This window comes from Nannobrachium achirus (genome assembly GCF_963921795.1).
Source record: "Nannobrachium achirus genome assembly, chromosome: 22".
In the NCBI taxonomy this organism is placed as follows: domain Eukaryota; kingdom Metazoa; phylum Chordata; class Actinopteri; order Myctophiformes; family Myctophidae; genus Nannobrachium; species Nannobrachium achirus.
In genome coordinates, this window is record NC_137829.1 from 129,548 (window position 1) to 201,636 (window position 72,089).

At 44.6% G+C, this 72,089-nt stretch overlaps 2 protein-coding genes across 4 annotated transcripts in view; both read left to right on the forward strand.

The window, feature by feature from the left end:
- The first annotated feature begins 202 nt into the window (after nucleotides 1-202).
- Nucleotides 203-24,574, forward strand: ubxn4 (UBX domain protein 4). Of its 2 annotated transcripts, none has more exons than XM_080753021.1 (13): nucleotides 203-406; nucleotides 1,268-1,367; nucleotides 5,719-5,747; nucleotides 6,963-7,081; nucleotides 7,898-8,087; nucleotides 8,843-8,975; nucleotides 9,603-9,657; nucleotides 10,975-11,139; nucleotides 12,871-12,998; nucleotides 15,037-15,139; nucleotides 15,801-15,932; nucleotides 21,020-21,228; nucleotides 23,105-24,574. In XM_080753021.1, the coding sequence occupies exons 1-13, from the start codon at nucleotides 325-327 to the stop codon at nucleotides 23,241-23,243; spliced, it is 1,584 nt and encodes a 527-aa protein (XP_080609147.1). In that variant the 5' UTR covers nucleotides 203-324; the 3' UTR covers nucleotides 23,244-24,574. The 2 variants fall into 2 exon arrangements, with proteins under 2 accessions (XP_080609147.1, XP_080609148.1); XM_080753022.1 differs by having other exon boundaries at nucleotides 7,913-8,087.
- Nucleotides 24,575-70,194: 45,620 nt separating this feature from the next.
- Nucleotides 70,195-72,089, forward strand: part of rab3gap1 (RAB3 GTPase activating protein subunit 1) — a 132,200-nt gene continuing 130,305 nt past the window's right edge. For both annotated transcript variants that reach the window (XR_013963262.1, XM_080753427.1), the window contains exons 1-2: nucleotides 70,195-70,221; nucleotides 71,329-71,384. Coding sequence is in view for 1 of the 2 variants with exons in the window: in XM_080753427.1 (XP_080609553.1) it covers nucleotides 70,204-70,221; nucleotides 71,329-71,384 (74 nt within the window). In the remaining variant the exon portion in view is untranslated. The remainder of the gene's footprint in view (nucleotides 70,222-71,328; nucleotides 71,385-72,089) is intronic.

Sequence of the window (72,089 nt, forward strand, 5' to 3'; positions counted from 1 at the left end):
TATATTTACCTAAAAATGCACGACGCTTCTATTGAAACCAATGTATTTAAATCTCCCGCTTGTCCTTTTAGAGCTGAAACATGGGTCACGTGACGCAGTTCATTTCCAGACCCCTCGGTGACACGACTCTCTCTCTACCTCAAAACCACGCCCACCCGAGCGAAACACCTGCGAAAGAGGGAGTCCCAGCCAGCCAGGCTCCCAGCAGCACCAACACAAACTGTGACTGGGCTTAAGGAGAGGATATTGATGTAAACTGAACTGAACTGAACTGGCCAACAACACAACAGCCTTCACACTAAAATAACAGCCTTCTCCACCAAGATGCGTTGGTTCCAGGGCACCATCCCCGCTGCCATTGCCTCAGCCAAGCAACAGACCTTCGTATTCGTCGTTGTTATAACAGGTATAATCTGTCTATCAATCTCTGTGTGGGTTAGCTAATAGCTAAAAGCTAGCTGATTATTAGCTGTGTCAAGCAGCTGTAGTGTATAGCCAGCTAGCCTGCTACGTAACGCTAGTTTAATGAAGAGCTGCTATATTAGCCGTTTAGCTATGATGATGGTGTTTGTGTGTATATTGTTTAACCAGCTCTGGGGAGACAGGTAACGACATTGACACACAGACATAGAGACATTACACCTCTTTTAGAATGAAGTATAAGATCATAACGCGCTTCAGAATTGGTGTAGTTTGTCTGTCAAGTAAACACAGTGTTAGCTTAGTCATAGTGAGTGTGTGTGTGTGTGTGTGTGTGTGTGTGTGTGTGTGTGTGTGTGTGTGTGTGTGTTTGTGTGTGTGTGTGTGTGTGTGTGTGTGTGTGTGTGTTTACACTGCTGTTAACGTAGCCAATGTCAACGTTGCACGGACACTGATTACCTATCAAATGTTGTGTTTCCTGATTGCCCTGTTTCGGTGAAATCCAGTGTGGAGAAAGGTGTTAGAGAATGATTGTTTGTATATGGTAGTGATTGATACATTGGAGGGTTTTCCCAATTTAAATTCGTTTTGTTTACAAACGGTTAATTAATCTGCTATTACCATTATTAAAAGTTGAATTCTGAAATAACTGCATTTAACTGGTTAAATGTGAACACTGACCCAAATGACGCCCCTGAATGCACTGTCACCCCATAAAAAAAAGAAAAAAAAAAAAAAAAAAAAAGGTGTCACCCTAAACTGTAGAGATGATCTCCATGTTGTGGAGGCAGTGGGGCATGCATGATGACTATAAATGAGTCATGACTAAACATTGTTCTCTCTGAAGGTGATGACGAGCAGTCTGCACAGCTCTTGTCCAGCTGGGAGGACGCCTCTGTCCACGAAGCTGCTCAGAACTGCGTGGCCATCAAAGTGGACGCCAAGAGGTAAATATGTAGCAGTGGTTCCTTCAAGGTGGACGCCAAGAGTTACATGTGTTGTTGTAGCAGTGGTTCCCAAACCTGGGGACGGGTGACAGGTCCCCATATGATTAGCTTAAAAAGGAGTACAGGCTTCCCACGGTCATGAAATTCCTGGAAATATTTTGAAATGTGAAAAGTATTTTTCCAGTACTGGAAAAGTTTTGGAATTGATCAAGGGTCCTGGAAGGTCCTGGAAGAAATACCTATGCATTGTCTTTGGTTATTGATTTTGTTAATGCCTCTGAAATGACACATTAAACATTGGCCAAATTGCATATTAGAGGCAGAAATTGTAAAAATAGCCGGTGTTGTGAGCATGTAGATTTTCACAATAGAAACGCAGTGACGTCATTACGTGCGCGTCCTGCGTCTCTGACGCATTCACGTTGCCTAGAGACGCATTCACGTCAGTGTTCTGGGGTCCCACGGACGCATCGCCTCCATTGGAGTCCACGTGAAAATAATTTACCACGTCGCGAAAAAATATATATTTTAAAAAGTCCACAGACGCCACCATTGTTCATGGGTGAAGGCATGCTACTTTACGCTATGTTAACACAAATGAAATCCGCGTAGAAAGTCTTAAAACAGACGATAGAACTAACGACACTGTGTTTTGAACGCCATTTTGTGTGCCCGTACATGGTCACAGAATTCAATGGGTGCCTGAGTTTTAGCGTAGCACCGGGCCGCTCTCTGACCATAGTGGCACAGCGTGTTACAAAAAGGGTTCCCCCACAGAACGTGTATGGCAAGACACGGCGCTACAGTGCAGCGACATGCGCATTTACAGCGAGCGGTCTCCGAAAATAACTTGGAATAAAAAAAGAAACTTCAAAAGTATCCAATTAAAATATAACTTACAAATGTAAACGTTTGCTGACGGCGTCACGTGTATTTTCCGACAGCATTAAATTCATGATATTGTATTTATTATGTTAGTGTATACTGAGTGAGTCTGCTCACTGCTCAGACAGCGACCCCGCCTCCTCTCCCCCTGTCCTCTTCATCCTCTTCATTCAATAACAACTGGATACACGCGCTATAGTTTATAGATGTGGTGGACATTGGACATCGTGTTGAAGCCACACAGGTCTTCATTGCGTCTTTCCAACAATAGCGACGATTAACGCCGTGGTGAACATGGTCAAATAACCTTTATTGGCTCAACTACAACACGGAGGAAGCAAGCTAGCCTAGCATGTATGCTATCTGAGACAGTATGTATGTAGCCTAGGCTGCCTAACTGTTTGATTGATTATAGCGTTTTCGTGGCGGCGCCGTCCCTGTGGTGGTCCGCCGGGGCCGCGGACCACCGCGGCCGCCTGTGCCTTGCCCTCCCGCATCCATAGAGGGGCGGCACGTCCCTCTATGATCAACCGTTCAAAACAAAAGTAGCCGATCTACAAGCAATCCCAATCTACTGTTTTTGACCCAGTCCACTGGTTCTCTGTACAGCAGAGCAAACACAAGCACGGCAGATAGCATTTCCTCCATTCCATAGAAGCAGTAACAGTACAAACAGGATACATCTCACTGAGAAGATCCATATATTATCGATGTATATAAAATAACAGGTGGCTGTTAATTATGAAGACTCGGTAAAAGCTTCTATCTGCGCCCCCAAGTGGTCAACATCCAATATTACCGGTGAACATAACCATAATAACCAATTCAATGGACTTTGTCAAAAATGACATGACGTGTTGAATTTTTGTGGGACCCATAAAATATCCCTGGGACGCATCCGAAAGACACTTCTTGGGTCCCGGGACTCATTACATTAAAAACCTATTAACATCACTGGAAACGTGTTATACAAAATTCCTCGTCAGGGTGGGGGGTCCCCAGTTAAAATATGATTATTTCGGGGGTCACAGCCTGAAAAGGTTGAGAACCACTGGCATACACTACCTGTCTTTGGCTCGTTTGTGTATTGTATGACATCACGCCACATCATCGGCTGAGGACTGTGTGATGTCATCATATCTCCATATATGGAGACATAAGTTGCTCATGCCCAAATATGGGCTGGTGAGGTCAGACTTAGTGTGATGCGTAGGTTATCTCCATATATGGAGATTCAACTTCAATGAGTATCCATGGCAAACTGTCAACTGCCCGTATGTCTTGATAATTGGTAAAACAAACTTTTGGCCTATTTGTGGAGATAAGCGACCAACGGTCGCTTATCTCCCGATTAGGGAGTCTTACTGGTTATATAGTCCTGGAATTTGGGTTAAATATTCTGGAAAAGTTTTGGAAATTAATTGGTAAAAATGTGTGGGAACCCTGGGAGTAGTTCATCCAAAAAATGATACACTCCATGAAGTCTTGGCTTGAATTCATGGGTTTTGTTTTTGTTGCGACCGAAACCTCCACCGGCTGTCAGTCAGTCAGTCAGTCAGTCAGTCTGTCTGTCTGTCTGTCTGTCTGTCTGTCTGTCTGTCTGTCTGTCTGTCTGTCTGTCTGTCTGTCTGTCACGTCACACTTTTCCCCTACTCATATCTCCGCCACCGTTGCCCCTATCCATTCCATGCCAAACTTTGCACACACACCGTGGCTGCCAAATCACAACCCCCCCACCCCTCATTTCTCACATGGCCCTCATCTAGCGCCACAATGAGGCCGATTCTTGCAAAATACATTTTTTGGATACTGCTCCTACAGATTTGGCCCTAAAATCACGCAAAGCGGTACACCGTATCTCTACAGTCATTTCATCAACATCAGGGTTTCCTGCAGCACTTTACAGGCCAGGCGCCCCGCCCGGCCAGAAAACTTCCCCGCCCCCCCAAGGGTATTAAAAAAAAAAACCTCCAACAATGTACTAGGCATGATCGCGATCGTGAAATTGCATGTTTAACCCCCATACCAACCCTATCTTTCAAACATGGCAGCCATGTTTGTTTACATTTGAAGAAAACATAAGGGCTGGTATCTCCTGAATGCCTGAACGGATTTCCAAGCGGATTTTTTTGTTTGAAAGCTGTGAAAAGCGTGTACATGCATAGTGCATCATCTGTGCACGAATTCGTACACCAGCGTGCACACTATTTTTTTAACCCTTTGGTGGCAAACCGGCAATATAAGAGGTCCCACTTTATATATGGCACCGAAGAAGTTAAAGAACAACTTCTTTTTTTATGTATGTTAATGTATTAATGTATGTTTTATAGTATAAACATTTATATCTCCAAAGTAACAAGTAACTAAAGTTAACTTTGTAAGAGTAGAAGTAAATATTTGGATCCCAGATTTAGTGGAGTAAATAAGTACTGAAAACAGGAAATCAAGTAAAGTACAAATACCTGAAAATCTCCTTTGTACAGTATAAGTACAGTACTTAAGTAAATCTACTTTACACCAATGTTTTTTTTTTTTTTTACTGTGTTGTAGACTTCTATTTATATGGCACGAGTGCTGGTTGATTAACCTGGGGGAAAAAAACAAGTTACACTGTCCTGTGAAAAACGTAGTTATTCAATGTTGAATAAATGTGGATGATAGCATGTAGTTGTGTTTTCCGTCATCATGGGCACATTCATGTGTTTTTTATAGGGCAAAAATAAGAATTAATGTTAAAAATTAAGTGAATTAATTACTTGAATTAATTAATTAATTTGCGCGTGCGCCATGAGTTCCCCCCCTGGTCAAGACTTTTTCCTGCAGGAAACCCTGAACATGCATCTGTCCCATCTAGCGCCACCATCAGGCCGACTTTTGCTGAACACATTTTTGGACACTGCTCCTACAGATTTTGCCCTAAAATCACACAAAGCGGTACACAGTATCTCTAAAATCATGTCATCAACATGCATCTGTCCCATCTCCCATATTCCCTCCTGATTGCCTACCATTGCCTTCTAAAGTTTGTGTATGCAACCTGGCGGTCGCTTATCTCCCGATTAGGGAGTCTTACTGGTTTAATTCCTTTCAATAATTTCATGACTTGCAGACTCAAAGAGTGACTTAAAACTTCATCTCATTTTTAATAGCTCAAATTAAATCACATAACATATGAAAGTACAATGCATTACTTGTGGAATTGATTCAGATAAAATAGACTTTGTAATCCAAAGCAGTACTTGTATTTAATTGCAGTGTCAACTTCTGCATCTGTCAGACTTGATGTAATAACAGACTTAAATTGTACAGATTTTGGGGGATGCATTTGTTCTCATGTCAATATCCAGCATCTGGGACAATTAATAGGCATAGACATGGGAAAGAAACTGGTATGACATGTTTGACAGTAACTTTGGATGTGTGCAATATGATATTGACTCTGCGATGTTCTCATGTTTCCCTACAGTGAAACATGTGTGCAGTTCTCCCAGATCTGTATCCTTTTCCATGAACTTGATACTGTACATTTATTTGTCCATGTGCACTGAATGTTGTTATCACAATCTGTACAAAGACATATAGACTGATTTTCTGTTGGACATCTATGACATAGAATGGCCCCAAAGTGCTCATGTTGATCCTCCTAATTTAGCTGCTTGGAATGTAGGTAGACCCTAACCCTAACCCTAACCCTAACCCTCACACGTGTCCTAAAGTAACACCTGGGACACACCTGGCAAACTGGGAAGTGAGAACCCATTGTCAAATCAAAAAGAAAAAAGATTGTCCCTCTCCCTTCAGGCCTCCTCTTACTGGTGGTGCTCTTTGTTTTCATTTCTAATAACAACAACTCTACACGTTGTAATGGGAGTTGCTGACAGATTCGGCTGCAGAGCTCTTAATCTGTGTTGATATATTGGTGCCATGGCATTGGTCCGACATCTCATTGTTCCTACATCAAAATTAGTCAGAATCTGGTGATGTTAACCTGGTGAAGAATACTATGCCTAAACCTAACCTCAGTAAAACTATGCCTAAACCTAACCCAAATCCTAACCTCAGTAAAACTATGCCTAAACCTAACCCTAAAACCTAACTCTAACCAAAGTAGGACTAATGAGATGTACTGTAGGACTAATGAGATGTAGGACTTATGGGCAGTCCCCGATATTAGCCCTATTCACGGCCCGCCCACTCAGCATCCCCCTGGTGCTGAAGTCACGTTTTGAAGGGTAAAACCCTGCTAAAAGCCAATAGAGTTAACACAGAAATCGCAAATTTAATGCAATTTCCGAATAGTAAAGTATAAAATACGGCTAGCATGATCAAGAACACAAGATAGTAAAAGGCACAAAGCATTATAATTTACTTTACCGTTCAAAATAATGATTTGGTGGATTTAAGTCCAGCTATTTCTGTATTAATTTCCCCTTCAAAACTGACGTCAGCACCAGGAAGTTGCTAAGAAATGTGCTGAGTGGGCGGGCCGTGAATAGGGCTAATTACCCACGTGGAAAGCCAACATCTTATCCACGAGCCTAAATGGAGAATTCCCCCTTGGCCGGGGGAGAGTATGCTTTTGGTCATCAGGCAGAGGCCCTCTGAGCCACCAATGCTACACATATTCTGCAGCGAACATGACTTTATCAAACTGTAATTTCAAGGCAAGTTGTTGGTGGATTTGTGCCTTAACTTCCCCGCTGTGTGAAGACCCGGTGGTCTGCATACCGTCCAGCTTCTTCATTGGAGAGAACGGCATTCCCCTGGAGGTCATTGCCGGCAGCGTGTCTGCAGAGGAACTCAAGAACAGACTGAACAAAGTCAAACAGGTACGGCGAGGGCCAAAGGGGGGAAATAGAGCAGTGAGCTTGCGTATTTGCTGTTTTGACTAGCCAGGGATGAAATCTAAAATGACACGGATGCTCTCTTGGTTTTAACGGGTCAAGACATCTTCAAGTCTTTTCGCTGTGCATCCGCTCCTGTTAATTTATTCAATTCAATTCAGAGGAGCTTTATTTTTTAAACAAATAGCAGCAAACTTTTGCTGTCACTTTGGAACAAATAGCATTTCTTTTCACTCAATACGATTAAGAGTATACAAAAAAAAGCCTCATATTTAAAATGCGTTCAAAGGTAGCAGCCCTGTTTATATGTGCAGTAGGTCTACAGGTCACGCAATGGGGCCTTTTCCACCGGCAAAGAACCGCTTCTGGTTCTTCCTCCCGCCTATGGGATGAACCAGAGGTGTGCTTTTCCACCGAGAACCGGAGTTGGTTCTGAACCGTAAAAGTTGGTTCGGAACTGGAACCACAAAATCTTTGGTTTCTCTGGTTCAATCATGGTTCAATCTGGTGGAAACACAAGCCGGTTCACAAGAACGAATCAAGGTTCCCAAGAAAGTTGAACCGGCACTGGTTCTGGAACCAGTTCTTTGCCGGTGGAAAAGGCACCAATGGGTTGTAGTCCTGGTTGTATTCCATTCGTTAGCCTTCTTTTATCACAACAGTTCACAGGTCACGTTTTCAAACTCACTTTGGGTGTGTGTGTAATCTGAGGGAAGTATGTGTCTCTGATGTCTTGGTTTAGTGGGCACCTTGTACTTTTCTTTTCACACTACGCCTGTCCGTGTCTCCTTGTCTTGACAGTTGCACTCTCTGCAGATACAGGGAGGGGGAGCAGAGTTAGTAGAGCCAGAAGTTCCCATGGAGGCCAGTCCGTCGGTCAGCGAACCCACACAACCGTCCCCGGCTCCAATAGAGCCCATTAGTGCTCCTGTGGAGCCCCCCACCACAGCCGCCACCGAGCAGCCTGCTCCAGATCCAGCTACACCAAAAGGTTAGTCACGGTTAGGGCTGTATCACGATCACAACAATTTTTAGTTGACGATTAACACTTGGGATGCCATTATTGTTGTAATTATTTGAGTGCCGCCATTCACTTGCACTTTATTTTGAAGAGCCCCGGAAGCCTCGATCGTGTCCATGTTGTGGAAATTCACGGTCTTGTAATGGCGACCAGTATGTTTATTTTCACACGGAAATGAAAAATCCTAACCGCTGCCGACCGCCGCGGCCCAGTGTCGCCGTGAAATAAAGCGGTTCACGGCGATCGAAGCGTTTTTGGAAGTAGATTCCGAGATAAAGCCATTTCTTTGAAGCAATGAATAGAGGCCTATGGAGAATACATGCTTCCTGATGTTGGTGGCCGAGTTGCATCATGGGATATGAAGGTTTTTCGCTCACCAGCGGCCACCCCATCGCCTGTTTACCTGGTAACCATGGTAACCAGGTAGCATGTCCCTGGACGTGTTAACAGGGCCTTGGCATACACAAAATTTGGTACCGGGTCTAAATGGGAACTGGTTCTCTTCCATAACTTAGTCGTTGGGGAACATAGCAATGTATAAATAATGTTTCTCTCATCCAGCCCCGGCGGAGGCAAACCCCATCAAAGTGTCGGGAAGCACAGTGGAGAAAATAACTTTTTTTAAGCTTTGTTTTATACAAAAGGCTTGTATAAAACTTGCTTGTCCTTAAATATGTTTTGAATCATTAGTATGCAGGGATTCAAAAGATTTGTGTTCCCTGCAGAACCCCAGACCAGGCCAGCAGATGAAGGTAGCAGTTCAGGAGCGGCGACCCCAGGTGAGGACAGGAGCGCTTCATCAGATGACACATCCAACAGCTCTCAGCCTGAGGAGAACATGGAGGCCAAGGTGGAGAGGTAGGAGCACAACAATTGGCTTTTATCAAAATCGATTATTCTATAGCACTTTTCGATTAGTAATCGATTACTAGCTTCACTATCATTTCGGTTATTAATGCAGTTTTGTCATGTCACAAGCACGCTTTTCATCACAAAGACGAGGCGTAGTGAGTGATGAAGTTGCTAATGGGTGACTGAAGTGTCTTTCTCTGCCACTTCTGTGGGGTGCTTCACACTCAAACGTGTGTTCATGATGACGTAGAGTTGTGGTAGGCCATAGTCTGTTCGCAGAGCTTGCATTTTACATCATTGTCACTTGTTTTTTCGAAGTACCAGTAGTACCTCCACGGAGGGAGAGCGAGTGCATAGTCTGGCAGCGGCTCGGCGGTGCCTGCCGCGGCTGTTGTCTGCAGTTACCGGCGCCTGCCGGTCCTACTGCCGGTGACGCAGCACGGATGCCGGTCCACTGCCTGTGTGTGCGCCGTTGTCTGCCGCAGCTGTTGTCGGCGACGCCGCGTCTGAAGCGAGAGTGCGGGTGCCGGAGAATGCACTCGCTCCTTCTGCCTCCACTAGGAACTCTTCTTTTGTGTCACTTTCTTCATCTTTCTTTTTACAAACACGTTGTGTGTCAAACACTGTGTTCAGGTTAACGAAGACACTGGAGGAGAGAAGAGAGCAGAAGAAGAAAGAAGAGGAGGAGGTGAGGAAGTTTCTCGTTGCACTTCAAATTTCAAGTGTCTGTCGAGTGGCTTTCACTGGTTTGAGTCTCTCCTCTTGAAATCCAAAACTCCACACTTCAAGTAGAAATAACATAGAGAGCTTACATTCAAAAGTTGACCAACGATGGATTCAGTAACCGATTACATGACCCATGAGTACTTTCCACTGCCTACTATATAAAGGCAAACCAGTCAAATGATGAAAGGCATTGCATCAAACACGTTTAATCACTTAAACCCTATGTACTTCCATTGACTATAGGCCCCCTCTTTATTTCCCTCTATACCTTAATGACCAAGTCACAACGCAACGTGTTTTGCCTGCTGTCACTCTGATTACATGATGCCCGTAACCTTTTGGTAGCGCTGCTCATTGGCCTCTGTGTCTGATGCGGTGTTCATTTTGTTGACTAAAATTGTAACAACAAAATGTTCATCGACTGCCTTTTTTCACTGACGAAAACAAAGCTGTGCTGACTAAAACTAAGTGTAAATGTGTTTTAGGCAATTTCATCAACAAATACAAGCTAGACTGGAATGTCAGGGAGGGACTAGTGGAGAAGAGGTCCTGTAGAACTAAAAGACAAGTCAATTTATGTTTGGTTGTGCTTGAGTGTTGCCCTCTGAAAAAAGAAGATCTACAAGCTCTTGGCGCGATGCGTTTTTAGCTTGTAGGACGCCTATTTTCAGCATGAAGCCAAGTGTAATGCCAAATCAGGCATTACGATGCCACCAAGTCCCTCCAGAATGCTTTTTTTTTGTCAGTAAAACAACTAAACTAAAACATTTCAGATGAGATGACTAAAATATCACTAAAACTGATCACTGAAACTGAATGAAATTGTATTCAAAAGACTGACCAAAAACGACATCACCAACACCGTAACCTTTATGGTAGTGCTGCTCATCGGCCTCATATCTGCCTGTGTACTACTTAAAATCATTTGGAGGACTGCAAATGATTGCTGCTATTTGCCCCCCCCCCCCCCCCCAAAAAAAAAAAAAGAAAAAAAAAGGTTATACCTTTTTATATAACATGTTATATAACATGTACATAAAGCTAAAATGTGACATAGCTCTGTTTACAGAATGCTGTGGGGTTAGGGTTAGGGTTAGGGTTAGGGTTAGGGTTAGCTCCTAACCCTAACCCTAACCCTAACCCTAGCTCTGTTTACAGAATGCTGTGTTGCCCCTTCCAACTGTATGTTTCCATTTTCCAACAGTTTTTATTATATTTGACACTTTTCTCATGCCAATAAAGCTCCTTTGAACTGAAAATGTGCGACAATGTGATTCAGGAGCAGATCAAGAGGGAGATGGAGCGCAGGAAGGTGGGGAAGGACCTGCTGGACTTAAAGAAGAAGCAGGAGGAGGACAAGACCAGGAGGATCCTGGAGGAGAGGAACCGGGAGAAGGCCGAGGAGAAGGCAGCCAGAGAGAGGGTCAAGCAGCAGATCGCTCTGGTAATAATAATAACCACAAGCAGTAGGCATGCTACAATTCAACTCACGATACGATTCGAATTACGATTCAAGGTTCACGATTCAAAACCACAAAATTATTTTCCACAGAAATGTACTACATGTACTACATTTTCATAACATTTATTGAACTACATTGCAAACGTAGCACACTTTTCATGTAAAAGTACTTAATGTCTGTGCAACAACACATTTCATATCAGACACCATAATTCATTAGCCCCCCAATTAAAAAAAAGGGGAAAAAAAGAAGTTTGAAAAAAATGAATCACGATTTTCTTTTTAATAGATTGATTTGAATCGTGAGCTTTGTATTGCGATTGGAATCAATTTTTTCATGAATCGTGGCATGCCTACAGGGCAGGGGTTGACACTAAGGTGCCTGTTGGGCAAGTGCCTCTGAGAGGGTCTCTGAGTGCCCAAAGGCTATGCACACTTGTCCTCAAAGTAAATCGTCCATTATAAAATGATAGATAAAATATGAATTACAGTTCAATGTAACCCTTTTTTACTTTCTGGGGATTTTTGATAAAAAAAAAAAGGTAAATTTTTATGCCAAATACCTACGTAGACATGACTGGGTTCTCACTTGTTATTTTATATATTTAAGTGTAGCAACAGTGAAAACATTACATTATAGGTCAACAGAGCTCTTATTTCTTGGGCTCAGTATTGTAATGTGATGATCGGGGTCATACTCGGGTCTAGTTTTCACTCATTGTTGACATTGAGGCCCAGAGATCTCAAAGTAGAAATTCACGCCGAAGTAGCGCCCTCTTGTGGACAAGAATGGCAGAGTGCGATATATAAGGTTCCCAAACCTTGTAGCCTGTGACACGAAAGAGAAATTAGACATTTGCCAAGGACCCAAACTAGTGAAAATGGCAGATCTACAAGCTTACAACACATCTCTTTGTACAGCGTTGAGAGCAGTATTTTAACTTAATTATTTTATTCATGGAATTTCTTGAATGTGTTTGCTTGTTTGTTTGAAAATGTATAAAATTCAATTTCCAACGATAAATTATATACTGTATTTCAAAAGTTTTCCATCTTTTGAAATATATATTATTTTTCGCAGGAAAAGAAAATGGATTTTTTTTTACCCGCAAATGGGTCACGACCCAGTGTTTGGGAAACGGTGGACCAGACCATATTCACAAAGTGGCCATCTTGCCATCAAGTTAATGAAATCCAGTTGCCATGCCAGTTTTTAAATGCAAAATGCAAACATGGCCGCCCGGCGAACATGGTCTATAGTCCCCGCTCCTTTAGGATGGTCTCTTTTTTTTGGTCACAGTATATTTGCACCTGAAATGTCTTCTACATTTACCCATCCTATAACTACTATGAGCACTGAGCAGCCATTCTACGTTGCTTGGTGAGCAATTAGTCGTTTAGAGTCTTGTTCAGACATTGCTGGCCTGGCCTGTAATGTCCCATGGCTGCCCCCGACACTTTAGCTAATGAAAATACCTATAATAAGAGTTTATTAGCCGTTTGCAATAGAAAAAAGTACAGTTTCATGACAGCACAAATCACTGGTACGAGGTCAACTAAAAAGAGATCCTAGTAAGCTATACGTTTTATTTACACAGGAACCACTTTATGTATCTCATATAACACAGAAAGACAGACGGATAGAACAGAGTACTTTGCATAACATCAATTACAAGGCTTTCACTTCTTCTTCCCCTTCCTGTTCCCCTGCAGGACCGCGCTGACAGAGCCGTTCGCTATGCCAAGAACCAGGAAGAGCTGGAGGCTAGCAGGCAGGCGGCGCTACAGGCCAAGCAGGCCGAAGCGGAGGCCAGGAAGGAGGCCATGGTCAGGGAGAGGAGGTACGAGAGACGTGCTGCCAGGGTTCCCACGGTCATGAAATTCCTGAAAATATTTTGAAATTAGAAAAATATTTTTCCAGTACTGGAAAAGTTTTGGAATTTATCAAGGGTCCTGGAAAAAATAGCTATGCATTGTCTTTGGTTATTGATTTTGTTAATACCTCTGAAATTACAAATTAAACATGGGCCAAATTGTCAAATATTAGAGGCAGAAATTTTGAAAATAGTAGATCTACATGCTCACAACGCCTCGCAACTTGTGAGCATGTAGATCTGCTATTTTCACAATAGAACCGTGTTATACAAAATTCCTCAACTCTTAGTGCTCGTCAGGGTGCCGGGTCCCCAGTTAACACATCTGGTGCCAACCCCGAGTTTCCCGAGTTTGAAAAGGTACCACCCCTGTGCCAACCCCGAGTTTCCCGAGTTTGGGCCGTTTTTGAAGATCGATTTTCTTTTTTTTTTTTTTTTTTTTTTTTTCAATTTCTTTTTTTTCAAAAAAATGTTTTTGGACCTCCAGAAATGTATTAGGCATGATCGCGAAATTGCATGTTTAACCCCCATACCAACCCATTCTTTCATGCATTGCGCATAGGAGTAAGCGACCTGTTATTGAGCTGAATTATTGTTATATAGTCCTGGAAATTGGGTTAAATATTCTGGAAAAGTTTTGAAAATTGATTGGTAAAAATATGTGGGAACCCTGCCAGTCATACAGTATGCAAATCATTGTCGTCGGGCAGAAACCTCCTATCTCCATATTATACGTTCTTGTGTTTTTCGTAAATCAACGCCCCCACTTGATCATACTACAGCGTCACACAAAAGTATCAAATGTACTAGCTTTAAACGCGACGTGTTAGCGACGCGCTTTGAGCTTATGGGTCTGCTACTTTTGAATCCTGAAAGGTAACATTTATGACATGAGGTTACCACCCTCCAGAGATGAAATATTGTCTGATTAAAATAACACGCACATCTATATTTTGTTGCGTTGTGATGATTGTTTGGTAACGCTGACTGGCCCGTCCTGTCAAAAAGAATGCTGTCTCAACAATGCCGTTCCAGCACAACAAATGAACATTCTAGAGGCACTGATTACATTCAGAGTTCATTAAAAAAAATATGTCATAATGAATTGTTTGTGCCCACAGTGCCATAGCCAGGATACAGTTCCATAATTAATTGTTTGTGCCTGTGTTGAATTATGTTGAATTATCGTACCGGAGGCTCAGAATTATCGTATTTGACATGAAACTATCGTACACAGCCAAAAAAGAGAAATCACTCGCGTAAAAACGTAATTTCACCAAAAAATGCATCTTTAGTGTAAGAAACGACCTTGTTTGAGACTCCAGCGTGACAAAAACGCATCAGATATGCTGCGTGGAGGCAGGCAACTTCCTGGAGCTTACACAAATAAAAGCCTGAAACTGGTCTGGAAAGATGCAACCGGTGTTTTTAATGCCTCCAAGTACAGATCTAGGGTCAGATTGACTGATTTCCTGGCTTATTTTGAGAAGCCAAACCAGATCCCAGATCAGCAGCCAGGGAAAATAGTGAATTCACGCTATTTTTGGTGATAATGCAGAAATTATCGTACATTTGGGCATTTTTGGAATTATTGATCGTACATCGTACAGAGGGTCAAATTATTGTACAAATACGATAATTATCGTACATCTGGCAACACTGGTTTGTGCCCACAGTGCCATAGCCAGGATACAGTTCCATAATGAATTGTTTGTGCCCACAGTGCCATAGCCAGGATACAGTTCCATAATGAATTGTTTGTGCCCACAGTGCCATAGCCAGGATACAGTTCCATAATGAATTGTTTGTGCCCACAGTGCCATAGCCAGGATACAGTTCCATAATGAATTGTTTGTGCCCACAGTGCCATAGCCAGGATACAGTTCCATAATGAATTGTTTGTGCCCACAGTGCCATAGCCAGGATACAGTTCCATAATGAATTGTTTGTGCCCACAGTGCCATAGCCAGGATACAGTTCCATAATGAATTGTTTGTGCCCACAGTGCCATAGCCAGGATACAGTTCCGGCTCCCAGACGGCTCCTCCTTCACCAACCAGTTTCCCTCAGAGAGCAGACTACAGGAAGCGAGGCAGTTCGCGGTTCAGGTTAGACCAGTGGTTTTCAATCTTTTTCATGTTCCATTATTTATTGGGCATTTGAGCCACAGACCCAAGACTTAAAATATTTTGTTATCGTTGGATAGGAATTTGTCCACAATTCCACGCTGTATCGATGTTAGTAGCGTAGGACTAAAGGTCTTTGCACACTGCTGCGTTTTTCGAGTGAATTTCGGAGCGCGTAAATAAAAAATAAACCTCACGTTATGTCAATCACGTTTGCACACTGCCGTCCGTTTGCTCCCTTGCTCTCTCTCTCTTTCCTCTCTCCCTGGCCTCCGGCAGTGCTGTGCAACCAGCTTTACAGGCAAATGTTGATCATCATAATAACAATTATTCTACAGTCTCTAATTGTGTAGACTTCTTGTAAATTAAGCAATGTAGGTGTTTAACAATAACCTAACCTTGAGTGTAAAATGAATTTAGTTTCATTTCACACTCTCAAGAGTTAAAGATCTATAAGGGTCCATTTGGTTACCAACTGTTGGAAGCCCTGATGATCTCGGGATAAAGTGGATGTGACACCGCCTCATCCCTGCTTCCGCTTCATCTTTGCAGTCCCACAAATTTGTCATAATAAAGGCAACAGGACTATAGTGCTTGTTTTGTTGTCTTTTTTTCCCTCTGAATGTGACTTGTCCTCTTCCAGGAAGTGGGGAACCGCTACGGTAACTTCTCGCTGGCCACCATGTTCCCCCGGAGGGAGTTCACAGGCGAGGACCTGAACAAGACCCTGCTGGAGCTGGAGCTGGCCCCCAGTGCCTCTGTAGTGCTGCTGCCTGTGAGTAGAGTAGAGCTGGCCCCCAGTGCCTCTGTAGTGCTGCTGCCTGTGAGTAGAGCAGGCCCCCAGTGCCTCTGTAGTGCTGCTGCCTGTGAGTAGAGCAGGCCCCCAGTGCCTCTGTAGTGCTGCTGCCTGTGAGTAGAGCAGGCCCCCAGTGCCTCTGTAGTGCTGCTGCCTGTGAGTAGAGCAGGCCCCCAGTGCCTCTGTAGTGCTGCTGCCTGTGAGTAGAGTAGGCCCCCAGTGCCTCTGTAGTGCTGCTGCCTGTGAGTAGAGCAGGCCCCCAGTGCCTCTGTGGTGCTGCTGCCTGTGAGTAGAGTAGAGCAGGCCCCCAGTGCCTCTGTAGTGCTGCTGCCTGTGAGTAGAGTAGAGCTGGCCCCCAGTGCCTCTGTAGTGCTGCTGCCTGTGAGTAGAGTAGAGCTGGCCCCCAGTGCCTCTGTAGTGCTGCTGCCTGTGAGTAGAGCAGGCCCCCAGTGCCTCTGTGGTGCTGCTGCCTGTGAGTAGAGTAGAGCAGGCCCCCAGTGCCTCTGTAGTGCTGCTGCCTGTGAGTAGAGTAGAGCTGGCCCCCAGTGCCTCTGTAGTGCTGCTGCCTGTGAGTAGAGTAGAGCTGGCCCCCAGTGCCTCTGTAGTGCTGCTGCCTGTGAGTAGAGCAGGCCCCCAGTGCCTCTGTGGTGCTGCTGCCTGTGAGTAGAGTAGAGCTGGCCCCCAGTGCCTCTGTAGTGCTGCTGCCTGTGAGTAGAGTAGAGCAGGCCCCCAGTGCCTCTGTAGTGCTGCTGCCTGTGAGTAGAGTAGAGCTGGCCCCCAGTGCCTCTGTAGTGCTGCTGCCTGTGAGTAGAGCAGGCCCCCAGTGCCTCTGTAGTGCTGCTGCCTGTGAGTAGAGTAGAGCAGGCCCCCAGTGCCTCTGTAGTGCTGCTGCCTGTGAGTAGAGTAGGCCCCCAGTGCCTCTGTGGTGCTGCTGCCTGTGAGTAGAGTAGAGCAGGCCCCCAGTGCCTCTGTAGTGCTGCTGCCTGTGAGTAGAGTAGAGCTGGCCCCCAGTGCCTCTGTAGTGCTGCTGCCTGTGAGTAGAGTAGAGCTGGCCCCCAGTGCCTCTGTAGTGCTGCTGCCTGTGAGTAGAGCAGGCCCCCAGTGCCTCTGTGGTGCTGCTGCCTGTGAGTAGAGTAGAGCAGGCCCCCAGTGCCTCTGTAGTGCTGCTGCCTGTGAGTAGAGTAGAGCTGGCCCCCAGTGCCTCTGTAGTGCTGCTGCCTGTGAGTAGAGTAGAGCTGGCCCCCAGCGCCTCTGTAGTGCTGCTGCCTGTGAGTAGAGCAGGCCCCCAGTGCCTCTGTGGTGCTGCTGCCTGTGAGTAGAGTAGAGCTGGCCCCCAGTGCCTCTGTAGTGCTGCTGCCTGTGAGTAGAGTAGAGCAGGCCCCCAGTGCCTCTGTAGTGCTGCTGCCTGTGAGTAGAGTAGAGCTGGCCCCCAGTGCCTCTGTAGTGCTGCTGCCTGTGAGTAGAGCAGGCCCCCAGTGCCTCTGTAGTGCTGCTGCCTGTGAGTAGAGTAGAGCAGGCCCCCAGTGCCTCTGTAGTGCTGCTGCCTGTGAGTAGAGTAGGCCCCCAGTGCCTCTGTAGTGCTGCTGCCTGTGAGTAGAGCAGGCCCCCAGTGCCTCTGTAGTGCTGCTGCCTGTGAGTAGAGTAGAGCAGGCCCCCAGTGCCTCTGTGGTGCTGCTGCCTGTGAGTAGAGTAGAGCTGGCCCCCAGTGCCTCTGTAGTGCTGCTGCCTGTGAGTAGAGTAGAGCTGGCCCCCAGTGCCTCTGTAGTGCTGCTGCCTGTGAGTAGAGCAGGCCCCCAGTGCCTCTGTAGTGCTGCTGCCTGTGAGTAGAGTAGAGCAGGCCCCCAGTGCCTCTGTAGTGCTGCTGCCTGTGAGTAGAGCAGGCCCCCAGTGCCTCTGTAGTGCTGCTGCCTGTGAGTAGAGCAGGCCCCCAGTGCCTCTGTAGTGCTGCTGCCTGTGAGTAGAGCAGGCCCCCAGTGCCTCTGTAGTGCTGCTGCCTGTGAGTAGAGTAGAGCAGGCCCCCAGTGCCTCTGTAGTGCTGCTGCCTGTGAGTAGAGTAGAGCAGGCCCCCAGTGCCTCTGTAGTGCTGCTGCCTGTGAGTAGAGTAGAGCAGGCCCCCAGTGCCTCTGTAGTGCTGCTGCCTGTGAGTAGAGTAGAGCAGGCCCCCAGTGCCTCTGTAGTGCTGCTGCCTGTGAGTAGAGTAGAGCTGGCCCCCAGTGCCTCTGTAGTGCTGCTGCCTGTAGTGCTGCTGCCTGTGAGTAGAGTAGGCCCCCAGTGCCTCTGTAGTGCTGCTGCCTGTGAGTAGAGCAGGCCCCCAGTGCCTCTGTAGTGCTGCTGCCTGTGAGTAGAGCAGGCCCCCAGTGCCTCTGTGGTGCTGCTGCCTGTGAGTAGAGTAGAGCAGGCCCCCAGTGCCTCTGTAGTGCTGCTGCCTGTGAGTAGAGTAGAGCAGGCCCCCAGTGCCTCTGTAGTGCTGCTGCCTGTGAGTAGAGTAGAGCAGGCCCCCAGTGCCTCTGTAGTGCTGCTGCCTGTGAGTAGAGTAGAGCAGGCCCCCAGTGCCTCTGTGGTGGTGCTGCTGCCTGTGAGTAGAGTAGAGCAGGCCCCCAGTGCCTCTGTAGTGCTGCTGCCTGTGAGTAGAGTAGAGCAGGCCCCCAGTGCCTCTGTAGTGCTGCTGCCTGTGAGTAGAGTAGAGCAGGCCCCCAGTGCCTCTGTAGTGCTGCTGCCTGTGAGTAGAGCAGGCCCCCAGTGCCTCTGTGGTGCTGCTGCCTGTGAGTAGAGCAGGCCCCCAGTGCCTCTGTGGTGCTGCTGCCTGTGAGTAGAGTAGAGCAGGCCCCCAGTGCCTCTGTAGTGCTGCTGCCTGTGAGTAGAGTAGAGCAGGCCCCCAGTGCCTCTGTAGTGCTGCTGGCTGCTGCCTGTGAGTAGAGCAGGCCCCCAGTGCCTCTGTAGTGCTGCTGCCTGTGAGTAGAGTAGAGCAGGCCCCCAGTGCCTCTGTGGTGCTGCTGCCTGTGAGTAGAGTAGAGCAGGCCCCCAGTGCCTCTGTAGTGCTGCTGGCTGCTGCCTGTGAGTAGAGCAGGCCCCCAGTGCCTCTGTAGTGCTGCTGCCTGTGAGTAGAGTAGAGCAGGCCCCCAGTGCCTCTGTAGTGCTGCTGCCTGTGAGTAGAGTAGAGCAGGCCCCCAGTGCCTCTGTAGTGCTGCTGCCTGTGAGTAGAGTAGAGCAGGCCCCCAGTGCCTCTGTAGTGCTGCTGCCTGTGAGTAGAGCTGGCCCCCAGTGCCTCTGTAGTGCTGCTGCCTGCTGCCTGTGAGTAGAGCAGGCCCCCAGTGCCTCTGTAGTGCTGCTGCCTGTGAGTAGAGCTGGCCCCCAGTGCCTCTGTAGTGCTGCTGCCTGTGAGTAGAGTAGGCCCCCAGTGCCTCTGTAGTGCTGCTGCCTGTGAGTAGAGTAGGCCCCCAGTGCCTCTGTAGTGCTGCTGCCTGTGAGTAGAGTAGAGCTGGCCCCCAGTGCCTCTGTAGTGCTGCTGCCTGTGAGTAGAGCAGGCCCCCAGTGCCTCTGTAGTGCTGCTGCCTGTGAGTAGAGTAGAGCTGGCCCCCAGTGCCTCTGTAGTGCTGCTGCCTGTGAGTAGAGTAGAGCTGGCCCCCAGTGCCTCTGTAGTGCTGCTGCCTGTGAGTAGAGTAGAGCTGGCCCCCAGTGCCTCTGTAGTGCTGCTGCCTGTGAGTAGAGTAGAGCAGGCCCCCAGTGCCTCTGTAGTGCTGCTGCCTGTGAGTAGAGTAGAGCAGGCCCCCAGTGCCTCTGTAGTGCTGCTGCCTGTGAGTAGAGCAGGCCCCCAGTGCCTCTGTAGTGCTGCTGCCTGTGAGTAGAGCAGGCCCCCAGTGCCTCTGTAGTGCTGCTGCCTGTGAGTAGAGTAGAGCAGGCCCCCAGTGCCTCTGTAGTGCTGCTGCCTGTGAGTAGAGCAGGCCCCCAGTGCCTCTGTAGTGCTGCTGCCTGTGAGTAGAGTAGGCCCCCAGTGCCTCTGTAGTGCTGCTGCCTGTGAGTAGAGTAGAGCTGGCCCCCAGTGCCTCTGTAGTGCTGCTGCCTGTGAGTAGAGTAGAGCAGGCCCCCAGTGCCTCTGTAGTGCTGCTGCCTGTGAGTAGAGTAGAGCAGGCCCCCAGTGCCTCTGTAGTGCTGCTGCCTGTGAGTAGAGCAGGCCCCCAGTGCCTCTGTAGTGCTGCTGCCTGTGAGTAGAGCTGGCCCCCAGTGCCTCTGTAGTGCTGCTGCCTGTGAGTAGAGTAGAGCAGGCCCCCAGTGCCTCTGTAGTGCTGCTGCCTGTGAGTAGAGCAGGCCCCCAGTGCCTCTGTAGTGCTGCTGCCTGTGAGTAGAGCAGGCCCCCAGTGCCTCTGTAGTGCTGCTGCCTGTGAGTAGAGCAGGCCCCCAGTGCCTCTGTAGTGCTGCTGCCTGTGAGTAGAGCAGGCCCCCAGTGCCTCTGTAGTGCTGCTGCCTGTGAGTAGAGCAGGCCCCCAGTGCCTCTGTAGTGCTGCTGCCTGTGAGTAGAGCAGGCCCCCAGTGCCTCTGTAGTGCTGCTGCCTGTGAGTAGAGTAGACCAGTGGTTCCCAAACCTTTTAGCCCGTGACCCAAAAAGGAAATTAGACATTTGCCTGGGACCCAAACTAGTGAAAATGGCCAATCTACAAGCTCACAACGCACCGCTTTGTGCCAGGTTGTGAGCTTGTAGAGCGTCAATTTTCACTCATTCTTAAACAATGGGTTTGGCTAGTTTTTTTGTTGGTGATCGTATTTTCTTTCACTCAGAACAGAGAACAGAAAAATGACAATCGCGGCCATCAGTGCTTTTGTAACGGTCGGTAGAGAAGGGCTTAAACAATGGCCTGTATGGAAAACCGGATTTCCTGATTGAGTCATCTCCCAATGCATTGTGGGAATTTGAGTTTTTCTCTTCGGTCACGGCTGCCGCCGACCGCAAGCTACGGTTTAATATCAATTTCGTCAATCTTGCTGGCGGCACTCGACGACATCAGAGAGAGTGTCGTCGTCGGCATCCGGCGAGTTAAATACCTCAAGTCTACTTTAATTTCACCCTGCAGCAGACGGGCCGACCTAGCAACGCAGTGATCCAGTCCAGTGGAGGAGGTGGGTTCTGGGCCCTGCTGGGCCACATCCTCTACCCCCTGCTGGCCGTGTGGAGGTTCCTCAGTGGCTTCCTGTTCGCCAGCCCTCCCCCAGCAGGCCCCCAGAGGCCCAACGCTCACCCCAGGCCCAGCTCGTCAGCAGCCAGCTCTGAAGAACCAAAGAGGTAAGTAAGGTGGACCTCTCTGCCTTAATTAGCATGGTTGTAAAAGATGCTCACATGCACAATTACGTTAGTTCTGGGAGCATGTGTTTAGTAAAATATATTTTCCACAAGCTGCTCAAGGTCCTGGGTTCGATTCCCGCCGGGGGACGCTGTGGGTGCTGGGGGCGTGTTTCTCCCTCCGCGTCATCAGCTCCCACCCCCGTCAGCTCCCACCCCCGTGTCTCCTAGGGTTGATACCCTCACAAAAACATGCAGTAATACTGGTCTCAATAATGCCTCCCCCTGGCCAGCCGGGGCGCTTGATGGAGGGGAAAGGAACTGGTTGGAATTACGTGTTCCTTCCACGCGCTACGTCCATCCCGGGGAAAATCCCCCCTGTCAGGTGAAAAGAAACAACTTGGACTGGACTACTCATGGACTACTCATGCATTGAAGGAAGCATGAGTTCAGTCCGTTGTCTCCCCAGGCACGGCAGAGGGAGAGCAGAGCCCAGGATTACATAGGCAATTGGCACTGGGTGAAAATGGGTTGCAAAATCGTGGGATAAAAAAAAAAGAAGAAAAAAGCTGCTCATGGACGACATTCTCTCCGGTCCGGACGAGGGGCCAGACAGAAATGAGTGCAGGACTGAACATCTTCCTTTGGGAAGCACAAATGTAGGGCACACAATTGGCAGGTGGTGTGATTAATTGCCCCCAATGCACCTGTCAATTCTGTGCCCCATACGTTTGTGCTCCCAAAAGTTTTCATATGTTCAGTCCAGCAGTCATTTTGTGCCCCATCTCTGTTAAAGAATGTCGTCTGTGTGCAGCTTGAGGAAAAGTGGAGATATTTTACTAAACACACGTTTTCTGCCAGAACTTTCAAATGGATATGAAACTAGAGGACAATATCTGACTCCAAGTCTTAGGAATTCATTATTGGCCGAGTGCACACGCAGTACTGAGAAGATTTATGCCATGAAGATCAGTTTGCTAAACAGGCAGGGATAGGACCAATCCATGGCTGTGTTCTTGGAATACATGAAACGTATGCGATACATCACAGCCATTCTAGGACCAATCCTCCAAATGCCTTCTAAATCAGTGGTTGTGCCAAGGACCCCTACACTGATATGTATTTGGCCGGGTGACCCCCAGAAGAGAAGATTTGTATTTAAAAATGTTCAAAAGTAGCATTATGTTCAAGCTCGCAAACGGGCACGAAAAATGGTCTCATCATTTACTTGCATTGTACAGAAACGGCTCTGCCACGGACACACGTGTCTGCCGTACATTCACGAATAGTGATCTCAAAGTATTCGACTCGAATATTCGACAGGACTGGCCAAACTGTCAAATATTGAGTAAGCAAGAGGCGAACATTGTGAAAATAGCCGATCTACATGCTCACCGTTGTGAGCATGTAGATCTGCTATTTTCACAATATTTAGTATCTGTGGAACCGAGTCACATTAAATGTAATACCTACAATTCCAAGTGCTTGTCAGGGTGGGGGTCCCCAGTTCAAATGTGTTTATCTTGGGGGTCGTGGCCTAAAAAGGTTTGAGAACCCCTGGTTGAGAACCCCTGGTATAGAGCATTAACACATTCATCCACCAGGGGCATTGACAACTCATTCTTAGCCAAGCTTTATAAACTATATATTTTTTAAAGAGAAAACAATAAAAACATTCAAATAAGCGAATATTCGACTTCGGTGAACAACGTAGAATAATTACTTTGATGAATGCCCTAGTCTTTGTGTACGTGGACATACAGTGTTGGTGACGGGTTAGGGTTAGGGTTAGGGTTAGGGTAACCCTAACCCTAACCCTAACCCTGTTGGACATACAGTGTTGGTGACCCCTGCTTTTCCACCGTTTTGCTTTGCTCAGAGAAACCCTCCGCAAGCGCACTCTGGAGAACCGGCCGGACGACTTCAAGAAAGACGGCAAGATCTACCGGTTACGCACGCAGGAGGACAGCGAGGACGACAACAACACTTGGAACGGCAACTCCACCCAGCAGATGTAGATGTAGATGCAATGAAGGGCTATGTCTTGTCTTTCTACCCCTGCTCCCCCTATAGTCTGGCTTTAACCAGACCCTGCTCCCCCTAGTCTGGCTTTAACCAGACCCTGCTCCCCCTATAGTCTGGCTTTAACCAGACTGATGGTGTGGATTCACCCACACGTTTACCGGGACCATCATTTGGGGCATCAGGGGATTGGCATTTGCCACCCCCCGAGTGTTCACATTTAACCTCAAATTCAGTTGTTTTATGCATAAAATGCGTCCCCAATTGTTTTTTGCAGATCAATCTGGATTTCATCGCAATCCATGCCCGTCCATCTACATGTGACACCTGTTATAATTTACATATTAAGTGTTTTATTGTATGCAGCCGTTAATTTATTAACCACTCAAAATGGCATCCCAATTTTGGGAATGTCATTATAGGCAAACATTTTCTCTTTTCACTCGCGAACAAATAGCGAAAATAGTGGATCTATAAGGCTCTCAACGCGTCGCGAAGCGATGCGTTGGGAGCCTGTAGATCTACTATTTTCGCTGTTTTAGAAATGGGGCTTAAGTGGTAACCCATTTTTGCCGAAATTACGCCTCTGACCGGACGGTATACCGTGGAGGAGAACATGTGAATGAATCCACGATGTCATCATTTTGGGCAATGCCAGGCTACTGCTCCCCTACCACCCCACTCCCCTTTACCCAGCGTTGAGTTTTGAGTGTGCGGCAGTATAACAAAAGAGTTGTGCTGTTTTTATAGGGCTATTGTTCTCTCTCTCTCTCTCTCTCTCTCTCTCTCTCGCTCTCTCGTCCAAGGCCTCTGCTCCTGCTCCTCCCATGCATGGGTAAAATAATAGTACAAAATAAACGAAATAATACCATGAGCTTTGAACTGAAATGCTGTCTCTTTAAGACGGCCGCCCACTGGGGTTGCTGCTTGGCTGAAGCCTTCCTATAAAGGATGAAGTCGGGGAGTTTCGGCAGACTGCGGCGGCCAATTCATCCAGATTATTATATTTAACATTGGAAAAGATGATTTTTGTGTTTTATTTAATATAGCAGTAACCCCAGATGTATATTTAAAAAAAAAGGAAAGAAAGAAAAAAAAAAGTTCTTTAATGCAAATGTGAGGGCTCTTCTGGCAGAAGGAGGGTTCAGTCTGTTTAACTGTCTGTTTTTCTAGCTAAGGAGTTGGCCCATCCTCCTGGCGACCGGCCACGTTGGCAGTGGAATGTTTCTACTACTGTAGTTGAAAATGGGCGACCACTGTACTGCTCTCATTGATTAATGATGGGAATTAAAGCAACCTGTTTTTTTTCAATAAACCTTTGACACAAGTCAAACTTGTGACAGCTTGAATTGTTTTCTGTTCAGTTGGGTGATTTGACTTGATTGACTTTGATTTTGTGTTGTGTGACCGTGTTGTGACCGTGTTGTGTGACCGTGTGACCGTGTTGTGTGACCGTGTTGTGTGACCGTGTTGTGTGACCGTGTTGTGTGACCGTGCCCCGAGGCCGCTTTCTTCAGATTCCTTCTAAAAAACACTTTTCTGACAGAAACCTATGTTGCTATATATCTATATATATATATATATATATATATATATATATATATAGATATATATCGTATATCGTTGCTGTCAGGCAGAAACACTCCATATTGTGTTAAATTAATGTCCTACTTGATCATACTACAGGCCAGGGTCACACAAAAGAGTGCTTATGAACTTCAGGCAGGTACTTCTTGCAGTGTCCCGGACACCTGGGTCTATTTTTTATTTTTTTTATTTTGTTATAGGCCAACCGTTCCATACTTCAAGCCTAAGCCTATTCTATTGGGTCGTGATTAGAGAGGAATACAGTACTATGACTGATGTGTGCACTGTGCTAGGTTAACAACTGCACCAGGTGACCTTAGCATGCAATCAGGGTCACAAGGGTGGGGAAAGGGGAAAGTGGGACTGAGTTACTAGGGCCCAAGGTGGAGGGCCTGGAATTATTTTATACTTTAGCTATTGAAACATAGCAGATATAGGCTACAAGCTCACAGCGTGGCACCGACCGAGTGCCGTGCTGTGAGCTTGTAGATCTATTTTTCTTTCTTTTTTTTTACGTGAATGTGTGCAACTCTTTGAATAGGCCTAGCCTATTTTTTAAGCAAACATTTGTAACTCGCTTCTGGGGGTCCCTGGAACTAAATATTTTGAGATGGGCGGTCCGTGGCCAAATACACATCAATTTGGGGGTCCTTCACACGAAAAAGTGTTTATTTATTTTGTATTATTCTATATTTCTTTTTGGGTGTTCATGTACAGTAGCCTATGTGATGGTTGGTTGATTACCTGAAGATTGTCTAGGAAAACATAAAATTATGTAGGCTAACAGGTGACACCTGTGTGCTCCATCCGGGTCCTAGATCCTCTCCATCACAATCACATCATACAAGACCATGAACAAGACACACGTGGATTCTCCTCTATATATTCCAGCCGGTAAAGAAACAATCCTCACACGAGTTTTTTGCATTTCTAACATTGATCCGATTGTCTCGGATTTATTCAACAACATGATATTTATCTCGTAATATATGCCGATTAAAATGATGCATGAAATGGTGGTTATAAGCAGGCACCTGCTGCGTTTGATTTGACATTAGTTCAACTTTTAAACGGTGGTTCGTTTGTTAATACAGTAAATGGAGATTTTAGTAACTCAGGACTTTTAAAAAGGCCTAGTTTTTTAGACTTTTGCATAAAGACTTTGGCCTACTAGACTTTTGCGCTTTTGCATAAATTCTCTGCTTGCAAAAGCGGCCAGGCTTCTACAGAGTAGGCTATGACGCAGTTGGCATGACATTAAAACCTGGAACTGACCGTGAAGGCTTGAACATTAGTGAGTAGGCCTACACGTTCTATAAATGCACTTTTGTGCCACTATAATAGTTAAATTATGGTAGAAACGGGCTATACCAAGAAACAATGGTAGCTTCAGTGGTGTAAAGTAACTGAGAACATTTACTGAACGATTGTGAGATTTTTTTATTTCCAATACTTTTACTTTTCTACTCCACTATACATCTCAGAGGCAAATACTCCTACTTTTTACTCCAGTACAATTATTAGAAAACTTGAGTTGGGCTACTAGTTACTTTGCAGATATATATTATATTAACTATACTTTTTTGTTTTGGTACATTTAGCCTATTTGAGTCAAATATTTGAGTACTTTTCCACTATATGGGTAGCCTACATGTCAGGTTTTTATTTTGTATTAAGTTCATATTCTTAGCCTTGTCAAACATTTCTTAATTAAATTGATTGATTGAAGACTATTAGAAGTTTGCATAGGAAAAGGTACAGTTTCATGACGGTACAGTTCACTGGTACAAGGTCTACTAAAAGGAGATCCATGAAAAGACTAAGCTTATTTCCACTGGAAACCAGTGGAAAAAAATGGTTAAAAGAAACCTCAGGCCCAATTAATGTAATGAGCCTCAGCTGTCTGTAGCCTGCCTGCCAAGTCTGAGAAAAGGAATCAGACATAAGTCTCTCTCTAGTCTAGAAAAGGTTTGTTTTGTTAATGGATATTTTATAAAAGTTATTGTTGTAAAAGGTTTTGCAGAAGCCATGTAAAAAAAAAATGAAACCCATCAATGACTAGGATTATGTAGCCTATGAATGCTGTATTAATTCTAACCGGGGTTCTCAAACTTGCATCTCTAGGATCCACCCTGTGATCTGGACCCTCTCACAACACATCACATTTTGCCGCTTTCCAATCCGAGGGATTCACACTTTGAAGTGCGCATTTCAAGGGCTATGACGTCACTGGGCTATGATCTGCAAGCTCACAATGCGTTGCGTTGGAGAAGCTAACGGCTGCAGCCTGCGGGAAGTCTGCAGACGCGGGTCTGCAGTGCAGACCCCATACTACTTGACTTTACTGCCCCCTAGTGATTCGGGGCTTTCTTCTTCATTCAATCAATCAATACACTGTGCAGACATTGTAGTCACTTGGACAGGGCGTTTATCGTGGGCTTGCCCAGGCCTTATGGCCTGGGCATAAATATAACGATTGCATTCACCACGGCTTCGCGCCGCGCGGCCCTGGCCCGCTCTTCGCGGCCACTCGCGCCTGCGGCGCTCGGGCGCGAAGAGCAGGACCAAGGTCCGCTGGCCTTCGCGCCGCTTGCAATGTCGTGGACAATCGAGCGGCTCTGCCTGGAGCTAAGGCTGCCACTGGGAGCAGTAGAGAGGTTGACCTGGGTCTGCAGACCTGTTTGCAGACCCAGGTCTCGCAGACGCCTTCCCGCAGGCTGCAGCCGTTACTACTTGTTGCGTTGCGACGCATTGTGAGCTTGTAGATCATAGCCCAGTGACTTCATAGCCCTTGAAATGCGCACTTCAAAGTGTGAATCCCTCGGATTGGAAATCGGCTATGTGATTAGGGCTGGGTGCCATACCGAGGTTGTGTAATGTGAATACAGCAGTCGACACCGTTGCATTGGATCAAAATAACAATTATTCTACATTACCTTATTGTGTAGACTTCCTATAAATTAAGTAATGCAGATCTTAACAATTTAAATCTTGAGACCGTGAAATGAAACCAAATGGACCCGTAAGGGTCTATTTGGTTTCATTTAACATGAAGAGTGAAGAGTCAAAGATCTATAAGGGTGCTTTTGGTTACTAACTCATTTAGCTGGGGGCCACCTGGAACATCAAGGACCACTGGTTGAGAAGTGAGAACCACTGGAGTAGATCATTATTGATGTATTTTTTATGATATATATATATATATATATATATATATATATATATATATGACGGAGAGATTCGCAGCCCCAGCCTTGAAGCCTCAAAAGTCTAGTATCTCCCCCGGACGCGTTGGAGACCCGGGTTCGAAGCCGGGTGGGGAGGTTCGGATCACCTCCGTTAGAATGGTGCCATGACCCGGATTCGGGCTTCCCCGTAGGAGGAGGTCAAAAGGGGGGTGAGTGTGACGGAGAGAGTCGCAGCCCCAGCCTTGAAGCCTCAAAAGTCTAGTATCTCCCCCGGACCTTGGTCTAGTGGTTAAGCTATTGGACTTTCGCGCGGGAGACCCGGGTTCGAAGCCGGGTGGGGAGGTTCGGATCACCTCCGTTACATATATATATATATATATATTTTCTTTTCTTTTGTAGATTGAAACCATGAACGGTCCGATCAGTCCCACTGTGGCCGCCGGTCCCAACCTTCCTCTGAGGAAGCCCTCCACCGCCCCTCCAGTCACCCCGGGCCACCTGAGACCAGGTACCACAGTACTGACTGACTGTTATATCTGTTTATGAGAACAGGTACCACAGTACTGACTGACTGTTATATCTGTTTATGAGAACAGGTACCACAGTACTGACTGACTGTTATATCTGTTTATGAGAACAGGTACCACAGTACTGACTGACTGTTATATCTGTTTATGAGAACAGGTACCACAGTACTGACTGACTGTTATATCTGTTTATGAGAACAGGTACCACAGTACTGACTGACTGTTATATCTGTTTATGAGAACAGGTACCACAGTACTGACTGACTGTTATATCTGTTTATGAGAACAGGTACCACAGTACTGACTGACTGTTATATCTGTTTATGAGAACAGGTACCACAGTACCGACTGACTGTTATATCTGTTTATGAGAACAAGTACCACAGTACTGACTGACTCTTATATCTGTTTATGAGAACAGGTACCACAGTACTGACTGACTGTTATATCTGTTTATGAGAACAGGTACCACAGTACTGACTGACTGTTATATCTGTTTATGAGAACAGGTACCACAGTACTGACTGACTGTTATATCTGTTTATGAGAACAGGTACCACAGTACTGACTGACTGTTATATCTGTTTATGAGAACAGGTACCACAGTACCGACTGACTGTTATATCTGTTTATGAGAACAGGTACCACAGTACCGACTGACTGTTATATCTGTTTATGAGAACGGGTATCCTGTGTCCTGTGTTGTCCCTTAAGCAAAACCTTTGACTGTACTACCTGTACTGTTAACAATCCTGCCAATAAAGGATTCAATCAATCAAACCTGCTGTTTGTAGTTAAAGTGCACACTGCAGTTCAAATAACTAGCCACTAGATGGCAGAGGGTATCTTTACAAAAACAGCTTGAGTTTCGTCACCTGCAAAAAGACACCAGGATTAGACACACATGACTTATACTTTTCTACAATGTGATTTAAAAACAAACAAATACCAGTAAGACTCCCTAATCGGGAGATAAGTGATAAGCGAACTTTAGAAGGCAATCGTAGCCAATCAGCAGGGAATATGGGAAATGGGCCATGTTGATGACATGACGTTAGAGATACTGTGTACTGGGCCATGTTGATGACATGACGTTAGAGATACTGTGTACCGCTTTTCACCATTTTAGGCCAAAATCTGTATGGTGACCTTGAAATCAAAATTCACACCGTGAGAAAATAGAACCCTGCGTCCAAAGGTCTCCACAGCTCTTTAATCAACCGCGGGATAACGATTTCATCCAATCAGAGAGTACTCAAGACAGGATACAAGATAATCAAGTGGAATTGGAAGTGATGACGCAAAGAATAAGCAGACAAAATTGGAACCCGAACCCAATAAAAGTTTAATCCAATTGAACACACCTGAAATTAGTATTTTCTGTTCATTAAGGAGCTGGAGAGACAGGGAGTGTAGCAGTGGTAACTCAGAATAAGAGTTTTAAACTAAAAATATATATATATAACTTACAGCCACTTAGGTGACCTCATTTAGCATGATGCATTAAGTGTTGTTTTTCTTTGTTGCAGGGGGGGGAAATCCAGTGAGCAACGATCATAATTCCCAAGTATGTATCAGGTCACTCACATTGGGGTCCAGGGACCCTCAGGGTTCCTGGGAGGGTTCTAAATTGACCCTTACAGGTCTTTAACTCTGAGAGTACATTATACAAACCTAACTATATGGATCCGTGTTTTGGTTCCATTTGTACTCTCAGTCATGGGTGTCATTATTTGAATACAAGAACGCTCGTCCCCAAAACACACTCAGTGACCTCAGAACGGTTACCACCAGGTATTCCTAAACGCCTGAACCTAACCTTGTTCCTAAATGTTACCTCTGTAAAACTATGCCTAAACCTAACCCTATTCCTAAACCTACTGTAACCCCAGTAAAACAAATTCAAGAACCTCAGGGGGAGAGTGGTCTGCAAAATGAATGGTGTTTTGGGGCGAGCGTTCCGCGTATCCTTGAAATTCAAATGTTTAATCTTAATGAGTTCATTGTCCACTGTTATTTTTTATATACAATTCTCACCTTCACAGATTCCTGAAGTGATCTTGTGCAACTATTGCAGTTTACAAGGTATGCAGTAAAGTACTGTCCTCATTATATTACATGATGTAAGACTATTCTCCAAAGGAAACTGTCGTTTAGGTTTATTCACAACTTGACATTACAAAAGTGGAGCCAGCAGGTCAACGAGGAATGTTCAGATGAAAGTAACCATTTACGCCTGATTTTCTAGCCCAAGGAATGTTTTTTGTGCAAAACAAATGCTTGCAATGGATTCAGCATGATGACAAACCCCTAGTTAGACCCCTCAGATCCTACTTAAATACACAGAAAAAAAAATGTTTTTCTGGGTATTTTCCTCCTGTTTAGAAAGTCAATGGGAGCCCAACTTGATTTGGCCGCTGTGGCGACCCCGAAGGTCGCCGACTCGGGCGCCCTGGCTAAATCATTAGAGCATGCCCTGAGCTACATCTGTGCAAAATCTCGCGCTTTTAGACTGATTAGCGCAAGATATCCTTAAGGCCTCCGACTACGCTTGGGGAAACTAGCAGATGTACTTGAAGATCAGCTTTTTTTCTTTTTGCTATTGGGGAAAACTTCAGATCCTGGTGGCTCTGGAGCAGGGATGGAAAGATAAGAAAATTTCATATCACGATTATTGTGACAAAAGAAATTGTGATTTTACATTATCGCGATAATAAAATCCATTATCCTGGGGTGGAACATTTGCCAAAAAATTGCAGATCTACAAGCTCACAAGGCGTTACGACACCTTGTGAGCTTGTAGATTTATCGTTTGATGGCGAGTGGAAAAAAAGATCAAGTTTTACCAATTATAGGGTTTAAGTGGTACCAGATATGCAGCTCGGCAAATACAAGGTGAATTGATCCCAGTGCGGAAGACGATTTCACGATAAATTAAATCTTCGCGATACGATTATCGTGTTTTTTATCACGATAAATGATAATATCACTTAACGTCCAATCCTTACCCTGGAGGAGCTCTTTTAGTCTGTAAACAAACTGATTCTGACAGTATAGGACGGTGGTTTTCAACCCTTTTCATATCAATTTCCGTTATTTATTCTGCATTTGAGCCACGGACCACCATTTCCGGACATTTAGCCTCTCAGACCCAAGACTTAAAGGAGCTATAGTCAACTTTTTCTTGAAAAACGGATGCTAAAATAAAAATTATGTTTCGAAAATATTTTATAAAAAAATAAGCTTCATATATGTGTTTCAATTAAAAAATGACCACAAAAAGCGTAAAATAATGATAAAATAATCATTTTGGCCCTTTGTTTACATTTACAGGGCCCGTACTTTGTTTACATCCTAGTCTGTAGACTAGGATGTACACCTACAATGAAAAAGTTGACTATAGCTCCTTTAAGAATATTTTGTTATTAGACAATATTTTGTTCACAATTCCATGCTGTATTGAATGTGGTGCCATTGGAGAGATAATAGGCAAACATGTATAAAAATAACAATAATTTCCACATTCTCTAATTGTGTAGACTTGCAGTAATGCAGTTTTTTAACAATTATTTAATTCTTGAGAGCAGGCCTGGAATTTCATAATTTTAGGGGCAAGGCCACATGGCCAAATGCCAGGGCAGGAAGGCCATGAATAAAACAAGATTTTTGTCCATTGAAAGAATTAATTGAATTTATGGGTTAAGGGTGATTTTAAATTTAATATGTTGACTATCTGCTGTGAAATAAATACAGATCTATGCTCAGCCCTGCACCAATCAAAGATACTTAAAAATGGGGACTCAAAAAAATACACTGGTGTCTACTTGACAAGAAAGAGACATTGGTGTCTGCACGTTGGCAAGACAAAGACAGAGGAGAAAGTGGTTCAGTCAGCTGGGGCATTAAGGCCACTGTGGCCTCAGGGCATGACAGTCAGCTGGGGCATTAAGGCCACTGTGGCCTCAGGGTATGACAGTCAGCTGGGGGCATTAAGGCCACTGTGGCCTCAGGGTATGACAGTCAGCTGGGGCATTAAGGCCACTGTGGCCTCAGGGTATGACAGTCAGCTGGGGCATTAAGGCCACTGTGGCCTCAGGGTATGACAGTCAGCTGGAGCATTAAGGCCACTGTGGCCTCAGGGTATGACAGTCAGCTGGGGCATTAAGGCCACTGTGGCCTCAGGGTATGACAGTCAGCTGGGGCATTAAGGCCACTGTGGCCTCAGGGCATTAAGGCCACTGTGGCCTCAGGGCATTAAGGCCACTGTGGCCTCGGGGCATTAAGGCCACTGTGGCCTCAGGGTATGACAGTCAGCTGGGGCATTAAGGCCACTGTGGCCTCAGGGCATGCCATGGAGGGGCACAAGGCCAAATTGAGGGGCAACGACGGCCATTGCCTTCATGGCCTCCCTGAAATTCCTGCCCTGCTTCAGAGCATACAATGAAAACAAATGTGCCCAGCCAAAGACGTTAGGGTTAGGGTCATTTTGGGGGTCCTTCACATGAAAACGTTTGAGAACTACTAACCTAAAATCACACGTTTTTCATAAACAGAATTTAGAAGACATTTAGTGGAATCGGCCTCAGGTCTTAACTCATCCACTGCTTATGAGTAGTTTGACGAGTTATATTTATGTGTCCACTCTGCTTATGACAAGTATGACGAGTTTATTATTTTTGGACCCCATTAAATCTAGTAAACATGATTTCAATCGCGATTTTGCATTTTCCACCCCCATACAACCCCATCTTTCATACAGGGCAGCCATCTTTGCTTACATAACATGTAAAACATAATGGCTATTATCTCAAGAATGCCTGAACGGATTTCCAATCGGATTTTTTTGTTTGAAAGCTGTGAACAAACTGCACAAACATGGTGCATGATCTGTGCATGGGCGTGGATGATCTGTGCACTATAAATTACATGGAAGTCTATGGAGACTTCTGGCGGGGAAATCCCAAAGATGGAATATTTAAATGGCAGTAGATGAGTTGTTTAATGAGTCGTTAAGCTCGACTGTCACTGTTGGTCCCTCCAACAGGGAACTTCCGCTGTGTGCGCTGCAGGAAGGCCTACTACTGCTCCATGCACTGTCAGACACAAGACTGGCCGGCACACAGACGTGTGTGCTTCGTCGGCACCACAGATCCAAGTGGCACGTAAGTAACACACAGACGCGTGTGTTGGATCAGTACTGCAGATACCAGTCACGTAAGTAACACACACATGCGTGTGTTGGATCAGTACTGCAGATACCAGTCACGTAAGTAACACACAGACGCGTGTGTTGGATCAGTACTGCAGATACCAGTCACGTAAGTAACACACAGACACAGACAACATGTGTTGGATCAGTACTGCAGATACCAGTCACGTAAGTAACACACACATGCGTGTGTTGGATCAGTACTGCAGATACCAGTCACAGGTGAATCGTCCACTGGGCAACCGTGGCCATGGCCCAGGCTAAATCAAGTCTGGCCCAGTCTAGCTGCTGAAAGACCTGGTATGGGGGGGCTGATTGAATAGTTGTTTGACCTGAGTGGGACAGTGCTTTCTCAGTTGCAGCCCCCCTCCTTTTGGAATTCAAGCCCACCTCACATCAAAGCCGCCCGTACCCTTTCCCTCAAAACCCACCCAACCCAATCAAATCTCCCTCTCTGGCTTTAAGTCTTAGCTTAATGTTTTTTTCTTTTTATTTTCTTTGAGCAGTTTTTAACCCTAACTAAAGAGGGTATGCGTGTGACATCACTGTTGCTGGAAGTTAAGTGGGAACGCCTACTGAGTGGCAAAAAAAATATCTCTGCCATTGACAACCCATACATCCAAACAGAAAAGTCCTATCTGATTGTATTAAACAAAGTTAAACTCAGCAACATTGCAGCTGTACTGAAAGCTTAAATTATCCTCTTTCTATCAGCAAAGTTTTTGTTTCATAAAAATCCACCATATACATGTTATGAGCTACTTTCTGTCAAGAGATTCTGTGCAGGTGATTATTTTTCCAAGTGTCAGAGTTTGGAAGCACTCGTTTTCAACAACACAACATCCTCCTGCCGCCTGCATTATGTGCAATTTAGAACAGGTGGTATGCAGGACCGTTGAGTGATTTGCAACTAGCACTTCCAAACTCCAATGCTCCATACTGCGCAATGTTTTGCAACTCAGTCTAGATTAGGGGGGCGGGTCTCAGTGGACATGCATACCCTCTATTTCTCTCCTAATATAGTGTTTTGCTTTGTTTTGTTGTAAAGCGACTTGGGTACTAAGAAAAGCGCTATATCAATCTGATATATTATTATTTATAGGGGTAGCCCTTTTCCAAGCAAACCTCAGCTCCTGAGATGCTGCAGTTTATTTGTATTTTTTCCATCAACAGTGATACTCAGGAGAGCCCAGGTTCAGCAGCGATGAGGGAGACTGATGCAGCGCTGCAGCCACATGTAAAACCAGGACCGGATACAGCGCTGCAGCCACAGGTAAAACCAGGACCGGATGCAGTACTGAGGAAGAGAAACACTTTGTTATTAGAACACAGGAAGAGTTCGGTATTGAAAATGTTTTCTGAAGAGACTTAAAAAAATGCTCAGTGTGATGTTTGGTCTAACCTTAAACAACCTTAAAGGTTCATATCGCCATGTTTAGCTCGTCTCACGGTATACTCGTACTTAAGACATTACTGATGGCTGTTTTCAAAAGCATACCATGTGTTGTTTGATTTAGAAACCATACAACAGAGAGAGACTGTAAGCAAGAGAAAAATGCATGCAGCTTTCTTGACTGAGAATACACAGATGGTTTGATTGTGTGTCCAAATGTCTGAAACCCTTTCAAACTGCATACTGTATGAATTGACAATTTTACATTTTTGACAACTCGATATGAATGAGACCTTATTTTTAGGGAAATCCATTGAGACCAATGTCTCTTTTTCAACTTGCCCTGTACACGGAAAGGAATATTTATTCATAATATATAAGAAATACCTAACCTAACCCCCCCCCCCTCCCCCTTGTTGCCTAGAACTGGAGGATTGATTGTGGGGTCATGTGACCAGTGACATCATGAAGATGTACTCTGCAAGCCAAAGAGTACATCTATATGATGTCACTGATCACATAACCCCACAATCAATCCACCAGTTCTAGGCAACACTGAAGGTGGGGACTTTTTTCTTATTTCCACACAACTCTAAGGTATATGAATGACATAGTTCAATGTTGAAAATGAGTGGTATTCCCTTTTAAGATGATCCATATTTGTCTCTTGTTTGCTTGTCTGGTTTAGCAGAGTGTCAGTGACTCCACCCCCCAGGGAAGCCCCTCCTCTCAGCGGACCTTCCTGAATGACCTGAAAGCACACGGCATCACCAAGGGAACAGAAATGAAGGTCCTCTTTTCACAGTTTAACACATCGGATGCCCACGTGATCTCTGACGTCTAATTTGCTGGTGCCCATGGCAACGCGTCATTTTACCTACCGGCGAGAGTACTGGCGAGAAAAGTAATCTGAGTAAATGTAATCCGAGTATGTCCTGTTTATTTCGCGAAAATCTTTTCTTTCAGTCAGGACCGTTTTTTATCATTTCTAAGCCACAGTGTTTGTGTTACGGCATGTAGAAGAGGCTGCCGTTTTGAGAAAAAAATGAAAAAAGGAAGGGAATCCGGAGAAAACAGCACTTTTGTGCAGCCGGTAAACAGAAAGTCAACGAGCCACACAGCACGTCCGGGTGATGTAATTGCGCGCTGCATGTTGGGAAATGGAGTTGTTTCATCACCGCGGTAGCCAAGTGCAGTAGCTACAGTACAGTATAGTTTACTGTACAACGCGTGCCGTCAAACGCGTCGTTGGGCACTCGTAAAGATCAAAGAGATTGACGCGTAGACACCACGTGGGCACCCGATGTGTTAAGGGGAACACACACCGAACGGTTTAAGGGGAACACACACCGAACGGTTTAAGGGGAACACACACCGAACGGTTTAAGGGGAACACACACCAAACGGTTTAAGGGGAACACACACCGAACGTGGAGGCGGCGCGTCAAAACATACGGCCCCATTATTTTCAATGAACTAACTCACGGGTCTGCCGCCTCGCCTGCCGCGCCGATACGCCGCTATTCTATTTTTCCAGCGTTGCCGCGCGGTGAACATGTTCTCCCATGGTTCTCCCCACCGGGGGAAATGGATGTGCTGTGTGGCAGCGCGCCGCATCCAGTTGGGGTTACCGTGCGGCACTTCATGTGCGTCGATAATGCGACGCGACGCTGCGCAGCCGCCCGCGTCCAGTGTGTGCTAGCAAATGGGTGGATATCAGTGGTGTCAACAAGTCGGTTATCTCCATACTGTAACCATTACTTTTATTGAAATGGGGGGGTGGGGAAGAAACTTTTTTCCAGTGGATCCATTGGATCTTGTCTATTCTTTTCATGGTTAAATATAACAATAGAATAGACGGTCTTAACCAACCTGGCATCCCTATTTTGGGCATGTCACTTTAGGTACAGAAAACAAAAACAAAATTACACTTTCTGAGGAAAAACAAGGAAAAAACCTGTGACACTTTGTGAGAAAAAAAGGATAAAACCTGTGTGTAAGTACTTTTTCCGCCACAGAGTAATACTAATGTGTGTGTGTGTGTGTGTGTGCGTGTGCGTGTGCGTGCGTGTGTGTGCGCACTGTGCAGGGCATGGTGGCAGAGTTTCTCAGCCCCAGCAGGTTCTTCGTGCTCCCTCAGGACCCCCAGGTGTCAGAGAACATGAAGAGCATCGGCGCAGAGCTGCAGAAGACGAGCAGCGACGAGACCCCCACCACCACCACCTTGTACACCCCCAGCCCAGGAGAGGTGTGCACCGTGCAGTTCTCCATGGATGGGGTGAGAGACACACACACAGAGAGAGATTTAATTTCTGTTGTTGAACATTATGGATTAAAAAAAATCTGTTTTGTCTTTTAGACTTCGTAAACAAAAGGTGCACAGGGCAGATAATAACTTACATAGTTTAATAACTTTATAAAAGAAAATCTTAAAACAACGAAACATTTTAAAACATGAATAGTGGGAAATAGCCGATCATGGAAAAAGTTTTTAAACAATTGCTGTAAAGCTCAAACTCTCAAACTGTGCAATAATGTAAATGTGCCTTTTCAGGTGTTACAGTTAACACTGCAGCTGTTGTTGATGAGGACAGTAGAGAAGTGATCATATTAGAAGTGGGTTGTACATTCGACCACAGCCTGGAAGAGGCATTCCTTACCAACGGTTTAAGGGTGCTATTATAGGAGCTAAAATAAGGCATTGGCTAAATTCTGTTCGGTGTCTGTGCTAATTGGCAGTTGCCACGTATGGTGGAGACAATGCTTCCTGTATTCGTGATCTGTATCTTGAAACACTTATTGTTGAGTTTCCCAAGTTTGTGCATCTACTGCTGTTTGTGTTCAAGAATATCTTGTTAAATGTGAACGCAAATACAGATTTTAAGTGTGTGTGTATGTGTGTGTGTGTGTGTGTGTGTGTGTGTGTCTGCACTTTTGACTACAGCTTGGAAGAAGCCTTTCTAACCAAAGTGCTGAAATATCAACAGCTAGTGCAGACCATCTCACAGCTAGGCTACAGATGTAAACTTTTAGTTTTTATCTTTGGCAGCCTAGGGCATGTGCACAAGTTGGTTGTGAGGGGCTTACTAATGGCAGGCCTCTCCAAAAGGAGGGCCAAACAGTTAGCAAGGTATTGCTCGGTGTCAGCCATTATAGGAAGCCGCTCAATTTGGAGGAGGCGTTGCTTCCTTTACCCATGACTTATGTCCGCTGTCTGACAAGTATTGAATGTAACAATGATTAGCCGTTTAGGCTCTTTGTAACTGGCTGTTCTTTCATATTATCTGACCGCACTGTCATTGTTAATGACCTTTGTATGAGGCTTCCTTGTACTTCTGTTTATGTGGTCATAAATAAACATTTCATATGTGTGTGTAGAACTGGTACAGAGCTGTTGTCCTTTCGCTGTCCTCGGACCAGAGGACGGCCACCGTCCTCTACGTGGACTTCGGTAACGAGGAGGAAGTTCCACTGGACAGGAACCTGATCAAACCACTTCCTGTCAACCTGCAGACCCTGCCTCCTTGTGTGAGTACATTCACCAATGTATGTAGTTTTATAGATAGATAGATACACACGCAGCGTTGGTCTTTGGTTCAGGCTCTGGATTGTTGTCTGTCTGGTACCAGTGTGTCCTCCAGGGTTCCCACGGTCATGAAATTCCTGGAAATATTTTGAAATTAGAAAAATATTTTTCCAGTACTGGAAAAGTTTTGGAATTGATCAAGGGTCTTGGAAGGTCCTGGAAAAAAATAGCTATGCATTCTCTTTGGTTATTGATTTTGTTAATACCTCTGAAATGACAAATTAAACATTGGCCAAATTGTCAAATATTAGAGGCAGAAATTGTGAAAATAGCAGATTTGCGAGGCGTTGTGAGCATGTAGATCGGCTATTTTCACAATAGAACCGTGTTATACAAAATTCCTCTACTCTTAGTGCTCGTCAGGGTGCCGGCCGGGGTCCCCAGTTAAAACATGATTATTTTGGGGGTCACGGCCTGAAAAGGTTGAGAACCACTGGCATACACTGCCTGTCTTTGGGCATTGCACAATAGGAGTAAGCGACTTGTTATTGAGCTGAATTATTGTTATATAGTCCTGGAAATAGGGTTAAATATTCTGGAAAAGTTTTGGAAATGTAATTGGTAAAGATGTGTGGGAACCCTGGTCCTCCTCTCTGCTGGGTGTTGGGTTCAGGTTCTGGAGTGCTGCCTGTCCGGGTGGTGGGTTAGGGTTAGGGTTAGGGTTAGGGTTAGGGTTAGGCTATAGGGTTAGGGTTAGGGTTAGGGTTAGGGTTAGGCTAACTCTCTGTTGGGTGTTGGGTTCAGGTTCTGGAGTGCTGCCTGTCTGGGGTGGTGCCGGTGGCTGGCAGCTGGACCAGAGAGTGCTGCATGGTGGTGAAGCAGGTGATGAGCGGGAAGTGTCTCCCCGTCAGCGTGATGGACACGTCAGAGAATGGCCACGTCTTCACCGTGGACATCCTGCTGTCAGCCTTTGGTCAGCTGCTCCTTTATTTAACCCATTAAAAGCGTCATTCCCAACGGGCACGATAACTATATAGATAACTAAAACTATGTTGTTAATTATTGTATGCCATCCACTTGACTTTAGTTTTATACTTTAATAGTTCTAGTTCTAGTGCTCAGTGTGAATATATATAACTATATAATATATAACTATATAGTTATATTATATAATATATATAACTATAGTTCTAGTGCTCAGTGTGACTGGCCCTCAAGACCGAGGCGGATTCTACAAATGCCTTCTAAAATCATTCACACTTTTACATTTAAAAAAAATATTGAAAAATTGCTCATTTACAAGCTTGAGCTGCGAGCTTATACTGTGTATTATACTTATATTATACTTGTATTATACTTATACTTATACTGTGTATCTGCTATTTTTGAATTTACTGGTTTTAATGGTTAAACCAACTGTGTCAAACCACATCACACAAGTAGTGTCTGCAGTCAACTGAAATACTGAAGCTACAGTGGTTCTCAAACGTATTTGATTTCAAGGAACCCCATGACTAGGAGAGTATACAAATGTCGGTCCATTTGGTTACATTTGTATTCTCTTTAGAGTTAAAGACCAGCAAGGGTCCATTTGAAATCCCTTGAGGGTTCCTGGACCCCACTTTGTGACTGTTATGTGCTACAGCAGTGCAATAATATATGATCAGTGTGTTCCCTTTGAAACTCAGCATTTTATTTTATGAACCTACAGTCAGCCCAGCAAGCACGGTCAGGACCTGGACCAATCAGTGACGTCTCGACTGGGGCCAGATCACAGCCCATATGGGGATGATCTTGACGTCATTACCAGGACGTCATATGGACTTTTTAGTTTGACAGGATTTATGTTGGTTGAAATCAGGTGATATTCTAGGCCAGATAAATATCACAACTAGTTAGATATGTCCCAGAATATAACCTTATATGCTCATATTTCAACTAACATTACAAACAATAACAATTATCCTGTCCAACTAAAAAGTCCATATGACGTCCTGGTAATGACGTCAAGATCATCCCCATATGGGCTGTGATCTGGCCCCAATCGAGACGTCACTGTTTGGTCCAGGTCCTGACGTGCTTGCTGGGAGGGCAAATAAATCTATCGCTTGCTGAGATTCATCACATTGTTCTCCACGTTTGCGTCTTCATCAGTAGTATTGCATTATTGATACTATGATACTAATTATCATTAGGGATGTCACGATACCAGAAATTTAGTAGTCGATGCCAATACCATTGAAATTCCACGATTCTCGATACCATTTCGATACCACGATAAAAATAAAAAATAAACCCCATGTAGTTCAACATACACTCCTTTATTAGAAGTGAACAACAAACAACAATACTGTATGCTTAAACAGAAGTTGCATGTAGCTTTAAATGATTAAAATAAAATAATGTGCATGTAGCCTTAAAAAAAATGTATCATTAAAAAAATCAAAGTGTTGGCTGTGTGTGTGTTGCTGCTGCTGGCTTTGCTCTGGCCTGTCCTCCCTGTCAAAGTCCTCCTCTGGCTGATACTGTGAAAAGAACATTGAGATTTCAGTTAGTAGGTGTTGCTAAGTGACTGACTACAGCAACAATATGAAAACAGCATAGGCTGTAATAACACACACACACACACACACACACACACACACACACACACACACACACACACACACACACACACAGTGCAAGCAGTCATTTAATGACGTGGTGAAACCCTTTTTAGTGATATTTATTACAAATCATAGCCCATTACAACCGCGCGCGCACGCACACGCAGCCTATTATTACAACCGCACGCACACACACACACACACACACACATAATCCTAGCGTAAAAAAAAAAGTCTAGAAGAACATTGGCCAAACATCAATGCCAGCCTTCTCAAACAAAGAATAACGTATGTATTATTCCAGCGTTGTTTAACGTTACGTTGGGCAATTCAGTTAAATGAGCTGCCTTGTAACTTTATGTAACTTTATGCGGGACAGACGGGGGCTGCTCTCCGTGACGAGGCTGGACACAACGTTAACGTTACTTTGCCCGGCAGCTCATTTACTGTGTGGGCTCACCATAGTAACGTTATTAGATATGGGCAACAATGATAACACGTGAATTCAAATGCACGCACCTTGAATTCTTTGTACAAGTCTGGATGTCGGTCTTTTAGATGTTTCGCTAGTTGGATGTGTGCCCCCCCCCCCCCCTTTCGTCTGGAAACGGTTACGGGCGGCGGGCCGGCATACAGGTTTTTGACGATCAACTATTAATCCCTGCTCATCCTCGAATGCGAAGTACTATACGCGACTTTTGGTTAGTTTTTCTTCTCAACTATGGAGGGGAGGGCAGCTGTCGCTGCTTGTTGGAGACGACGCGATGCAGATGCGTGTGCCGCCGCCATGTTGCATGTTGTTGTTTTTCTCGAAGCGTGGTAGTCCACGTAACGTTATCACAGCATCAGACCCTGCTGTGAGGGTTGTGCGTGTGTCTCCGACTGCCTGCTGTGAGGGTTGCCAGATAACCGCTCATTTACAGCCCAAAAATAACACAAAAGAAGCGGCCAGATCTGGCGTCTCGGTACCAACGGTACTTCGGTACTACCGTACATGTAGAAAAGTCAGTACCGTACCGTACCGTCACATTTGGCATCGAGTTGGTACCGAAGTATCGGTTCTGGTGACAAGCCTAATTATCATTCACATGTTGTGCACACATGACAGTAATCAAAAACGGCATCTTCCCTTGATGCCTTGTAGGTAAACACCTGAGCACGTTCCTGTTGGACCAGGGTTATGCAGCCAAGGAGACAAAAAAGCCTGTTGAACAAGACATTGGTGAGTTGACTACACACGCACACACACACACACACACACGCACGCACGCACGCACGCACGCACGCACGCACGCGCGCGCACACGCACACACACGATGCTAGCATGTCATATGATGTACAAGTACACCCCCTGGACATGACAGTAGCATATCGCAGAGACTAAACCCCAGTCGAACCCTTGACGCTGGAGGCCATGGGTACTGTTTTCACAGTCTTTGGTATGACTCTACTTGATCCCAGACCTCTCTAAACACAAGGCCACTGGGCTGGTTTATTATGGTACTTCTGGTAAGATCTATCGGGGTCCATTTGATTACCAACTCCATCATTTATCTGGGGACCACTTGGAACCCCCTCAAGGACCACTGGTGGTCCCTGGACAACTGGTTGAGAACCACTGCATTAGTGCGTTGACTCCTACTGATGGTATATAAAGTTGAGAGTGGAAACATTAGCATGAAGTTGGGCTTTGAGACTTTTCTTTTTTTGAGGAGTGGTTTCTTTCTTTGTCTTCAGACTCGTTGGTGAGTGCCTCGCTGGAGAACTACAAGCGCATGTCCGACGGCAAGGATGAGAATTTGGGGGCCCAGCCCCCCGAGCCCCTGACCCAGTGTGTGGGGGACACCTTCGACGCTGTGGTCACCAACCTCCTGTCGCCCCACGACTTGATCTGTCAGAAGATGGACAACGCTGGTGAGGATCGCATCGTTTCTTCAAGCGACTAATAGAGGGATGGTGCAAAAATGGTGGCCGCATGGATTAAAGTTCTCAAGTCACCACGACTGATTTCAGTCATTTGGAATTTATAGAAGCCAGCATGTCGTCTTCTATGGAAGCCTGTTGCGCACCGACAATGGCAGATCTACAAGCTCACAACATGGCGCGCTGCAAAGTGTAGTGAGCTTGTAGAACGTCTAATTCCGCCGGTTATTAGTTATTTAAAGTTTTGAGTGTTTGAAATGGTCAAACTAGCAGTATAACAAATAATCTTCCTGTATTCTATTCTTCCTGTAATCTTCCTTGTATTGATATTTCATAAAAAGGTTAAAGCCTCAATCAATGATTTACCAGGGAACAATATTACCAAAACATCATGACAAGTGAAAGTTTATTTAGCTTGGCCACATTTGATAGATAGATACCTTTATTATCCCAAGGGGGAAAGGGTTAGGGTTAGGGTTAGGGTTACCCTAACCCTAACCCTAACCCTTTGCAATATAAATGCATTGAAAGTGAAAGGTTTTGGTTTGTAGTCGTGATCTACGAGCAGCAGCAGGCATTGAGGGAACACTGCAGTCAGATTCCAGCGAGCCACAGCTTCAGACCTGCCCCTGGAACCATGTGCTGCTCCCTGTCCTCAGGTAAGTATCTACTCCCACGTGTTGGCTGTCTTGTGGCTCACGGTTTGCTAAACCCATTAAGAAAAAAAAGGGGTTTCTATGATCTGTGGTTCTCAAACCTTTTCATGTCAACGACCATTGGGATTGCTGAAGTGGAGTGTCACACCTACCATCAGCTCCCAGTACTTGCCGCATGTTATGCTGCACCTAAGCCGTATCAGATTAATCTATGCTATTACTTGGAGTAGACCAGAACATAAGAAATGGAAAGTGTTGCCAAAGACATTCTTAAAGCTAATTCATTACGCAATCATTTCACCCTCAAGTGAATCACATTTTCAACTGAAACACAATGCGAGTCGTATCATCACATTTCACTTCAGCAAAGTATAAAAGAAGACTCATGATGAGGTGATCGACCGTCTTTTTAGCATCTGAAATCCGTTTCTATCTTCCACCCCCACAGAAGACAAGCAGTGGTACAGGGCCAAGGTGCTGGCGTACTCCTCCGACAACTGTGTGTGTGTCGGATACATCGACTTTGGTGTCTCTGAAGAGGTGGAGCTGAGCAGCCTGCGGCCCATCAGTGCCTCGCTGTTAGCTCTGCCCATGCAGGCCATCCCCTGCGCCCTGGCAGGTAAGACTTTATTTATCCAACTATCGGAATCACTGAAAACACTGACGTGACGTAGATCTCCGTCATTGCTACGGCCCGGCCTAGGGGAGCCTAGGCCGCAACAAAGAAGTGGACTGTGGCAGACATCTTTATAGACACCAGCCTGGTCACATGAGCCTGCTCCACCTATTAACCACTCACTTAGTCAGTCATTCAATCACACTCAGCCACCACTCTCACCATTCACACCAGCTAATACTCATTCTCTCACACACACACTGAGGGGAAAATATCTACATAGGGCAACATACTGGACAAATGGCTAACACAGGGGTTAAAGTTCTCCGTCCTGGGGACGGATTTCCGTACTAGGGGCTATTTATGAGATCAATGGAGATTTACTAAGAAAATAATAAAGGGAGTGGGGGGGTGTAGCCATGGCCGCGATGTTAATAACATGACCGAAATCGTCAAAATGCAGCATAATACTTGCTTGTCAAGTCAAGTGATCTCCAAATTACAATGCATCCCTCCCCAGCGAATTATTTTAAAACATCTATGTGACTGTGTTTGTCATTCACAAAAGTTATCCATACAGATTCATTTGGGACCGACGCAGCTTATCATGATTGGTGCTCATGGCTGTACTAGGCGGATAGGTTTGTCCACTACGTGGGCAGTGTTTCTCTCATAACATTACCCACGTGTGGTGGTTCAGTCAGCGACAATATGGAGCAGTTGGTTTAGTTGTGATTGAATGAAGGCTCGTCTCGGACGTGCTTAGCACAGTCAAAAACAAATGGAGGTGGCCAGACTATATACTAGTGTAATGCAACTAACTAACTGCAGTATAGCATCCCCACCTTGTTTTAACATGGGTGGATTGTTTAGCAGTGGTTGGCTGGATGAAACATTTGACACAAGAAAGGCATTCAGGTCCCTGTTTCTGTTGGGTGTGCAACAGAAAACTATTTTATGGCATCAACGGTAAAAAGACGCTTTTTTTTTTTTTGCTTTAACCCCTGCTAACATGACCCTATGGTCATAACAGTCATCGTCGGTAAATATGTTAAACGTGGAGTGTGCAGGCCTTCTGCTTTGGCAGTCGTTTCTCTCAGCATCTCCTGAGATGCACTAACCCTAACCCTAACCCTAACCATGCACTCCTTTTCTCCACTGCCCTTGTATCTCTTTTTGTTTCCCCCAGGAGTGCGACCAAAGGGAGAGGCGTGGTCAGACGAGTGCATCCTGGCCCTAAGCCAGGCTGTGTCCAACCGCGTGCTGCGCGTGGAGATCGTGGGGAAGAGCGACAGCACCGCCCTGGTGGCCATGCTGGACACCAGCAGTGACCCTCAGTCGGATGTGGCCGAGCTGCTGCTGACCCTCCGCCACGCCTCTCCTCTGGGGGGCGCTGAACGGCAGCCCGACACCAGTGTTGGAAAAAGTACTCACATTTTATTTGTATTTAAGTAAAGCTATCAATACTGCAACGTAGAAATACTCTGTTACAAGTAAAAGTGAGAAATTATACATTTGCTTGAGTAAGTTACAAAAGTATTGGTATCAAAATGTACTTAAAGTACCAAAAGTAGAAAGTACTCATTATGCAGAAGGTCGCATTTCACATGTATAAATGTATTTCAATCTTTTGAAAATTGCCAATCTTCAAGCTCACAATGCAAGCTCACAATGCGTCGCGATGCGACACATTGTATATTGTACTTAAGTACAGTATTTGAGTAAATGTACTTAGTTACTTTACACCACTGCCAGATACTGCCCCTGGCCAGTGGCCACGCCCATAGTAACTACACCCACCAGCCGGACACTGACTAGACCCTCCAGAAAAAAAATATTAGCGAATTTCTCGCATAGTCAGCCAAATGGGGCATATTCCACATTTTGCATATTTCGCAGTTTTCCGCATATTTTGTCGCATAAAATCACATAAAAACCCATTATATTTCATCGCATAATCAAGGATGTTCGCCTATATAATCAAGGGTTTTTGCCTGGAGGGTCTAACCGACACTGGCCACACCCACAGTAACTGCATAACTCCACACGTACTCTAAATTAGTGGTTTTCAACCTTTTTCATATCAAGGTCCATTATTTATTCAGCATTTGAGCTGCAGAATTTGATGACATAATAGCCTCTCAGACCCCAAAACTTTGTATATTTTGTTATCTGTTGGATAAGATTTTGTCCACAATTCCATGCTGTACTGATGTTGGTACCATAGGAGAGATAACAGGCAAACTTTGATCATTCTTCTTCTACATTCTGTAATTGTGTATATTTCTTGTAAATTGAGTAATGCAGGTGTTTAACAACAATTTAACTCTTGGTAAAATACGGGTCCATTTGGTTTCATTTTACACTCAAGAGTTAAAGATGTAAAAAGGGTCCATTTGGTTACCAACTCTCAACCATTTAGCTGGGGTCTGGGGACCACCTGGAACCCCCTCAAGGACCACTGGTTGGAAACCACTTCTCTAAATGGTCTCTCTGCAGTTTACTCCTGAACATTCTCCTAAAACAATATCTCCACCCCTCGGGTGGCATTGAGGTTGTGGGTTCGAATCCACCGTGGTGTGGTGCATCCAACTTTGTCGAGGGAGGGAAGCCGGGCGGGGAGGAGGGTCATTGCACGTACTCCTACGGGTTGGGGGGCCACCTGTCAGCGAGGAGTGTTGAGCAGAAGGAGTAGGGCGAAGGTTCTACATCCTCCCGGTGGGCACTCCTCACGGGTGCGTAGCGTTGTTCCGACGTCCCATTAGTCCAACGATACCTAACCCTAACCTCAGTAAAACTATGCCTAACCGTAACCCTAATTCACACTAATGGGACGTCAGACTATAGATTTTCCCGCTCCTCACTGGCAGATGAGTCATTATGATACAACAGCAGTGACACTGAAATATTATGTGTGTGGGGAAAAAGATCAAATCTGTGGTTGGCAGTGGGATTTAAAAGAAAACGACACGTGATTGACAGAGAATGAGTTAAAGTAGCATACCTGTACATGTTAGCCCTTCCTGAGAGCTTTGTCACTTCTGTCTTTTTTGCAGCCAATTCTGTAGATGCACACACTGCCGTTGAAGCACGCACTGTAGCTCCGCCCATAGAAGCACACCATGCAGCTGCGCCCGTTGAAGCGCGTGCTGCACCCACACCCGTTGCGTCGCCCCGTGCAGAAGCTGTCCCGGAGGGCCCGCCCCCAATGCTGTGGTATTGTGCCGAGCTTCCCAGTGACGGCCAGGTGGTGGCGGTAGTGGCCAGCGTGGTGGAGAACCCTGGAGATTTTCACTGTTACCTGTACAACCCTGAAGGTAAACACTGTTACCTGTACAACCCTGAAGGTAAACACTGTTACCTGTACAACCCTGAAGGTAAACACTGTTACCTGTACAACCCTGAAGGTAAACACTGTTACCTGTACAACCCTGAAGGTAAACACTGTTACCTGTACAACCCTGAAGGTAAACACTGTTACCTGTACAACCCTGAAGGTAAACACTGTTACCTGTACAACCCTGAAGGTAACAGTAACCCTAACCCTAACCCTTTGAGCGGTGGTCACACCACTCCTATACATAGCTGTCTGTATGTAGCCTGAGTACCGCTGGGTGACCAGAGAGGTGCTGTTGAGCAGCCTTGAAATGTACATGCATGCATGCATGCATGCACGCACACACACGCAGACACAGCCTTGAAATTAATGGACACCACCGCTCAGTTCACACTGGTGTGATTTTTTTGCGTGTGTGTGTGTGTGTGTGGGGGGGGGGGGGGGGGGGGGGTTGGGCGCTTGGCTTTCATGCCTTTATTGATAGGATAGTAGGCTGACAGGAAATGGGGAGTGACACGCAGCAAAGGTTGTCAGGAACGGTATTTGAATGTGTGATTCCTCCACCAAGAGATTTGGTGTGTAGAGGATTTTCCCGCTACACCAAATCTAAGAGCTCATAACAAGTTACAATGCGACATTACGTTCAAGTAAAATGTTCCAGTTCATATTTTACAAAGTGTGTGTGTGTGTGTGTGTGTGTGTGTGTGTGTGTGTGTGTGTGTGTGTGTGTGTGTGTGTGTGTGTGTGTGTGTGTGTGTGTGTGTGTGTGTGTGTGTGTGTGTGTGTGTGTGTGTGTGTGTGTGTGTGTGTGTGTGTGTGTGTGTGTGTGTGTGTGTGTGTTGCGCACGTGCGTGGGTGTGCGTGTGTGTGTCAGACCTCCAGAAGCTGGTGAACCTGAGCACTGAGTTGCAGCAGCACTGTGAGGCGGACAGCGCCCCCGTCAGGCCCAGAGTGGGAGAGCCGTGCTGCGCTATGTTTGCTGGTGAGATCAATTGATGACCAACCCTTGAAACAAGGCTTCTTAACGATTGGTTAACATAAGTCTTCTGACATGGTGGCAAATGAACAGCTTGGAACAGGAATATTGTCTCAATTGTCTTGGCGCATATTTTGTAATTTGTGGACCTCCTTGAAAACAAGACGGTTCATCTCAAGGGAGTTATTCCTAATAAAGAATTTCAGACATATTGTGACAAAATATTGTGGGAATATCAAATATTGTCATGTATTAAATGAGTTGAGAACGGGTGGTCATCACCATGTTGGCTTGTGGTGGACAGATGGCCCAGAATGACCATAGCAGGTCTGTAACTGAGAGAATACAAATGGAACCAATTGGACCTGTGTGACCATTTGGTTTCATTTGTACTCTCTCAGATGTATGGGTGTCCTTGCAAATGAAACGTTTGAGAATCACTAGTACTAGTAGTGGAGTCATAATGTGTCATTGTAAATCAGGGTCATACCAATTCTGAAGAAAACCTGCAGCCTTGACGATCAGTAATTGGGTCTTCATTATCAAAATAAGAACATTATAATGGTGTGTAAAACAGAATCTAAAATTTACCACGGACAAGTCTTTGCCACCGACACATTTGTCTGTGTACGGACATATTGATGACCCTTGGTTGAGAAGCATTGTTGGTGTCTAATATTGAAGTGTGTGTGTGTAGGTGATGGTGCGTGGTATCGGGCCATGGTCCACAGTGTTTTTGAGGACAAGGTGGAGGTGTACTTTGTGGACTTTGGGAACAGAGGCCTGGTGGAAAACATCCACCTCCGAAACATCACACCTCAACTCCTGTCACTGCCCTTCCAGGCCATCCGCTGCAGCCTTGCAGGTACTGTACACTGTGTGGGTGTCTGTGTGAAATTGGTAAATAGTGTCTTAATCGAAGGAACTTTACATTTGTGATTTAAATTCTCTCTCACACACACACACACACACACACACACACACACACACACACACACACACACACACACACATTCATACACCAATGGCGGAGGAAACCATTCAAGGCACCAACCTGCTCATCGGGTTAGGGTTAGGGTTAGGGTTCGTGTCTTGCTCAAGGACCCTTGGACTCTAAACTCTGGGGGAGCCCTGGATCGAACTGAACCTCCTGAGCTGCTGCTGCCTCTGCCTTGTGTGGGTGTGTCCTTGTGTGGGTGTGTCCTTGGCGTTGTTAAAATGTGTGGGTCTGTCCTTGGTGTTGTTAAAATGTGTGGGTCTGTCCTTGGCGTTGTTAAAAAGTATTTCCCAAATTCTTGCTGAAAAAGAAAAGAACAGAGGGACAGTTTGTTCAGTGAGTTGGACACTTGTAATCCTAAATTCCAGAAGTGATCTCACAACGGGTTCCCTTGCAAGGTTTACAATGTTATATTTGTATTTCTGTATTACCTTAGGGCATGGTTCCCCAATTAGTTTTCCCCAAGGGCCAAATTATGTCTAGGGGCCACAACATTGCAGGGGGCGACAGTGGCGTTCCGGCTACTCCAGCGACTGCGACAGTTCAGATATCGTCATTGTCGGGTGAAAATCTTGTATGTCCAAAACCATTCGTTTTGCATTTATCATTTTAAAAATGATTTAAACTAGTGAAAACAGCCAATCTACAGTGCGAGGCGTTGTGTGCTTGTAGATCTGCTGTTTTCACTACTTTTGTGCGACGGCCTTGTATGATTTGCGAAAGAACGTAAAAGTTTGGAGATACAAGATTTCCACCCGACAACGACGATATACTAGTGTTGTTGCTGCTCTTATACCACCAATATTACTGGGGTTGGTGTGGGCCAGACAGTAGCCCCCCGCGGGCCGCAAATGGCCTGCGGGCCGCTTATTGGGGAACCCTGCCTTAGGGTTTGGGATTCATGCAGAAAACAAGCTCTGTGTTGGCAGAGACTTGACAATCTATGCCAAGGTGATTTGTAGCTGTTCTGGTGATCCAACTACTTACTGAGATGCTCTTATATTGTTTGTTTTTCCTTGAATTTATCTTGTCTGTATCAGGTTTAGGACAAACTCCTCCACAAAAGTTCATAAACAAATATTTCTGTCGAATATTTCTCCCCTTCAATAATGCCAATTGGTATTGTGTTTTATATCATTGGTATGACTGATTAGTCACCTTGACAACCTTTTCCATTTTAGGCTTGAGGTTTTGGTCAGGGTTTAGATTGGGTCAGAGTTAGGGGTGTAACGATTCAGGTACCTGACGATTCGATTACGATTCAGAGGGCTACGATTTGATTAAATTGCGATTATCACGATTCATCACGATTCCAATACATGATTTATTTCACCCGTTCAACGACACGCTCGTTAGAGCAGCACTACTACAGCTGAGTAGAGTGAGTGAGAGAGAGAGAGCAGGGAGAGGAGAGGAGGACACTTTATATTAGGGTTGCAACGGTGTGAGATTTTTAACACCGAAAATATAGTCTGTGTCAACACCACGGTTATCGGTAACACCGTTTCAACCACCATTGCGTGTCTTGTCGTCTTGTGAGCACTCAGTAGCAGCCAATGCTACCTCAAGCTACAGTACAACAACAACAACCATCCGACCATATTAAAAAATCAGCTTTGTAAAAAAGCAACAACACTGTTAGTGTTACAACAGCCCCGCGTTTTCTTGTTTGACTCATGGTTGTTTTGGCCTCCTGCGCGCTGTGACATTATTATATTATATAAATAATATATATACATTATTATGTGACATTATAAAGCCACAACTAGTCTCCTCCTGCGCGCTGTGACATTATAAAGCCACAACTAGTCTCCTCCTGCGCGCTGTGACATTATAAAGCCACAACTAGTCTCCTGGAACGTGCCCTGCGCTGTGACATTATAAAGCCACAACTAGTCTCCTGGAACGTGCCCTGCGCTGTGACATTATAAAGCCACAACTAGTCTCCTGGAACGTGCCCTGCGCTGTGACATTATAAAGCCACAACTAGTCTCCTGGAATATTCCCTGCGAGTGGAGACGAGACATCATGCAGTCTGATGGGCTGTGACATTATAAAGCCACAACTAGTCTACTGCGCGCTGTGACATTATAAAGGGTTAGGGTTAGGGCACTGTGACATTATAAAGGGTTAGGGTTAGGGCACTGTGACATTATAAAGCCACAACTAGTCTCCTGGAATATTCCCTGCGAGTGGAGACGAGACATCATGCAGTCTGATGGGCTGTGCCTCGCCCGTGGATGATCCGTTGATTCCGAATTCTGATTCTCGACACTAGGGTTGGGTTCGGTAACCGCCGTACCGCGGTATACCGATGTCTACCGCGGTGTCAGTGTGCTTACCGCGGTAAAAAAAGACCAAAAAAAAAGTATATTTTTTATTGGAAAACAAGCGAGTTTTAAAACAGGGGAGAAGCGAGGACCGCATGCGCTCCATGCCGCTCTGCTCTGGGCCGTGTACCACACGTTTGGAAGCCACATACGTCACTCAGAGACACAGACAGTCAGACCTACACAGGGCAGCACAGCAGCCGCGTAGAGGAGTACAGAGCAGCGTAAACTTTCTCTGTAATCCACACGACACAAGGATGTTAATACATACCTTGTGTTGTGGCATATCTTTTTTTATTCATACGGATTACTGGCGGAGCGCGGGCCGCGTGGACTAAAACCGAAAATGAAACTATTTTACTTTTTCCACCGCGTCGCACGTTGTGCCCCGTCCGGCGGCGCGTCGGCGATTTTATAACCTTTTCTGTCAAGTCTTGTAACTAAAACTTGTATATAGCAGCACTCAATCACTGCGATTTGAGAGTTGAGACGTGGCGTGAGTTTACAGAATCACTGTACACCACACATGTCAAACACAAGGCCCGCGGGCCAGATCCGGCCCGCGAATGAATTTTCTATGGCCCCCGGAATGATATTTAATTACTATTAGATCCGGCCCGCGCAGGCTGCAGCCGCACGCAAACGGTGTTTTGCATGCACCAGCGTAACACTACATTCCCCACAATGCACTGTGAGTACAATGCACTGCGAGTGGAGTGCTTCTGGCGCGCAGTGATAGCCTGCGGCGCGAACACACTGCAGCGCAGCAGAGCAAGCCCCGGGCCTCGGCTTTATTATTCATCAGCAGTCTGAGCTGCCCCTCTCCCCAAAAATGGCTAAACGAAAGGTGGATGCTGAGCACAGGGAGTTTCAAGCCAGGTGGGAGGCAGAGTACATGTTCACGGAGGTAAAAGGCAAACCTGTGTGTCTTCTGTGTGGAGAAAGCGTGGCTGTAATGAAAGAATATAATCTAAGAAGGCACTATGAAACGTCTAAGAAACACACAGACATAGACAAATACAAGAAAATGGACACGGAACAAAGGCTACAGAAGGTAGAAGAATTAAAAAAACACCTTAAGTCCCAGCAGGCTCTGTACACAAAAGCCAAATCACAAAGCGAGTCTGCTGTCAAGGCTAGTTTTATTGTGTCAGAAGAAGTCGCAAAATCAGCCCGGCCATTTACAGAGGGAGAGTTTATAAAAAACTGTATGGTTAAAGTTTGTGACGCCGTGTGCCCAGACAAAAGGCAACTATTTTTAAACGTGAGCCTGAGCAGAAACACTGTTGCTGAACGTGTTGACCAGCTTTCTACCAATCTAAAACAACAGCTTGTGGGAAAGGGAAAAAGATTTCATCGCATTTTCCCTTGCTGTGGATGAGAGCACCGACACATCTGACATTGCCCAGCTGTCAATTTTCATCCGCGGAGTGGACTCCAGCCTGTGTGTAACAGAGGAGTTTTTGGGATTACGTTCAATGCATGGCACAACTACAGGACAAGACTTGTATGAAGAGGTATCCAGATGTGTAAACGACATGGGGCTGTCGTGGGATAAACTTGTGGGACTAACAACAGACGGAGCACCCGCTATGTGCGGGCACAGGAGTGGACTGGTGGCGAGGATCCGTGTGAGGATGCGGGAGGAAAACGTCACAGGTGAGCTGACAGCTTATCACTGCATCATACACCAGGAGTCATTGTGTGGCAAAGCCTTGAAAATGGATGATGTAATGAGCAGCATAACGCAAGCAGTTAACTTCATTAGAGCCAGAGGTTTAAATCACCGCCAGTTCAAGGCATTTCTGGACGAGTTAGATTCAGAGTATGGTGACTTGCCCTATCACACAGAGGTGCGATGGCTAAGCCGGGGAAAGGTGCTGGAAAGATGTTTCGAGCTGCGTGAGGAGATCTGTCTGTTCATGGAAAGCAAAGGGAAAGACACTACAGAGCTCCGAGATGAAAAGTTCCTGTGTGAAATGGCGTTTCTGTGCGACATCACAAGCCATCTTAATGTAATGAACCTGCAGCTGCAGGGACGGGGGCGCATCATCTCTGACATGTACAGTACAGTGAAGGCGTTTAAAACCAAGCTGAGTCTGTGGGAGACGCAGATGCGGAAAGAAAACTTGAGCCACTTTCCGAGCTGCCAGACCATGAAAGAGAAGGTCTCTACCGCTGTGTTCCCGAGTGCACAGTTTGCTGATAAACTCAGCATACTTGCCGCCGATTTCAGACGCAGATTTGCCGACTTTGAAGCCCAAAAAAGCAGGTTTGAACTGCTCAGCAATCCCTTTGCAGTTGACGTGGAAAGCGCCCCACCAAACCTACAAATGGAGTTGATTGAGCTCCAGTGTAATGACACACTGAAGGAAAAATATGGAAAAGTGGGCGCTGCTGCATTCGCACGTTTCCTCCCCGACACAATGCCCCAGCTGCGCATCCAAGTCGCTCAGACGCTCTGTATGTTTGGCAGCACATACCTGTGTGAACAGCTGTTCTCTGTGATGAAGCTAAACAAAACATCACATAGGAGTCGTCTTACTGATGAACACCTCCACTCAATCCTGAGGATTTCCTCAGCTCAGAGCCTGACCCCAAACATTGATGAACTTGTACAGAAGATGAGACGCCACCAAGTATCAAGCGCAGCCTCAGCCTCAGGTTCAGACAAGTGAACAGGGACGTGCAGAGAATTTTAGAGAGGCAGGGGCTGACATTTCTAAAGGGGCCTTTTGATGGACAATTCTCTTGATTGTAGCCTTCAGTTTTGGAATATATTGGCATTTATTTTACCATAGTAAAAAAAAAGCATTCATGGTCTGAAGAGGGCACTTTTTACAGACAATAAAATGTCTATGTGTGCACGTGCCTGCAAGTGAGCATCACAGATCATTAACATATTTTCAGTTTTTAATTCAGTTTATTTTTTGCATTTGTTTATACAGGACGTGATTTTTCTTTGAAGGAAAGTTTTTTTGTTTGTGTGCCTTTGTAAAGAATACAACTGATTTGATTTACTTTCTTATTTTACTATTTGAAAGCAGTGATTTGTGAGGATCATAGAGCAGCACAATAATGCATTTTCAGTTAATAATGCATGCTATTTCATTTCAAATTTACTTTTTTGCTGTTTGCCTGTTGAAAAATGTTTTCCCTTGAAATGACTGACAGAGCCATAAGAAACAATTGCTTATTAATTGAATGTACAGGACATGTGATCTTTCTTTGAAGGAAGTTATTATTCTTTTGTCTGCATGTGTGCCTGTTTGAAAGCAGTGATTGGTGAGGATCAGAGCAGCACAATAATACATTTACATGCAATTTAATTTCTACGTTTATCTTGCTATTAAGGAACATATTTAGTTTTTGAAGGAAATTTACTTTTTTGCTGTTTGCCTGTCGAAAAATGTTTTCACTTGAAATTACAGACAGTGCCATGAGAAAATATTGATTTACTCATGTAATGCTTGATTAATGTTACACTGCATTCGAGGTTCAATAGGCAATGTGAAATCATTTCAATATGTTTTGAATAAACATCGAACCAGTCCGGCCCTCCACTTGTAGCAATTTTAGTTATTTGGCCCTCTGTGTATTTGAGTTCGACATCCCTGCTGTACACGATCTGACTACCCGTCCTCTTCTGGTTTGTTCACACGGCTGTTTGTGTCTGAAAAGCCCAAGTAGCTAGCCTACGTTACTATGGTAACCCGACAGTGCAGATCTAAAAGCTCAGAACGCGTCGCGGATGCGATGTGTTGTGAGCTTGTAGATCTGCTCCTTTCAAAGCCAGACCCGCTGTGCTGTACGGAGAAGTATAACTCGGGCAGTCAGGCTGTGGAGAGGCGACTTTTGGGAAGATGATTGCAATATTTTGACTTATCGCCGAACCTTAATGAATTGATACGGGGGTGCGGTAATTACCGCAATACCGGCGGTAAATGGGAAGACGGTAATCGCGGTAACAAAATGTCGATACCGCCCCAGGCCTACTCGACACGCCCACACAAGGAACAGCTCCTGGCCTCCCACGAATGAGAACCGAATCCCATCGTTCATTTAAAAGAGCTGTTCAAAAGAGCGGAATCGTTGGCGAACGTCACATCTCTACTGCGCTCCTCGGGGCAGAGCAGAGCAGCGGATGCGTTTCTTTTTATTTAACGGTGTTATCGGTGTGTAAGTAAAGTACCGCTGCAATCCTACTTTATATGCCGATGGAGCCGGTTGAATTCGTCTTTCCGTCATCTTTTCTGTCGTCTCATGCGTTTGTTTTGATTCAGTGAGTGCATGTGCGTAGCTGTGTGCCAGACCAGTGTGTTACACCGTAAACGGTCCGGTACGGCGCTGCAGGCGAAGATTAGTTCACCCAAAAAAAAAAAAAAAGATTTTTGAAATTTGTATATCGGTTAATTGGTGAATCGATTATTTTTTCCACCCCTAGTCAGAGTTTAGGAATTCATGTTGTGTGTGTGTGTGTGCGTGTGCGTGTGCGTGTGCGTGTGCGTGTGTGTGTGTTCTCTAGGCGTGCATCCAGTTGGCTCTGAGTGGAGCAGTGAGGCTATCTTAAGGTTCCAGTCTCTGATGGTGGATCTGAAGGCTCGTGTGACCTCCGTGTCGGAGCGCGGCCACCAGGTGGAGCTGGAGAGTTCTGGACACTGCGTGGCCGCCAGTCTGATCCTGGATAATCTGGCTACACCTCCTCCTGCCGCCACTCTGCAAGGTGAGCGTCCACACACGCACACACACACACACACACACACACACACACACACTAGGGCATTCACCAAATATTAGAATATTCGAATATCAAAGTCACTATTCTGAATTTCCCCCTTGGGATAATAAAGGTATCTATCTATCTATCTATTCAACGTTGTTCACCGAAGTCGAATATTCCCTTTTTTTTTGTTTTTGTTTTCTCTTTAAAAAAATGTATACCTGTAGTTTATAAAGCTTGGCTAGATAGGAAGTTATAAGAATGAGTTGTCAATGCCCCTGGTGGATGAATTTGTTAATGCTCTGTATCAGGGGTTCTCAAACCTTTTTAGGCCGTGACCCCCAAAATAAACATATTTGAACTGGGGACCCCCACCCTGACAAGCCCTTGGAATTGTAGGTATTACATTTAATGTGACTCGGTTCCACAGATAAATATTGTGAAAATAGCAGATGTTGCGAGGCGTTGTGAGCATGTAGATCTGCTATTTTCACAATGTTCGCCTCTTGCTTACTTAATATTTGACAGTTTGGCCAGTCCTGTCCAATATTCGACTATTCGAATACTTTGAGGTCGAATAATTAGAATACTAAAAATCACTATTCGTGAATGCCCTAACACGCGCGCGTACTTCAACGTGAAGAGATCGTACGTACTTCAACAAGAAGAGCTCTACAAGGTCCGACTCTGAGGTTATAAATTCACAAAAAATAACACAATTGACGGATTTGCAGAATATTCCGGGATTGAGTTCCTTGGCCTGATGGCTGCGTGGGTTAGGGTTAGGGTTAACCCTAACCCTAACCCTTTGCCTTGTAAGTGTGATGGATTCAGATGTGATGATGTTGTACATGTGATAAAGTTGACGGCTGTCAATGTTTGTGACGCTCAACACCAGTTGCCCCAGAGATGGACGTGAGCAGAGAGACCAATCAGGAACAGGTTCCACCCTGTACCCAGGACGTAGCCCCGCCCAGTACCCAGGACGTAGCCCCGCCCAGTACCCAGGACGTAGCCCCGCCCCCTGAAGTGACATCACCTCCAGGTCAGTCAACGCTTCCTGACTACTAACCTCGCCTACCAGGCTTTCTGGGGGAAAGCCTGGTGTTCGTTCACAACAGGCTGTTTGGTTTCCGCCTAAAACGCGGAAACCACTAGAAGAAGCGGCGTCGCTTTGATTTGGTTCCCTCCGTTTGTTTCCCCAATCCCTATTAAAATGCTCGAGTATTCTAGTGTAGTCTTGCCAGTCGCTAACAGTTGGACTAAAAGATGCGTATACCAAACGAATTTCTCAAAATCAAAACTACTCCGCATCAAGGAGTTTATTAGGTAGGCTCCTTAAAGTATGTCCTTGAGCGCAGGGGAATATTTTGGGTTAAAACTGAATCCGGTTTGATCTTTCCGGCAAATTGTAGTCCTTTGAGAACTACAACATGACGTGTTGTGGTTTCCGCTCCAGACCAGTTACAACCCCGAAAAGTGAAGTGATCCCAGACTACCTGACTACTACTCGAGTACATCATAGTCAAATGGTTTCTCAACAAGCTGTGGTACAAGGACCCTCATGGTTCTTTGAGGGGGTTCCAAATGGACCCTTAGAGTGTACGAATGGAACCAAATGGACCCTTACAGGTCTCTAACCAGAGTGTACGAATGGAACCAAATAGACCCTTAGAGTTGCATTTGGTTCCCTAGAATGTTTTGAGAACCACACCTGTGTGTGTGTGTGTGTGTGTGTGTGTGTGTGTGTGTGTGTGTGTGTGTGTGTGCGGTGCGTGCAGTACATGACGTGACTGCTGCTGTGTGTTGTGTAGCTCTATGTGACTGCAGTACTGCTCTCCCCCAGCAGGGTGTTTCCCAGTGGACTGGAAGGCAGGAGAACTTCCTCTCAACGAGACCTTCCAGCCTCGCGTGGCTGCCATCGTCAGCCCCTCCTTATTCTACCTGCACGCCCCCAGCCAGAGTGAGAGCGCACGCACGCACACACACACACACTTAACCCAACCCCTAAACCTAATCTCGAAATGCCTCATCCTAACCGTATCCCCAGCAGAGAATGCATTTGCATGCACACTCATACAACTGTATACTGACATTGTCTGTATTCTCAGATTTCCAGATCAATCCAAAATGGAATACGTTAGCAGAAGTTTGCATATGAATAGCACAGGACAGTACAGTTCAGATCAAGGTTATAATAGTTTTGGTTTTTGTCATTAGTTTTTATTTTCATTAGTTTTGAGGTTTTGTTTTCAATTACAGTTTAGTTTTAATTAGTTTTTAAAGTGGGGTTGCTAGTTTCGTTTCGTTTTTATTTTTTGAAAATGCCTAGTTTTAGTTTAGTTTTTATTAGTTTTAGTATTAGTTTTAGTCTTTTACGTAATTTGGGGTATTTGTCAGGGGTGAGATTAAAAAAGCTCTGGAAAAAGTATTGTAAAAGAAAAAAAAAACAGCATATCGTGGAGAGTGGCAGGAATGTTGAGACAACTTTGACCTCACCATGGTGTTTTTTTTATTTATTTCCACAAACAGAAGCACCGGAGTACAGCAGCTGCATAGCTTCAACAGGTTGCTAAAATACTGAACTCTCTAAGCCAGTGGTTCTCAAAGTGGGCTCTGAGGACGCCCCGGGGGTCCTTGAGGGGTTTGCAGTTGGTCCCCAGCAAAAAGGGCGATAATTTATTTTCACTATCAAATATGCCAAAGTAACACAATGACAGAATAGGCCTATATGACTATTTTGGTCATGGGTTTCTTAAACTTTCTCTAATAAAACATGTAGAAGCAAAACATCTTATCAGATGGGGGACACAGGGAGAAAATGTTATCAAATGGGGGTCCAAGGTTCTGAATTTTGGTGTGTCTGAGGGGCGTGTTAAACTGGCACAGAGGGAGATAAGGAGAGATAAGGAGAAGAGCCTGGTGACGCTGTTTTTTTGTTTGTTTTTTCAGGCCAAGTACAAGACATAGGCCTACTTCAATTTGAGTACCAATAAGCTAGGAGAAGAACACTAATGCCAAATCAATCACAATAGTACAATATCCAAAATCACAGATAATATCCAGTCTAATATGATATGGATATAATATTGATGCCAGCTGATCATTATGATTATGGCAAAACCTTTATTTAAAAAGTATGGGTACATATTGAGATCATTTATTTCAAATATTATTAATATTATTGAATACATATTTTAACAATCAAAATCTTATCTTGCAAAACGAATGTCTTAAAAGCTAAAATAATTATTTTCATTGTTTTCAAGGTGAGAAATTTACCTTATGTCACAATAATCTGACTCTAGTCTGTTCCTTTCAAATATTTAAGGGCAAAAATTACCTCATGACTGCTGCTGTTGTTTTGCTTGTAAAACCTGTCAGGGACTTAGTCACTTAAATGTTACATATAGCCTACATTTCTGTTGCTTGGTGTACTTTGTGAAACTATCAGAGGAGACTATTAACGACCTATAACGGGCTTCACCTGTGGACATTCATTAATCCAGCGTGTGGACTGGATACACCACAACGTGAACGGACTTTTTCTTTTCAGCAACAGAGACACTGGAGCTGATTTTCCTTTTAAACTGGCTAAAATAAAGGGACTAATGGCTTTTTCTGTAGCTTGCAAAAGCTTTTGCAATGCTGTTGCATTCTGTTAAATGAAAGTTAAGTAGCCTAAAGTCCTTCTGCATGGACCGTCTGGACAGGAGGCAGGAAAGCATGATGCAACGCTTTTTTTTCCTTCTTTTTTGAGACGACATTGACACAGGATTATGGAATATATCCTTACATTGCAAAGGTAATCAGCACCATTTGTCAGACTGGCTGCGTAGCCTACAAGTCGCAGTCCTGCTCTGGTGGTCCCAGAGCATCATGCATGCTGAGTGAACAGTACTGAGAATTTATGTCAGTGGACGCTGGTTACTGATGCGGCCGCTTGCGCGGCTGATTGACCGGCACATCTCTAATGAAAATAGATTGGACATCCATCCAAATTAAATTGACAAAGACGAAAACTAAGGAGATTTTCTCTATCATTTTAGTTTGTTTTAGTTAGTTTTGCAAACACACAATACCGTTTCAGTTTAGTTATCGTTTTTTTAAAAAGCTTAGTTTTTATTTTTATTTCAGTTAACGACAATGTTTTTCCATTCTAGTTTTCGTTTTTTCGTTCGTTTTCGTTTACGATAATAACCCTGGTTCAGATACAAGGTCTACTAAAAAAACACAAGAAAGCGCAATGGCTTGTTTGCATTGGGGTCCTCTTGTGCTCAATTCATGAAACGACAGACGCCCCAGAGATGTCTGTGGGCTGAAGGACTGTCTGTCAACACAAATGGGGTTAGGGTTAGGGTTAGGGTTAGGGTTAGGGGTCAGGTTGTACAGTTAGGGTTAGGGTTAGGGTTAGGGGTCAGGTTGTACAGTGGCAAATGGGTCTGGGGGAAACCAGGTTACTTTAAATGCTACCAAATCAACCTAACCGTATTAGTGCTGTCTGGAACTATGGCTGTCACAATTATTACATAATCGTCTAATCGCAATTATTTGAGGTAATCGCAATTATTTTGCATAATCGTCATAATCGTTTCCATGTTGAGAAATGTTGTTATAGTTTCAAAACACTTTCAAAAAGTAGTGGAAATAGCACATCCACAAGCTCACAACGTGTCGCATCGCGACGCGTTGTGAGCTTGTAGATCGGCTATTTCCATTATCAATGTTCTTTTTTAAGTATCAAATATGTCAGTAATTTCTTTGTATATTTAAGTTATGTGTCATGATTGCCATGTGCAACTTCAAAGCCTAAAAGCCAAACATAAATGTAATTGTCAACGACAAACACAATTAAATCGTTAATCGCATTATTTGAGCAACAATTAATTGTCATGTAAAATGTCATAATGGTGACAGCCCTATCTGGAACACACATTTTGCCCTCCTTGTTCTTAGTAACTTTAGTAACTTGTTCTTAGTAACTTTGTCGTACCTTTTGTGGTAAAGGTCTTATTTAAGGTTGTTCTTAGTAACTTTGTCCTACCTTTTGTGGTAAAGGTCTTATTTAAGGTTGTTCTTAGTAACTTTGTCCTACCTTTTGTGGTAAAGGTCTTATTTAAGGTTGTTCTTAGTAACTTTGTCCTACCTTTTGTGGTAAAGGTCTTATTTAAGGTTGTTCTTAGTAACTTTGTCCTACCTTTTGTGGTAAAGGTCTTATTTAAGGTTGTTCTTAGTAACTTTGTCCTACCTTTTGTGGTAAAGGTCTTATTTAAGGTTGTTCTTAGTAACTTTGTCCTACCTTTTGTGGTAAAGGTCTTATTTAAGGTTGTTCTTAGTAACTTTGTCCTGCCTTTTGTGGTAAAGGTCTTATTTAAGGTTGTTCTTAGTAACTTTGTCCTACCTTTTGTGGTAAAGGTCTTATTTAAGGTTGTTCTTAGTAACTTTGTCCTACCTTTTGTGGTAAAGGTCTTATTTAAGGTTGTTCTTAGTAACTTTGTCCTACCTTTTGTGGTAAAGGTCTTATTTAAGGTTGTTCTTAGTAACTTTGTCCTACCTTTTGTGGTAAAGGTCTTATTTAAGGTTGTTCTTAGTAACTTTGTCCTGCCTTTTGTGGTAAAGGTCTTATTTAAGGTTGTTCTTAGTAACTTTGTCCTGCCTTTTGTGGTAAAGGTCTTATTTAAGGTTGTTCTTAGTAACTTTGTCCTGCCTTTTGTGGTAAAGGTCTTATTTAAGGTTGTTCTTAGTAACTTTGTCCTGCCTTTTGTGGTAAAGGTCTTATTTAAGGTTGTTCTTAGTAACTTTGTCCTACCTTTTGTGGTAAAGGTCTTATTTAAGGTTGTTCTTAGTAACTTTGTCCTGCCTTTTGTGGTAAAGGTCTTATTTAAGGTTGTTCTTAGTAACTTTGTCCTACCTTTTGTGGTAAAGGTCTTATTTAAGGTTGTTCTTAGTAACTTTGTCCTGCCTTTTGTGGTAAAGGTCTTATTTAAGGTTGTTCTTAGTAACTTTGTCCTGCCTTTTGTGGTAAAGGTCTTATTTAAGGTTGTTCTTAGTAACTTTGTCCTGCCTTTTGTGGTAAAGGTCTTATTTAAGGTTGTTCTTAGTAACTTTGTCCTGCCTTTTGTGGTAAAGGTCTTATTTAAGGTTGTTCTTAGTAACTTTGTCCTACCTTTTGTGGTAAAGGTCTTATTTAAGGTTGTTCTTAGTAACTTTGTCCTACCTTTTGTGGTAAAGGTCTTATTTAAGGTTGTTCTTAGTAACTTTGTCCTACCTTTTGTGGTAAAGGTCTTATTTAAGGTTGTTCTTAGTAACTTTGTCCTACCTTTTGTGGTAAATGTCTTATTTAAGGTTGTTCTTAGTAACTTCGTCGTACCTTTTGTGGTAAAGGTCTTATTTAAGGTTGTTTTGTTTGTTAGTTTGTGTGTTCTTGTCTTTGATTTTTCCTGTGCAAATAAACTGTATACTTGTTGTTGTGTGCAGTTGGGATGGAGGGACTCCAGCAGGTGATGGTGGAGCTGGCTGCGTACGGCGGCGCCAACCAGGGCCTGTGTCTGGCTGAAGCTCCGGCCGCCGGGGCTGCTTGCTGTGCACGCTTCACTGGTAGGAAACACACTACTATGGCTGCTTGCTGTGCACGCTTCACTGGTAGGAAACACACTACTATGGCTGCTTGCTGTGCACGCTTCACTGGTAGGAAACACACTACTATGGCTGCTTGCTGTGCACGCTTCACTGGTAGGAAACACACTACTATGGCTGCTTGCTGTGCACGCTTCACTGGTAGGAAACACACTACTATGGCTGCTTGCTGTGCACGCTTCACTGGTAGGAAACACACTACTATGGCTGCTTGCTGTGCACGCTTCACTGGTAGGAAACACACTACTATGGCTGCTTGCTGTGCACGCTTCACTGGTAGGAAACACACTACTATGCACTCGCCATTCAGTAGGCTTGTTAATGTCATTCAGTTGGACGATATTGTGCCCCACTCACTGAGCTGTTTAAGTCCATCATTTGATCGTAAAGGAATTTATGCAACTTCCAATGCTAGTTTGTCTGATTCATCAATCTCTTTCTGTCTGTGTCTCTCATTTGCGTTAGAGCCGCTCTTTCTCAAGTCTGCTCTGAGGCAGACTTGAATCGGATCAAAGCTTGCATATAATGTCATTAGAATGCCTTAAAGATGTCAATGATCTATTTTTTTCTATAGAAAATAAAAATAAAGCATGCACATCCACTCACTAAAAACCAGGTGCTGGGCTGAGGTCAGAATCCATCAAATAAAGTAAGGTCTGCACACTGGATCATGCTTCAAAAGTTAAACATTTTATCTTGGTTCCTTTACACACTCTGTCCTGATGAAGAGCCGCGAGGCCAGAAACGTCACGTCCATGGTGTAAACTAAAGAAACCCTTTTTTGTATTTAGTTTTCATCAGTGGAAAAAAGGTAGTCGACAAACCTTTTCCGTCATAGTTTTAGTCTAAATCAACACCTAGCTGAGCGCTCCTAGACATTTATCTACTCCTTCCCTCGTGTGCTCTGATGTCAGGTGATCACAGCTGGTACAGAGCCGTGGTTCTGGAGACGGCAGACGGCGATGTCACCGTCCTGTACGCTGACTACGGCAACACGGAGACCCTCCCCCGCTCCAGCATCCTGCCCATCCCCCCACACCTCCTGCAGGTCCCCGTCCAGATCGCCCGCTGTGCACTGACCGGTGAGTGTCGGAGGTTGTGTGACTTTACCTATTTGTCATGTGTCAAAGTATATATTCAGGGTTCCCACGGTCATGAAATTCCTGGACGTATTTTGAAATTAGAAAAATATTTTTCCAGTACTGGAAAAGTTTTGGAATTTATCAAGGGTCCTGGAAGGTCCTGGAAAAAATAACTATGCATTGTCTTTGGTTATTGATTTACCTCTGAAATGACAAATTAAACTTGGGCCAAATTTTCAAATATTAGAGGCAGAAATTGTTGCGAGGCGTTGTGAGCATGTAGATCTGCTATTTTGACAATAGAACCGTGTTATACAAAATTCTTCAACTCTTAGTGCTCGTCAGGGTGCCGGGTCCCCAGTTAAAACATGATTATTTCGAGGATCACGGCCTGAAAAAGTTGAGAACCACTGGCATACACTACCTGTCTTTGGGCATTGCGGATAGGAGTAAGCGACCTGTTATTGAGCTGAATTATTGTTATATAGTCCTGGAAATTGGGTTAAATATTCTGGAAAGGTTTTGGAAATTATTTGGTAAAATGTGTGGGAACCCTGTATATTGTGTTAAGTGGTCAAGTGCTAAACGATGGTGAATGCTCATTGAATGTCTGAATCCAGACAGACAAATAGCTTAACCTTAACATGTCACAAACGGCGGTCAAAAGAAGTAATAGTTATTCACATTTTGTCCAAGTTGTAAATGAGAAATGTTTATACTGTATGAACCCACAACGGCAACGCTTGCTGAAAAGAACAGATTTGTCCCTAAGCAACACAGTCATGTCATGTCACAGACAGGGATTCCACGGTCATGAAATATTTAGAAATAAAAAGGCCTGAACTTCTGAAGAGGGTTTGGAATTAATCAGATGTTTTGGAAAATGTCTAGCATTACATAAAACAAGTGTGGAAATAAGTGTAGGCTTGTAGATCTGTTATTCTTTTGTCACGTGCCACCTTTTCTTGGGGCGTTGATATTAATATAGCTGATGATGTATGTAATAGCCTCATTATTGCACAGTATGATTCCTATATGCCTGGAAAAGGGCTAAAACAATTTAGAGAAGTTATGGAAAAGTTTTGAAATGTGTGGGAACCGTGGACAGAGTATAATTGGTCCTCTTCAACCAACCTTGCAGGTCAGGAGAGTTTCCCCTCAGAGTGGCCGGCAGAGGACCTGGCCATGTTTAAAATCTTGCTGTCCGAAGGTGTTGCAGCCTCTGTGGATCACCAGGACCACTCTGTGCACCTGCTGTCTGTCACCCTGCCCTCCCACATGGGCGGAGGGCACCTCAACACGCTGATGCTGAACGCACTGCAGCCACAGGTCCAGACTTCCCCTCCTCCTCCTCCTACTCCCATAGCTGACCTCGCCTCCGGACCCCAACGCGCCGACACCGGTGCTTCCGGAGCGAGCCCTGCACCTTCAGCTACACCTGTAGAGCCGGATCAGCCTGCCGCCGGCACAGTCTCCACCGCTGACGCCCCGGGGTCGCCCGTAGAGCCGGAACCGCCGACTGGCAGCACTGCTAATGCCACAGGGTCGATGCCGGAGTCCACAGAGGCTGCTCTCTTAAACGGTTGGTTGAGTCAAAACTCGCTCAGTCGTGTGCTGGTGTTTCATTGTTTTCATTTGGTTCTCTTGTTATCAACACTAAAAGATGGACCTCATACGGGATTCTACAAAATAAAATAAAACTAAATTGAGCAGAGGATATTATAGCCAATGTTTGACCATTTTAAAAGTATAGTTTGTTGTTTGACACTAACAATTTTATTTTAGTGGTATTAATAAAATAATTAAGTCTTTGGGGACCCACTTGTTGAGAACCACTGTCCTATGGGGTGGCATTGCTGAATGGTTAGGAAGCCCGCCTGGGTTAGGGTTAGGGTTAGGTACAACCAGGGGCCAGAGCCTCTGGTTGTACCTGGTTTGATTCCAGGCCATAGCAATGTCGATGTGTGTCCCTGAGCAAGACTCTTAACCCCTAATTGCTCATGCGCTCCTTGTGGGCAGCGATTCAGCTGGGTTGGACTGAACATACTTAAATTTCTCCCTCGGGATAAAGTAGGTAACTATTATTATATTATTATTAAACCACGGGTAGGCCAAATGGCTAAAATAAATACATAGGCGATTAATTGCGACTGACATTTAATTTAATCGTTTAATCGTGTTTAACCCATTTAGACCTGAGGCCGATTCTGAAAACGCCTTCTAAAACCTAACCTAAGGTTTCTGAAAACCTTCAATTTCTTATTCCAAAAATGTAAAATTAATTATGTTGCTATATGTATAGCAAATACTGATGTGACACAGACGTAGCAGCCGGCCTTAAGGGTAATACAACGTATAGGTAGCAGCAGGTCTAAATGGGTTAAATTAGTTAACTTGGACAGCCCCTGTCGAGGAGAATTATTACTTTTTTACCTGCATATGGGATGAAACAATAAAAATGTTGAACTACACAAGCTTTAAAAGTCCTGCTTGATTTGTCTGACCCTAGGTGTTGACAGGCCTGTCTGCTGCTGTGTGGAGCTGAAGACCAAGGTCAGTGTCCTTCATCTCATGGTTTGACCATGCACACTGCTCTGCAAGGACTTTTATGCAGACAATATTCTGCATTGACTAGGAAAATAATAATAATCATTTACCTGCATATCGTGTTTAATTTCTTTCCACATTTCCCAGCTCAAGACATACATGTAGGCTATACAGCAACAGATTATTTAAGGTTTAAAGCAGGGGTCTTCAACGTTTTCAGGCCAGGGACCCCTTAGTTGAGAGAGAGAGTGATGAAGCAGGGACCCCCCACAACCTTTTCATAGATTCCATATAGATTAGTTTTATTGTTTGACTGCACAATCATCAGTTTGGATTTGGATTCATGTCAATTTGTGTTTTCAGATATTTAACCACTTGAACTGTCAATACTTAATAAAGTTGACCTTTCACTATGTACTTAGTCTGCTCTTGTTCCCCTCTACACCAAACCTCTTTGCCAAAAATAGCCGATCTACAAGCTCACAACGCCTCACAGCTATTTTTGGCTAAAGTTCTCAGAATGTGGATGCTAGGGTTCAAGTGGTTAATATAAAAAGGTTTCTATCACACAACGATTTGGAGGACCCCTGTAGTAACTCTGAGGACCCCCTAGGGGTCCTGGAGCCCTTTTTCAAGACTCCTGACTTAAGGTTTTAAGAAGGGGAGGGTTAGGGTTAGGGTTACCTAACCCTAACCCTAACCCTGTATTTGAGACCCATTAAAAACAGTGTTTTCTCTATGTTTGGGAAACATGCCCTGATGTTTTTCATTTGTGTTCTTCCAACAGATCGCTCACCTGGAACAGCTCATGGAGATGCAGCTCTGCCTTCTCACAAAGCTGGAGAAGCAAGCCAAGAATTGCTGAATGTCCAAACCTTTAAAAAAGGTTTTAATAGTTATCAATGTTCAATTCATGCACATGTTAAAATTTCCAGAATATTAGTTGTTCTGAGATTGTTTTGCACTTTTTGGTAAGATTGTTTTTGTTGTATTACATTTATTATAATGTAGTTTAGGTTTGCTCATTTACAACATGTTGTATCAGACAGCGAAAGACCTGACTAAGTTGCACAGGTTTTGTCGAGCACTGTTTGCCTGTTTTATAAAGCACGGTATTACAAATAATAATTTGAGTTTGTTCCCATTAAAGTTCTGATGTGTGGAAAATGCATTGGAGAGTTGTGATATTTTTTCCTTTAAAGGTCTGTTTGGGAAATGCATTGAGTATATCATGTGTTGTACACATTGGATCATAATGCTCCAGTCAACCCTAACCTCGCCTACCAGGCTTTCTGGGGGAAAGCCTGGTGTTCGTTCACAACAGGCTGTTTGGTTTCCACCTAAAGCGCGGAAACCACTAGAAGAAGCGGCGTCGCTTTGATTTGGTTCCCCGTTTGTTTCCCCAATCCCTATTAAAATGCTCGAGTAGCCTAGTGTAGTCTTGCCACTCGCTAACAGTTGGACTAAAAGATGCATATACCAAACGATTTTTTCAAAAGCAAAACTACTCTGCATCAAGGAGTTTATTAGGTAGGCTCCTTAAAGTATGTCCTTGAGTGCAGGGGAATATTTTGGGTTAAAACTGAATCCGGTTTGATCTTTCCGGCAAATTGTAGTCTTTGAGTACTACAACATGACGTGTTGTGGTTTCCGCTCCAGACCGGTTACAACCCCGAAAAGGGAAGTGATCCCAGACTAAGTCAACCCTATAGCTTGTTGTACTGCCTATCCAGAAATCAGAATGAATTACTTTTTACAAACAGTTGTGTAGGAGTTTGTCTACTGCTGAAACATTCTTGTTAAAAAGCTGACAAGAGGTGATGAAATTCAATAACCACTTGAACCCTCGAGGCTTGATAAACTGGACCGGAGTTGGCTCCAGATATTGATAAACTGGACCGGAGTTGGCTGAGCTCCAGATATTATTTTTCTTCAACAACGGAACTGATTAGACTTCTGATTCCATTATCAGTGAAGGAAAGGCTTCCGCCATGAGGTCAGTGTTTGAAAAAGTTTAGTTAATTTTGTTTTATTTAAAGGGATATTCCACTTTAAAAAAAGTATTTCGAATTGCTTCATTCAGTATTTAGATATTTGATGTACGTATTACCGGTCCCCCTCCTCCAGGACCTTTCCCCATATACACCCGTTGTAACTTTAAACTCCATTTTAACCATGATGGATTCATTAAAAACACCCATTATTTCTTTCTGGTGACTCATAATACCATCCTAATACATGAGTAGGCCGTGTTTTTCAATAACATTTTTCAATTATCTTTAATATTTTTTTGATTGAATTATATTTTTTCCACTTTCAGTTATTGAAAAAAACATAGCCTGCTCACGTATGATAGGTAAACAATATGCCTACATACATTTTTAATGTACAAATAGGTCTACAACAGGATGTAATCGGTTTGAATTTGTACATTTGTACCCCCAACTATTAAGCCATATATGTGTGTGTACATACATACACACGACTGTGCTTCACATTTGCTTTGGCTATGTACAGGTGTGTTTTAATAAAGCCACTTTGATTGAATTATAAGTGGAAACAATGGCATTTACGTACAATCAAACGTGTAAACGGTGACACCTTGTGGTCAGGGTGGGTCGTAACAGCGTCTGGGCCTGTCCCTATCGTACCGAAAACAGCCGATGTGGAGGCTTCGGCTTTTTTCGGTGATCTCCACGGTTTATAGCGTGATATCTAAAGGTAACGGCATACACGAAGGGAGCGCTCGTTTTATAGTTAGATGTCACAGTTATTGTCCACGACATTAAGTTATTGTCCACGACACTGCAAGCGGCGCGAAGGCCAGCGGACCTTGGTCCTGCTCTTCGCCCCCGAGCGCCGCAAAGCGCACGATAAACGCCATGATAATTGGGTTTTGGTGCACCTCGCGCGGTCCAAGTGACTACAACGGAGCGCTCCCTACGTCCGGTTCAGCCAATCACAGCGCGTCTTTTCCGGGACTTGCCGCAATGCCGTTACGTTTCAATATCACGCCGGTTTATACCATGACGTCAGCTTAATCCCATAATGCAACAGGACAGGAGTGCAAGAAAAAAAAAAAAAAAGTAAACAAGGAAGGATGGCTGCGGACAGTGATGTGAGTATTTCACTTTTAGAACCAGGGGAACTTTCATAATGATGACAGTAGCTTTGCTTTAGCTCCTCTAAAGGCTGTTTCCTCACTCAGCGGTGCATGTTGTTGGTCTAGGGATTTGTGGTCCCGGGTTCGATGCCCAGCTCAGGGCGTTGCGCTGTTATTCCCTACACTGTGTCCATGACACGTCATAATAAAACAGCAACAAACTGACAGGCTGGCTTTATAAACATGTTGTCGTCTGCAATTATTTGACATAATCGCACTTATTTTGCCATATTCGTCATAATCGTTTCCATGTTGAAAAATGAAACATTTTCAAAAATAGTGGAAATAGCAGATCATCTACACTATCATTATGAATGTTATTATTTTAAGTATAAAGTTATCAAATATGTCAGTAACTTCTTTGTATATTTAGGTTATGTGTCATATCTGCCATGTGCAACTTCAAAGCCTACAAGCCAAACAGAATTGTAATTGTCAACGACAAAAACACAATTAAATCGTTAATCGAAATTATTTGAGTGACAATTAATCGCCACGTACAATGTTATAATCGTGACAGCCGTATCCTTTGTCAAGTCCCGCCCGTTGTCCCGCCCCTCTTCACACCCATTGGTTGCTGTGTCTTGGTGGGACATTTGGTGGGACACTCCATCCACTACCATTTTAATTCAGTTGCTTCGTATTGTTATTCTGTGTATTCAGTTCTCATTTCAAACTTGGTTTCAGTTAAATGGAGCTGCTCAGTGGCAGTATAGTGACTCAGCATGTTTTTAAATGTTTTTATTTCTCAAAAAATTATGTTTTAGCAAATTCAACATAAAAAAGGCGGAACCAGGGCGGGACAAGGCAGATAGAGCCTGCTGGTTGGTCCGTCAGGGACCAACCAGAAGGCTAACAAAGGGTGATTGCCTAGCTTTATAAACATGTTGTAACATTGTGTCCAAGATAATGTCATAGGTAGATAAAACCTCACCAAACTGACAGCCTGGCTTTAGAAACATGTTGTTACATTGTGTCCATCCATGACTTGACATGTCATAATAAAACAGCAACAAAATGACAGCCAGTGGTTTATAAACATGCTGTTTGTCTTCCTTCCAGCCCGAGTCTGAGGTCTTTGAGATAACAGATTTCACCACCGCGTCCGAGTGGGAGAGGTAGGTTTATACTGGCTGCACCACTTCAATGTTGTATTTATTTCACTGCTTTACTACTGTAATTATTATAATAACTCATGACGATCTGTTTTCCGTCTAATGGATTGATTTTTTGCATTGTATGTCATGTCAAGAAGACAAGACATGACATTATGTGACATGCAAGACAAACACCTTGCTGCCTGTCAGCCAGAAGACGTTAGCACTGGCATTACCCATTTAGGCCTAGAATTATTGAATGCTTTAACCAGTGAAAAATAGCAGATATACAAGCTCAAGCTTGTAGATCTGCTATTTTTGAAAAAAGTCGTGAAAATGTGTGCAAATCTTTGAATATTATGTATTTTCAAAGCGAACGTTTGTAACTCAAATTTTGCTTCTGGGGGGGGGGTCCCTGGAACTAAATATTTTGAGATGGGGGTCCGTGGCCAAATAAATATCATTTCAAATATCATCCTTCACATGAAAAAGTTTGAGAATCAGAACCACTGACATAGTAGTCTCTCAAGAACAGACTAAGGCCACATTCTCATAATATAATTCGGTTTAGTCGTGCGAATGGGAGGGGTGAAGTTGCCACATTCTTGCATATTTAATTGATACGTTTGCCCTCACACTGCACATTATCATCCGAAACAAGAGTCCACGTCTGTCCACGGGACATACAGTATATCCAAGCTGCATAATAATGCCTCCTCCATCTCC

Excerpts from the sequence above, each read along its gene's own strand:
- ubxn4 (XM_080753021.1), top strand. The coding sequence starts at position 325 with ATGCGTTGGTTCCAGGGCACCATCCCCGCTGCCATTGCCTCAGCCAAG. Across the intron at positions 1,368-5,718 it reads ATCAAAGTGGACGCCAAGAG|TGAAACATGTGTGCAGTTCT; the intron begins GTAAATATGTAG and ends GTTTCCCTACAG. Across the intron at positions 11,140-12,870 it reads TCAAGCAGCAGATCGCTCTG|GACCGCGCTGACAGAGCCGT; the intron begins GTAATAATAATA and ends GTTCCCCTGCAG.